The following is a 55,248-nucleotide window of genomic DNA, read 5'->3' on the forward strand; positions in this document are numbered from 1 at the left end:
CCAATTGTCCACACAGTAGGGTTTGGACTTTTTAACAACAAGGAAACAGCATTGAAATAAGATCTACACAGTTGGTCTAGTTCCTGTAGGCTTTGATTTGAAATGTTTACTCGTGTATATATTGAAACTGCATCTCTAAGTTTAACTCCCATAAATGCTAATGTATGCAACTTAAGAAAAGAACCTTTAGATAGATTGGGAACTTCTAGCAGGATATTGATTGGGGCAGTAAAGTTCCAACAGAACCTTTTTGCTTCCAAGCCTGTAAATCTGTATGCAAAGGATGCTCCACCTTTCCGTTTCTCATTGAACCACCTACAGTAACTTTTATACAGCCTGCCACACTTTACTGTATTCTTAATACATTCCAAGAACTTCACCAGTGGTGATGATCTTGGAATGTGAGATATAGAGCTCACAGTTTTCAGAAAGTTCTTATCACAACAATGAGTAGCCAAAGTCAGGAGCAATATGAACCAGTGTCTAATAAAATATAATCAAAGAACAAATAAAGACAATTTTAAAAATTCAAACAGCATTTATTTTTTTGAAATAATACTAATTATCACTATTTAGAATTAGAAAAAAAAAGCCCTACTTCCCTCAATTATTCAATTACTAAAGTTTTCTTTATTCTCACATTACAGTTGCTGATTAGCAAAACCATAACAATATATAATAAAGGCTTAGTGAAGGCATGACAGTACTTTTATTTAGCTTAATATACAAATGATCTATAACTACCTTTTTTTTCAGCTCTTTTAGCTTCTTTTTCTCCTTTTTGTAAACCTTCGACTTGTTTAAAAATTCATCCCGAATCTTTTTACGTCTCTCAGATAGGGTTCCCAAAGGGAATTTGTCACGAGCAATAGCTCTATTGCTCCTCTTTCTCTTCCTACCCTTTCGGCCCATTGTGCCGAAGGGTAGGAAAAGAATGGAATTACTAGTTGAACGTCAGCGGTACAATTTTCTGAAAAAATACAGCAATAACAAGACTTACATATCACTCAAAGTATAAATTAAAACCATCTACGAGGTACCCATGGTCCTCAAATTCTTTCAAAACTTCAAAGAAATAAAAGGTTTGCATTAAAAAAAAACACCTCATTCTCCTTAGACGAAACAAAAAACAAGATTGCACTTCACTTAAAGACAATTTTTGTGGTTTTACGTACCTTTCAGTTCGAAAAAAGGTCTTAGATTGAAGCTCCGTTTCTCGTACAAAGTCAATGGCGTCTTTATGTTCTTCAAAGGTCAACCGCCGGGCAATAATACCGATCTCAAACTTATTATTCATGATAAAAATTTGAATAACAAAGGACTTCCGCCGTCCGCCATTTTGAAAAATATACCGCTGGTCAAAAAGGCGCGATTCTGAGCCCAGCAGCCCGGCGTGAATTGGTGATTTCTGCACGGGAATAAAGGGCACCTGCATCACGTAACTTAACAGCAATATAATGTAAACCACGCATGTAAAATTTTCGTTACAGCTTTGGACCTTCTTTAAAATATTAAGAAAGGAAACCAGATATGCTGCAACAAAACAGTTTAAATATCAGCATTGCATTGAGTAATTGAAGAGTTGCAGAATATATTTGTATAGGAAATTACACATTGAAATTGAAGATTTTGTAATCAGAGTTCATGATAAGTTTGAAGTTGGTTGTCTTGATTTCATAGAGCTGTTTTCTCATTTATTTATTTATACTTTTTTCTATTACACTATTCAAGAATAATAAAATGAAAACTAGCTACTGCACATATATTTGATAAAAATGACTTAATACAATAATATTCATCAAATACAAGCTATATTTTTCATTTATTCATCGAGAACTAAGGTGGGATTTCCTATTGATATTAATATTAATATTAATATTGATATTAAGAGTAGGTCTCTGTAAGACTCAAGCAAAGTGGGGAATGAAATTTTTTGACCACCCTTGAAATTTGGTGTGTGAGTAGGCCTTTATATGGGATTCACAAAAACAGCAACAATTTCGTCACCAAATGTATTGTTGCCATGGAAACGGCAAGTGTTTTATGAGACCTTAATTACCAATTTGTGGAATAAATTAAACCCACTCGAAGGTAAAATTCAATGCTGTGTTTCTCATACATGTTAAACTTAATTTCCTTAAAACTTTCGTCAATTATTAAGTATCTTTTCTAGTTTAGAAAAATACCAATTATTGTTAGTTTGTTATTTTGTACATGAAATATTCTTGCCTTCAAGTAACCGATGTATCAACTGTTTTAGCAACAAGATAAAATGGTCAAAATGTTTTTTTGGTCGTTCTCCAAAAGTATTGCATTTCTAATATAGAGGCTTGGTGGGAAGTTTTCTGAAACATTGAAGTTACCAAAACGTGCAAAATCTCTGTGGGTACAATCATCTTTAGTCCTTGGATAGTCAAATTATAAGGCCTAAAATTCAAAATGTCCTAAATTCAACCATATCAAAGCTTCGAAAATTAGCACCAAAAAGATGCCAATAAGCTAAACAAACGTTAGAGGTTGAAGGGTAATACCTAAATAACAAAATTCTAGCAAAAAAAATAATGTTCTAGTCTGCAAACATGGTAAAAAAAAATTTTATTCAAAGTAGACAATTGGTTATTTGCAAATTTCGTCATTTTCAACCTACCTTTCGTCGGCCATCGTTTCATTGTGACTTTTGTGGCACTCAACTTTCCAAATTTTTACAAGGAAATGTTTCTTGGAGAATCAATAAGCATTTAGAGAACTAACCTTAGTCGTAAAGAGCTAAAATCCAAGCAATAATTAAGTGGTTCTAGAAAGGATTACAACAGAATACACAAGTCATCGAATTCTCGTTCGAAGCAATACAGCATTTATAGTTTCTTCGAGCTTCAAAATTCTTGTATTTCGTGACAGAATTACCTGTAAGCTGTTATTTAACATGAATGCTGAACTTTTGAAGGCTACAAAGTAAAAAAATATGCATATTTTAAGAATATTTGAAAGAAAGACTTCTTGATCTAAAGTTGTTGTTCTCATTTTCAACCGCTGACCGGAAGTTTGGGAAAATGAATGAGACAGATTTTGTGGTGACCAGACATCTTCAAACATTCGGCCTTAGCAAATGTACTCACTTAGTCAATGAATCCGATTTATTACTCTGCCGCGCAGGTAAGTATAATTACAGGTATTTCATGTTCAGCCAAATATGGCCCATTTTAACTCACATATTACAACATTCAATCTTATATGTGTACAATTCGCTGACCGGAATTTTGGAAACTGATGATTTTCTCTGATTGGACCTGAGAGACATCCTCTCCAGTAAATGCTAAGCTTATCACGATGGTGGTTGCATATACAGATTTATTAGAATCTTTCAGTGATGTCAAAAACTCCTGTTGCGGGGTTAACTTGCAACGGCAGATCTAGGGGAGGGGTACATGGGGATTTTGTTTCCCTTCCCCCTAGATCCCTAGATCCCTAGATGAGCTGTTATCTACTGCATTATTGGGGTTCGAGTTTGTAAGCAAAGGGTGCACCCCCTCCTAAAACGAAAATCCTGGATGGTGTCTCCCCCAATAGAAAAAATCCTGGATCCGCCCCTGACTTGCACGGCAATTATATACCAGCATGCGAAGAATAAATTCTTGACAAGAACGCAGTGAAAACAGAAGTGAAAGATCGTCAAGGTAGTCGGCATGCATGCTTCGAATAACTTGTTTTTTTTTTAATACTTTATCACAAGATATACCCCCTCTTCCGCTACTAAAAACTTTGTTCCTACAACTATTTTCACATAAACTTGTCAAAATAGAAATTCGAAACTAAATTATTAAGTTTAAAGGGGGACTAACATGAAATCCTCCGAAATTTAATTTGACTAAAACTTCAATCGAATAATCTTTAAGGGTTTTATAATCACTGGTTAAATTATTATTTTTATATTCCAATGGGAAGTATTATATTTTATGAATTTTCATAGGTGTCTGTGACGTCATACACTCAACACCAAACATCGCTCCGTACATTTCTTTGTAAATAATTTCATGTTTTACTCTTTTTCTATTGAACACAAAGGTCCGCTGAAAACTTAACTTACGAACTTGTGGTTAGACTGAGTATAAAACTAGCGGAAATTTTGATTACAAAATACAAAGAAATGTATGGAGCAATGTTTAGTGTTGAGTGTATGACGTCACACTCTCCTATAAAAATTGGTAAAATATAATACTTCCCACCCAAATATCAGAAAAAAACTTTAACCAGTGATTATTAGACCTGTAAGGGTCGATAACAATGAATGATGACGACTGGCACACATACCTGCACTGTAGCTAGCTCACTGACTGGAAAAGCCAATGTGGTCGAATGTTGCTCTCTCTCTCTCTCTATCTCTTTCCCTCTCTCCTCTCCAGGAATCCACCGAGCAGGAGGCCGCAGGTGGCTGGCGAGAGGCGGCCGGCACCAGCCAGCGAAGGCTGTGGGAGCTGGTGTCGGCCACCTGCAGATGCTGCCCAGAAGCCCAGCACAGCTGCCCCGCTTGCGAGTGCACTGAGGAGAGCTGCCCCACCTGTCACCTGCACCAGAGGTTGGGTGCTCTGGAGCTGCCCAGCCTGTCCTCGGCCACGGCCCAGGCCAAGAACCACCGACTGGCCACCCTCCTGAAGACTGCTCTGGTGCTGTGGCGCTTCCATGAACTCTCCACGCGGCTGGACGACGCCCAACACGAGGTAAGCTCGTTCGTGGCCATCCTCCTCCACAAAACGCTAGCTGTCACGTTGGCTGATCTTGATTTCGTTGCAGGTCCTTCTGCTCTTCAGCCAGGTGCTGCATATTGGCCAGAGCAAAGTCAACTGCCTGGTCAATGTGGGCAGCCTGGCCCAGACCCTGCCACAGTGGCTTGGCATCCAGCTGTCTGGAGGGTGGTCCTCCTACTATTCCAGTAAAGGTTTCAGCAGAATTAAAATTTGTAAGAATAAGGTCGATAAATGGCATAACACAAATTATAGTCATTTACAAATGGCTGAACATGAAATACCTGTAATTATACTTATTTTGATAAAATGTTACGACCGAAAACCGTGTCACGGTAGTTTAAGCTCGCCAAAAAAATATTTTGCTCCGGGCTGCCTAATTTATTTTTTTTTATACAATTTATTTTCATAGCTCAAGTTTTATTTTCTTTATAGCATTTTTCTAGAGAGAGATATTAATAAATTGCTGAAAAAGAGCCTTGGGTTGCCTGCGTTTTTTTGTGAAATTTCACACTTTTGACATGCAATTTGGAAAGGAAATTTTATGTATATATTTATTGCGAAGTACTATTTTAGGTGTATTGGATACAGTGTAAATAAATTTTGTAGAAATGACAGCCACTTAACCCAGTTCTCATACCTTAAAGGAATAAAAACTTGAAATTAATGCTATCACAGCATTTAAAATATTGAGTGGTTTAAAAGAAACAATGACCATGCCTTACCCAATAAGGGAAAGGGATTGTAAAATCCTCAATACTGCCAGTGGAGTGCAGCCTTGGTGTGGTACAACTGGCAATTACTTCACTTGTATCTGTGTCACTGTCGTTCTAAAAAAATATTTATAATAATCTATGAGAAACCCGCTTTATTACTATTAGTTACTTTGGTACATGATTTTTTTCACAATTCCAGGTGGATCAAGTAACCCCTACAAGTTAGCCACCCAATATCATAACTCTCCCATGCTCAGTTCAGAATAAAAACATTGATAAGTTGATTTTTTTGCAAAGGGAGGAGATGAGGAGAACCCTGAGTAAAACCGACATTTTAAAATTGACACAGGAAAAGTTCCCTTAATACAAAATCTTGGAAAATAGTTAGGATTTTAACAAATTGAAGAATGATAGTTGGGATTTTGTGGGGGGTGCTTGATTTTACCAAAATTTACCAGAATGGTAAATTATTGGTTTAACAAGATATCAAGTATTTTCTCCCCTGCTCTCATAGGGCATGCATTCAAGCACTTCAATTTACCACATAACTTTCATATAGAAAAAAATCCTCTACTCAAGTGAGACTCATATTCACGCCCCCTGGGTTATACAGTATTTCCAGTACTCCACCAACTGAGCTAAAACAAAAAACACACACAAAAAAAAAACCAAATACAAAAAAAAAAAAAAGCCAAAAAAAAACAAAAAACAAAAAATACAAAACAAAAACAAAAAACAATACAAAACAAAACAAACATAAAAATTAAGGAATAATGAGAAAAAAAACAAGTGGAATAACCTCTTCAAATATATGAAGTAGACAATCATTGATTAAAATATTGATGTGAAAAGGTTTGGGCTTGTTTGGTAAAACTGATCCAAATATCTTGTGGTATACATTTCCCAACATGAAGTGATACATCTTGATTATGTCTTCTTGAAGATTACGAAAGACGTGAAATGGGCCTTGCTCTGGTATTATTGAAAGAATACTTGGATTATTAGATTGAGCTATCAGCTTCTTTTGATAGAACTATGTTGGCCAGTCTCCAGGAGCCGGCAAGTACATATTGCTGAAGGTAGTTATGAAGATGAGGGCAGTGACCAAATATATGATGGATGCTTCAGAGTCCTCCATACTTTTCAGAGATTGTTCCAACTCTTCTATAAATATTGTCGTAGTCAGAGTGGACAGTTCACTATGTGAAAGCTCAGAATACACCCTAGTAAAATGGAAAATATTACTGTGAATAAAAAATGGCTGATGACGAGTTTCTATATTATTCTTTTGATTTATGCTATATATTTTACCTTAATTCTCTTATTTGCTGATGGCTGTTTTTAGGACTGATTGAAAGTCCTGATGTCATTCTTTCAAGAAATGTTCTGTGTCTATCTTCTTTAAAGGCATTGAGCAATTCCTTTATATTTGCTACGATGTCGTAAAGTATGTTTGTATCGTGCTATGACGAGAACTTATTTTATTTTCCTCATAATGTATACTGGATGCTAAATGCTATCTTCACGCTGGAATGTCTGGAACCACTTCTACTTTTAAAAAATGTAAATGACATATCAAATATTTTTCTAATTTTTATGGAGCTAGTAAATATAATGTATTCTTTAAAATTTATATTAACGAAATTGTCGTTTTAAAACTATTTTGGATTGTGGAATTAATGAAATTTATTGGTTTCTCGATAAACCTTGAGATCAATTTTTCCCTTTAACACTTTATTTTCTTCGCACTTGTACAATTCACGATGAACTCTGTACAACAACACCTTGGTAAACTACTGCAACTGCTTATATAGTTTTTTACAATCTTTCTAGAATGTTCTAACATTACATCATAGAATTTCCAGAAATTACGATAAACAAGTCAAGTTTAATCTATAAATAGACATTTCATAATCACTTCTAACTTACTAGAACTTTCAATAACAAAGACTAATCAAGAATGTCCTGGAAAATCTAGAATATTCTATAAAACGTGCTTATAGTCATTTCTTCTGTCCATTTATCTTTATTTTAGTTATCGGTTATAATTAAAACATTACGGCAATATGCTAATTAGGAATCACTTTGTAAATTGTACTACACCTTTTGCTGTTCATTAACCGCAAAGGAATATTCATTGAAGCGAAGAAGCATTGTCATTAGAGCGAACAGGCATACAATAAGGCGAACGGAGCCTCAATAGTGCGATGGGACTTTCATTACGAAATTTAGCTTTGAATTTAACATTCATGAATATGTTTGCGTGGGTTCAATAACGTTTTCAAACTTTCATTAGCGTTTTGGTGCAGACAATAAACCACAACACACATTCAATACAGCGTTTTGGACATTTATTTACGCAATGCAATATAAGTACTATATATTATGATTTACGATTGTAGATTTTCAAAAGCAAAAAAGTGAATTTATCCTTGGATGTGTTCTCTATTGAAACATCTTGGACGATATGTTTGCATGTGGTTGTACCATTTTATGCATTTCTGTGGATCTTGATAGGCCCTCAAAAGACGCTATCTGACTTCATTTGGAATTTGGTTTCTTTTTTGAACCATTGCAATATCCAAAAAAGAGGAAATAAAAAACTCAGAACTGACTTGATATTATACCTAACGGCGCTTTGTTTGTACGAAATCATATTCACGGCTTGTAAAAAAAAGTGAAAAGACAGTTAAAATCCTACAATTCCTAGTGGAAAATATACTTTTGCGCATTTTTCACACAGCCGTGATTTGGGTATAGGTGGAGTACTGGCTGGTGGGAATGGTTTTCCCTCTGTCTTTTTGCATGTTACACATTTCCTCAGAACTTTTGTGACGCACTGCCTTCCTTGCGGAATCCAGTATCTTTGGCGGATTTCGGTCAATGTTTCACGGACTCCATTGTGGAAGACACGTGCGTGAGTGCATCCTTTTTACAATTAGCTCAGTAAGTTTCGAGTCTTTGGATAAAAGTATTGGGAATTTCGTTTCTTCCGAGAGGGGGCTGTGTTGCAGACGCCCGTGACATCGAATGAGCCCTTCTTTGTCCAGGTATAATCCCAATTGTTGTGCTATAGCGGTCCGCTTTTTCTTCGGTGGCCCGTTGGTTAGATGTGTGATTTCGGCATCGTATGTTAACTTTTGCGAGCCTTTTATCAGCCTTTTTTCTGCGTCTAGCAGTTCTTCAGATGTGATGATGTGTGGTTCGTGGGGGAGCGTAACCTTCTTGCATTTTGCAATGAATCGAAGGACGAGTGAAGTGACTCTTACGGCGCGACTGAAGGTGCTGTATCTTGTTAGGTCGATGGCTTTCAGTATGTTGTAGCTTGGTTCCACACGAGTAGTTGCTGTTAGTTCTTGAGTGTGGTAGTCTTTCAGTGGTTCTTTGACTTGGGTCGGCCAATCCTTTTCTGATTCGCCCAACCAAAAGGGACCTTTGAACCAGAACTCGGATTTTTGTGCGAGTGTTTTCACCGGTATACCACGTGTGAGTAAATCAGCTGGATTTGAAGTCGTGGGGCAATATTTCCAAGAGTGTTGTGGCGTCTATTCTTTGATCTTTCTGACTCTGGTTTCGATAAGTTGTGGTAAACGTTTGGCTGTCGATAACCATGCCAGCACAATTTGTGAGTCACACCAAAGTATAACTCGGTTAGCGTGGATTGTAAGGGTTTTCTTGATATACTGTGCCAATTTTGCTCCTAAGAGCGCTGCTTGCAGTTCTAGTCTTGGCAAAGTTTGTAGTTTAATTGGTGCTACTTTGCTCTCATGTGTATGCGACTGTGCCATAGGCCTGGATACTAGCATCACAGAAGACATGGAGATCCACTTCTTTATAGTTTTCTGATGATGGGAAGTATCTTTTTTGGATGTTAATGAAGCTCAACACCTTGATTTCGTCGAACCACTGTAGCATTTGTCCTTTGAAATCTTAAGGCAGTTCTTTGTCCCAACTAAGGTTCTGCTTCCACAGTTTCTGCATTAGGATTCTAGCCTTTATGGTAAACGGCTCTGCCGCACCCAGTGGGTCGAATAGCTTCGATGCTGCGCTTAGTGCTGATCTTTTTGTTATTGTCTTGATTTCTTCGATTGTTTCGATACAGGTTTTAGAACAATTTTCGGTGAATTGGCGTTGATTTGACCCCTTCCGACGACCATGTTCCTTTGCGATTACATAATAGATTGTTTTGGTGTGACGTCATAGTGAAATAGGGCAATTGAATTAAATAATTACAATTAGTTTTTTAAATTTTTTTTGGGTTTTGCCTTTGCATTTTTGATGTGTAACTTGATTTTGGTCCTGTGGCGTTCACTAAGTGTGCCTTCACTATTTTGTATGCATTCCAAGCAATCTTGCTTGCCTGGCAATCGATTGCTTTGAAAAGTTCCTTCGTACTACATTTTTTTCTTCTTCCGACCATAGCACATGGTCCTTTCTTTCTAGTATTCCTGCATCTGAAATCAAAACAAACATCTCAGTTATATGCTTGGGCGCTCAGATCTTCTGCTACTTCCAGGTGTACGGCTCTTGTGTTGGTACATGTGAAGAGACACAAGTAGACTTTAATAGTGTAGAAGAAGTGAAAGAGCGGTTTTCATTACGCCAGTTCCTTGTGTGTGTGCGTGTCTATCTGACTGTTACACTCTAATTAGTTCACTTTGTCTCATGCATGGGTTAATAAAAGCCACTAGACTAGTAGTAATAGCGCAATTCAGGATGCTCAGTTTTCAATGTTCTTAGACTATGATCAAGCATGCGCACAACAGAAACACTGTCTTGGGACAACCTTTTACCCTTGGTAGGAATCACTTTGACATTAAAATAAGTGCTACACCTGGCCAAGTATGAGTTTTGCTTTTAATGTTTTCCAGCATTGTTCATCAGTTGCTTTTTCTTTGCTTCTACTTTTCAAACTTTTACTTTTCGAAAAGCGTTTCTGTATCCAAATTATTTAGCCTCGATTTCGCGTACATTTCGCGTAGACTAACTAGATGGAACTAGTCTTGGATGGAAAAATAATTTAAAAAATTGAAAGTACATGAACTTGATTAGTACTTGCACAAATACAGTCTTCTAACTGGCATCAAGTAAACTGCATTAAACGTCATGTCTTGAATTCGAAAGCAATTAATACAAAGATAACTAGAACAAACAATGCTGAATGTTTAGACCAGGCTGAAAGCATGGAAACAGATGATGAAGGAGAGTGAAGATGAAATGGATTCAGATGAGAGTGATGCTGTATTAGATGATTCAGATAATTCAGATGAAGAAAGTGATTTGCCAGAAAATGATTACGTTGATACTCATGTTCAACTTCGTTCTGGTCGGCTAGTAACAACCTGGCAAAGCCGATTTACAAAACAAAAGTTTTTGTTCGCTGTATAATTTAAGACATGATGATAGAGAAATTTTCATCCCGATTGTGATTAATTATATGGCATTAAGGTACATGTCTATGGACTTGGTATATGACCTCATTATATGCTTAAATTTTCAATTATTTTTCTTGACCCCTCCTTCCATCGCACAAGAAAATACGTGACCCCTCCTTCAGAGGGCTCCAAAATGTCGTAACCCCTCTTCAAAATCACCCACCCCCTACCTCACCATAAATAATGACCGCTCCCTTAACATATATTTCCCGATCAATGGTGAGACGGGAACGACGCCAACGTCTTTCTAGGTTGCGACGTTTTGTTTAATTTCCTTTAATTTCATTAATATACAAAGGTGCCCAAGACGTTGAGAGATGAGTTTTGATCGTAGAGGAGCATGTTTGTCAAGGAGTCTAGATAAAACAGAGTCATATTGATCACAAAATTCAGTTAAATCAGTCGCAGTAGATGTAACTAATGGAGAATTGATAAGATAAGAACCAAACAAGTCTATATCCACGGAGCAACGTTTTCTGTATGATACGACTTTAGTAGATAACTTTGATTTGAATACAGAAAGCTTGCAGTGAACAGCATAATGATCAGATATGAAAGGGTGATGTATTTGGATATTTTGGATATCAGAACGAGTTATGACATCAAGAACATGCTTGCTTTTATGGGTTGGCGTTGTGCTATTAAGAACAGATAAATAGCTCTTATCGTAGATGAGCACGCCACCCCAACAAACCAGCGGTATCGTGATGAACGTGGCATCACAACGAGACTATCGGGTCGAGCTTCCGATAATTTGCTTAGAAATTTTCTACAAATCTTCGAGAGAACACTACATTTTGATAGATATTTATGATATACAAAAAATTTTGTAGGCTTTCTAACTATGGCCAAAGACTATATATCTTTTGGATGAAAGAACAGAGTTTTGAAGGCAGAAGGCAAGGAATTCGATCGGCATTTGCAATGGAACAAAGTTCGTAATTTGCAGCAGAAAAGCCACTGAGAAAGAACACTCCAAGTAACACAATTTCTTACATTTGTAGCAATAATTTCAAAGCTAAATGTTTTTTTAAGCCACATGGAGGTTAGGGGGATTTTTTTAAAGCCAGTATCTTTGCCACAAAGTTCGCTTTTACCTTAAAACCCAGCTTAAAAAAGCCACTGAGATAGAAACGGAGTGACCGTTCGTACGGGCAAACAAATGTAAACATATCGCAAACCTCATTGATTAATCAGTCAAATTTTTGGTAATTTAAAACAAACTTAAATCAAACTATCCTATGTCTGTTGAGAAATAATAAGTGATACAGAAGAGCTTTACTAAGTCATAGTCCATGCAAGTTTGGGTAAAAGTTTTGGTAATGTTTATGGCCGTTCATGCTGGTCACCGCAGAATTCTTGTATTGAAGCCGTGTGTCCGAGTATAGTCTGCTAGTCGTGGTCATCGAAACATTCGGCGCTCATTTGATAGCCGTACGTTTATAAGTCTGCAAAGCTATTTGCTTTCTATTCCCTAAGCGAAGATACTGGATAGTTAACATTCGAACAACTCTTTTTAATATAAACATACTTGAGAACTACAGAACGAAATCGAATGCCGTACGAATAGCCCACGTATACAGTGTTTTAACAAGAGCTTCCTCGCATAGTGTGGACAGCATAAAAAATCTTGGACTGCAAAGACATCGGCTTCAAATCAATATCTGTCATCCAAGTGGCTTAATAAAGCATCAATATTCTAAATATATGTAAGATTTTTTAGTAACTCACTGTTCTCTCGACGTACTGTATTTTGACTGATGAGCCATGCGAGTAACTTTTTCATGCCATTATCAATGGTAGCAAAGTCACAATAATTCATTGCTTTCTGACTTCAAACTACTGTTCATACATTCAAAAGCTATATTACGTTTGATCAAAGTTGGAAAGACTACAAGAAACTTTGTATGACAAAGATATCTATCAGAATGTTGTGATCAGTCGAAGATTTGTAGTACATTTCTTAGCAAATTATCCGAAGCTCGACCCGATAGTCTCGTTTTGATGCTACGTTCATCACGATACCGCTGGTTTGTTGGGGTGGCGTGCTCATCTACGATAAGAGCTATTTATCTGTTCTTAATAGCACAACGCCAACCCATAAAAGCAAGCATGTTCTTGATGTCATAACTCGTTCTGATATCCAAAATATCCAAATACATCACCCTTTCATATCTGATCATTATTATTATCAAATTTTAGCTCGGGAGCCACTTGCCGTTGAGAAATTTGGCTTTGAAAACCTACCCACCATTAATTTTTTAACTCACGGCCAAACATATTTAGGTCAGCGGTAACCCACTGCGTGACGTCATTTACTCAACCATTTAGCTTGGACTTTACTTCAACCATACAATCTCTTTGTGTTTGGTCGATATTTACAAGCTCTTTTCAAGCATTGAAAAATAATATATTGCTCTTTGAATTCAAAATTATCATGGAAGAACCTTCTAGTAGTCAGTTAAATTACTCTGAAGAGTTAGAACCCGTCGCAACTGAAGAGGAAATAGAATCTTACGAGCAGCAAGTTCGAGTGGAACAAGAGGAAGAAGAGATGCTCAGAGACAGATTTTCTGAGGTGATTGAACTTCGAAATTGGTAAGAAATACGATTATAATTCCTTTCCAACTATCTAACACACTTTCCTATTGTCTTTAGGTGCTCATGTGGAAGTTGCTCGTTGGTTCTAGCTGCAAAACACGAAGAGTGTTTTTGTTGCAAAGACATTGATTGGTGTCGAGAGAAGCTAGAGGAATTCGAGGAAGGTCTTGATTGTATAATAGACCATCCGGGCTTTTGGTCGTTATGTTTGGATGAGTGGGTTTTGGAGGCCGCAGCCATAGGTTTGAAGACAAGAAGAGGCCGTAGTTACACAGTCTTGCGACACAGAGGGCTAAAATCCGAAGAACAGTAAGTGTTTTGCTTTCACACAACGTCATAATGTGCATTTTCCAGTCAACTTATCATTTGTCATTAAGAGAGGATGTCAGCAAAAATCGAACATACGCCGGCAACAGCCGAAAAATCGAATTCGTTCATATTTTGGTATTAGGAAGACCTTGAGGCAATATGAACCGTGGTATACTTCATTTGCCGAAATATCGCTTTATTTCCGAGAAAAACGAGAAAAACGAATTCGTGCATAATTGAACCTCTGAGAGAGTCAAAATATACTCCAACTTTGGGGGCCTCGCGTGCCTTTGCAAAAATATCTTCAGACTCAATCTTGGGAAATTATTTGGGATAGTGTTTTAACATTAAAAAGATGGAATTTCATGGTGTTCGAATAAATTCATAGTGGCGAAAAATATTTATTCACCAGAGTACTTTGACGCCGCGTCAAAAATGAAGAATTTTCAAAAAATAATTTATCCGTGTGCTAAATAAAATAAAACGTTGATATTAAGAAATTGAAAACCACGGTTTATATTGCCTCAAGATCTTCCTAATACCAAAATATGAACGAATTCCATTTTTCGGCTGTTTCCGGCAAAATTTGATTTTGGTCGATTTTTGCTGACATCCTCTCTTAATCTCCCCCCCCCCCCCTACCATTAGATTCTTTCGAGCAGTTGCATATCGGCAGTTTTATCGCCTGATATGGGAATATGATGGAAAACGAACTCGACTCCCTCTACCCTGTTGTGTGTATAACGCAGTACGAAATCAGTTCCCTTCCCAAGATGGAATATACCGGGGATTCGAAGAAGAGGAAGAAGAGGCAGAAGAATCTGAGACTGACACTGAAAATGAAGAGGAAGAACTGCAGTTTGAAGAAGAAAATGATTCGGCAACGTAAGTCAGTACTCTACTTTATAATATGGTTAAGCTTATATATTGCTACTATATATTTGTGCTGTACCATAAAAAGTGATCATAAAACTAAAAACTAAAAACACAAACAAATAAACAGTACTAAGTTGACATACTACTAAGGAACTACATTATGCAGAACATTCTCCTTTCTTATGACCCTTCATGGGGTGACCACATTTGTCTGCACTCGGGTGCTTTCTTTGTTCCTCTTGCTGAAGGTTGTATCAAACCATGTAGTTCCTCATCTGTTACCAGAAAGATTGATTTGAATTACTGTATTGTTTTCTCATAAATTTATATTCTGTTAACCCTCCTGTGTATTAGTTATTAACACCTTTCCCTTTCCCTCTGATGCTGTCAAAATAAAATAAAACTATAAACTGGCATATATAACTTGGAATTATAGTTACCATCCTCACATTGTGCTTCAGGATACTAAACGTACCTTTTGTCATCCACACTTTTGGGACAGTGCTCATTCCATGGTGGCATTTGTTGAAAATTTTATTGGGAAACTCCTTGTGTTTGTTTATAACATGGCACAGGAATGATTGAAATTTGGCCAGCTTTACTTCACCTAGATGTACAGGCGTTGAAATAACTGACCAATAGAAATGGGCAACGCATGCCTTTCTCCACCTGCCAATTATTTCACAGCCTTTCTCCTTGCAGGGCTTTAAAAGTTTTTTCTGTATTTCTGAATAAAAAAAACAAGGTTACATAGCATTATTATAATTTAAACTGTCAGATGCATCTTTTTTTTTCACTTTTTGATACACAGTTGTGACAATACTTCTTCCTTACACCAATGTAGTTCAGTTTTATAACTCTAATGTTGGTTGTTTAGTAAGCTAATATCATGATGATGATGAGGAGCAGGATTTGTATTATAATAGTGATCATCATCATCATGTTTTGGCATGTCATTGTAACTTACTCTTAGCAATATGCCAGAGGTCAAAAAAGTGGTCAATTTTGGGTTTCGCCAGCTGTTGGCATATTTGGGGGCACTGCTCTTTCATCCATTTGGTTATTATGGAGTGTCTGTCTGTTATATATTGCTTGATAACAATTCCGGTGGTGAGGAGAAAAAGGATGGATCTTTCATGGCCAGCAAATTCCATTTCTGTGCTACTGCCAACTTCATTTGCCTGTAAACAAAAAGCACAACCACAAAGTAATGAAAATTTTGTTTTTTTATATTCATCATTTTCTCTACATCCCTGAAATGCTGATGTTTTCCAGGGGTAGCCAGAAAGTTTGTCCTGATACAAACATGTAAACCGATAAAAGTTGAATCATTGTTGTTTCCAGCTATTTAACTTAAAAGTGGGCCATGACCATATCGACCCACCCCTAAATCAACCCACACCCAAATCCACCCCTGTTTTCACAGTTACAATGTAAATTCTAGACATATGGTTTCATTTCAACATACCTGAACTAATATTATGTTGATTATGAGGCCTATTGTACAGCAAAATATGGTGTATGTGCTATACTTTGCTGAATGCCCCATACTATCATGACGGCCATCCCCAGCGAGTGTAACAGCCACCCCATTTAGTTGTTCTAGCAGACGTGCCTGGTACTTTCTCCAGAAGCTGACAATAGCAGGGATCAGCAGATTCTTTTGGTGGTAGTAATAGGTGCACTCATTATACACAAGGACGTTGATATGCCTCAGTACCAATAAAACTTTCTTTACTGAAGCTCCAGCACATAATATCCCAAAACTTAGTAAAACGTTCCCGGCAGGAAACCTTCCAAGCAGTAGTGGCTGACTTGTCCACATGGTGCACTCTAGACAATTAGGGCATTTTGTCTCCACAATTATCATCGTCCCAGACTGTCTGGTAGTGATGGAAGGCTTTGGGTGGCGACAGATGTTGCAAAATTGGAATAGGAGAAGCAATTTTGATGAAAAGACAATAGCTTTTGGTTCTTCTCTGCAGTTTTTTCCATCTATGTCCAATCTGAAAAATTGAATGATGTAGAATTTTCCAAAAAAAATCAAATATATCAATATGTTGGGCCAGGTGTATAACTTTTTTTGTTTGCATTGAGTTTTTTTTAGTCTATCAATTTTTTTGTATGCAATTACTTATAACATAAAATTTTTATAGGGTTTTGCAGCATTATACTGAAAGAAAAGTTTCATGAAACTGGGAGGCACATTTAATTATTACCTTTGGTTACTATTTTCCACATCATCTACTTCTCCGTCCTTCCCTTTGGGAGAGGATATAGGTTCACCTTCCATAGGTAAATCATGGTCACTGTCACCACATTCCAATACTCTGTTGACTTCCTCATCAATTTCTGAGTCGGAAAGCATTTCTTGATCAGAGATTACTTCTTGTTCTGATAAGAGTTCTTGGTCTGGATGCGTTTCTTGACTTTCATTTGCCTCCGTTTGACAGCCTAATAAAAAAAGTTTACATAATTGAGAAGCAGCACACAAACTGGCATTGGTGAGTGACTGTTAGCATTAAGTAAATTTTCATACCTTTAGTTTCCATTACAGGGCTCTTAGTAGCTTCAGTCAGTAAATGTATCATCCTATCCATCCTGTTCACTTTCAGTTTCAAAGATCTTACACTTGCCTTTAATTGCTGGTTCTCAGTTTTTAAATTAACAAAACTTTCACAGAAATTGTTATCCATTGATAATTCCTAGAAAAGAAACAGTTGAAATGAGAGTTGAAAATGAAGAGTGATAATATCTCAATGTAGAGAAATTTAATGTTATCTAACTGCATAATTCTATGACTGATTTTACATCAACTAGCTAATACCTCAGGGACATCTTGATCTGCTGAGCTTTCTTCAGGTTGTTGACTTTCTGAGGTAGAGGTTTGTTGAGCCTGTTGACTTTCTGAGGTAGTGGTTTGTTGAGCCTGTTGACTTTTTAACTCGTGGATACGCGAAGCGTAGAAACGAGTTATTGTGAGGGGTCTGAATATGCAAATGTGTCACTCGCTCACTCACTCACTCACTCACTCACTCACTCACTCACTCACTAAGATGTTAGCAGATCGATAATTAAACGTTTGTTGATCGTCTTACGTCATCCGATTACGAACGTTACACGACACTAACAAGCACAAAGCTCTTATACCATATAGATTACTTTGATATTTATATGAGGAAACGAAATGCTCATGTTCCATGTGGGATACATTTCTATCACTTGTAGACGCCGTGGGGGCCCACTGTGCATGCGCACACTCGCCCATAGTTTTATCTTCGAATTATTACTCGGGCTTTCGAAGAAAAAAGCCCGAGTCATAAATTACCCTCTGTTTTTTTTCTTTTTTTGGTCGCCAAAATGGGGTCATGGTCCCAGGCGTTCCTAGCCCAGTCTTGGAAAACTGGGTTCGAGAAATGCAAAGGTATCGTGTTCATCAGACTATTCGCTTGTCGAAGAACGGAATTATATATTGAATGCTGTGTTTCGTGAAGGAAGTTTTGGAAAGAATTATGCCCTTTACGCTCATTTCACATACAGACGCAAACCCCCGTCGTGGTAGACCCACACTAAAAGACGTCGAGCGCTTTCGAAATGGGTCGGTCCGCGAAGACTTTAGCTTGAAATTTAGCCAAACTAGCAAAGCTCTTACTAGTTCTCACGAGATAGCAAATGAGCCATTCATGGGTCAAAATTACGACAACACTGACAAATTTATGACTACTGACTTATCAACAAAATATTATGGTGATGTGAACGTCTCACACGTCGAACAAACCAAGAATCTTCATGAGCAGAACTTCGAACCTTTGAACAACAATCACAGGACGAAATAACAGATTTACTGCAATCTAAAGTTAAACTAAAGCTCACTTTTTGAAGCATTTTCTTTAAATTTAATTTTTTAAGTAAATTCCTAAAACGATTATTTAGTGACCTTTAATTTGCAACTTAAATTTCATTAGTGACACGTTTATAAGCACGTTTTTAAATGTTCAGAAATACACCATTAAGTGACTTTAAGTACTAGAATTAATGTGCAACGAATTCATCATTTCATAGCATTTAATTAAGTTTTAAATGTTTGAAAATACAACTTTAATTGGCTTTAGTACTAGAATTAATGTGCATCGAATTGACATTTAATAGCATTTAAGTTAAGTTTTAAATGTCTGAAAATACAACTTTAATTGGCTTTACTACTAGAATTAATGTTCAGCGAATTGATCATTTAAGTTATCTAAATTGGAATTTAATGTTCAAGTATATGTGTGAAAAATGGTAAACCATAGCCTTTAATTTTGCTGGTGCACTCCAACCAAAAACAAACATCTTTCAGGTTTCATATTTAGTTGACTGTTAAAGTCACACCAAAAGCATATAATGGTACATCACTTTTATTACCACCCAACCCTGATAAGAATTTCAGAATGTGATACTCAAGACTACACATTTACTGAAAGTAATATATCTTTATTTGCAGAAAAAGGATAAAACTTTACATAAATATTGATAACAATTTCTATTATATACTGAAGCCTGTCAGTTTTCTAAATTAAAAAAAAAATAAAAATTTAACAGTAGTGCAATTCCTAACTTCTGAAATATTTTTCAAATGTAGCATGTCTGTTAAGCTAACAATAAATAGTATTTTTTTAAATTCCCAATTGCCATTTAAGAGCGACTTTCTGTAAAAATCCACCAATTCCGTAGTTGGTTCAAAGGCAATTCAAAAGCAGATACCGACATCATCAAACGACGCTGAAAGTGTAGACAACGCCCTACTTGAATGCCTTGTCCAGTGTTATAATGAGGCAGATCCCGTGGGATACCCGCCGACAGATACTATCTATCATGGTTGAGAAAATAAGCTACAAGACTCTTTGCATGTGGATCCCGGATCTGAGTCGATATCGCTATCAAATCGCCAAAAAACACTCACTAATTCATGGTAAGGGAGTGCCTGTTCCAAGACCGTGTCATACGAGAATGCATGTTCCTCAAGAAAAAAATTGGACCATTTTATTTGCTTCATAACGAGCCAGCATATCATCCAGGATTTGCCCTTTGGCGAGAAGAAGCTCACCCTGTCGTCTAATGAAGTAATCACAGTACCCAATGTTATCAGGTCGATGGTTCCAGAACGCATTGTCAAACAATATCAGCAGTATTGTTCAGAAACCAAATTTAGTCCGCTAAGTCAGAGCACTCTTCTTCGAATTTTAGAAGTTTGTACAGCATCGGTTCGAAAGTCCCTACAGGGCCTGGATTATATTACGGCCTCTGGTGCGAAAGACTTTGATGACTTGATGGAAGCAGTTGAAAAGCTAGGAGATCTGGGCATTGGTATGTCTTGGGCCAAAGAGAAGAAACAGCAGTTGGCGTTGTGCAAGCGTTATCTGAAAAGTAACTATAAGGTAATGGCCTACCACTAGGGAGAGGGATGGGTGGGGTAGGAGAGGCAGGGTAGTAGTAGAGTGGTCCATTAACCTCATGTATTAATACGTAATATTTCTGACCTTGACGATAGGTCCACATTTCTATGTCATCTGATGTACCAGACCACTGTCGAAAATACGCTCTAAGCGATCCAACCGCGAACGATTACCAGTGTGCATGTGATCACATCCATGATGGCCATTGTGCACGTTGTGACCTCTTGACTTCAATTATTAACGAAATCGAGAAATCACCTGACAAGATATCTGGAACCCAAGATGAAGTAGACGATTTAACCTTCACCATTGAACAAGCAAAGCACAGCATTCTTGCTTGGAAGTCCCATCTACTTCGTTCCATTAACCAGGAGGACGCAAGGCTTGACTTGATAGATAAATTAGATGATAAATCAGTCTTTTTAGTCCAAGACTGGGCGATGAAATATTTACCCAGAAAGTATCGTGAAAGACAAAGGGATTGGTACGGAAAACGTGGGATACCCTGGTATATCACTGTGGCGTTCAGACGTGGGCAAAAAAACGAGCTCGAGATGACCATTGTTCACATTTTTCAATCTTGTAGCCAAGAAAGTGATGTAGTCTTGGTTATCATGGCCGATGTAATAAGGCAGCTAAAAGGCGTTATGCCCAACCTCGAATCAGTGTATTTTAGATCAGACAATGCAGGGTGTTATCACTCGGCATTGACCATTGCCAACGCAAAAAAAGTCGGGGGAAAATTTGGTGTCAATGTTCGAAGGATGGACTTTTCCGACCCACAGGGGGGGAAAGGAGCCTGCGACAGAAAAGCAGCGACTATAAAATCCCACATGCGTCTATTCCTCAACGCAGGCAATGACATTGAAACTGCTGTCCAGATGAAGAGAGCAATTGAATCTTCAGGTGGAGTTCCAAATGTTAGTGTCACGCTTTCGAGTTTGCCAGATACATCAGCTCTTAAAACTTTCAAGTGGGCGGGAGTCAGTTATGTCAATAACATTGAGTACGGTGAAAATGAGCTGCGCATTTGGAAAGCGTACAATATCGGATCTGGAAACCTCATTTCTTGGAAAAGGTTTGCCAAAAATTGTAAAGCTGAAATACCGACTCTTCCGGTAATTGAGAGCAGTATGGCCCAAAAGATCCAGTTCGCAGCGCCGAGGTCTGGAAAGAAAGTCAGTGACACACCAACAGATAACGACAAAGAAGAGTCGGACAGTGAGCTCCCAGTCAACCCTTCATTTGACAAACTCTTCTGCTGCCCCGAAGAGGGGTGCATGAAATCCTTTCAAAGGTATTCTAACTTACAGTATCACCTTGAATGTGGAAGGCATAAGAAGGTGCTGGAGCAGGGAACCCTGCAAGACAAGGCTATGATTGATTATGCAAATAAGCTCGAACAAGGTAGTACCAGGTTACAAGAAGTTGCTGTTGGTTCTTCGTACGATAAAGAGGTCAGCTCCAATCTACCGAAGGGTTGGGCCCTAAAAACCACGCGACGAGGAAAGTTCACGGCCGCCCAAAAAGATTACCTTCTTAAGAAATTTAACATTGGTAGAGATACTGGAAGAAAACAAGACCCGTCTACTGTTGCTAAGGAGATGAGGCGCGCAAAAGATGCTGATGGTAATCGCTTGTTTCCTAATAGGAAGGACTTTCTAACAAGTCAGCAAATAGCAAGTTTCTTTTCAAGAATTGCTTCAAAAAGCAACATTGGTTTGATTGCAGAAGAAGCTGCAGAAGAAGAAGAAGATGATGATGATGGCAACGAGGATGAAGGTGTATGCAGTGCTAGACAGGAAAAGACATTGGAAGAGTTGAGAATACTAGTAACAAAGGAAATAGGCCTCAGTCATCCTATCATGTATGACACACATAATATTTGCGAACTCCTTTCCAATGGGAAACTCAGTGCTAAGTTCAGAGTTTCTGCATTACGAGATGCGTGCTTTTACTTCGACCTTGATGTTTCTGAAATCAAAGCCAAGCGAAAGAAACCGTATGTTGACAAGTTGCAGCAGTTGGTAGAATCGTGTACCTGTTATCAAGCAAAGCTAATTAGATGAATTGAATAGCTTATAAACCTAACTATGAGTATGACGAGAGTGTTTTGTTTTGTTTTTTATCTTTCACACTTCAGTTCTCCTAATTAAGCATACTCAAACAGCGTGGGCTACCTGTGTTGTCGCGGATCTCTTGAGCTTTCAGTGGCATGACTGGATTAAGTTTAAATCAAGAAGTAGGGGAAAAAAAGTAGGCGAGTATCGAGGAAAAAAGGAAAGGACAGTCTGCTTGTTGTTATGAAAATATCTACTTCTGCGTGAGGCAATTTTATTGCGGACAAAAAAAAGGCAAATTAATTCAGTGTTTACCGGGACTCTGTGCCGCCTTCACAACAATTTAGTGTAACGCAAGATTCAAGCTTCATGATCTTGGAGGTAAACAAACAGTTCAGAAATCTTCCAAATAATAACTCGAAGTTCTATAAATAAAAGAAATACTTAATATTCATCGATTTCACTATTTTTTAAGACGATCTTTAGAGATTTTTGAAATATCGTGGCGAATTTCTATCATGTCACGCAATATACAACGAGCCAAAAAATTGCTAAATAGCTGATCAGAAAGCTCTCCAGCGGCTCAGTCAAAATAAATTGCCCAGCGATTTTTCTGCATATTTTGGAAGATTATTGTCTTATAAAGCCTACAAGACAGTTTTTGAGCAATTTGGAGGAAGAGCACATATAAAACGTAAGCGATTTTCAGACCCTATGATTTATTTACAAGCAATTTGGCGATTATAGCTTAAATTTGTAATTTTCTCCAGACGAAAATAAATAAAATTATGGAAGTATTTCAATGCCAAACTAAGAAGAGATATACTAAAAAAGAAAATATAGTGTTTCAACGATGTTCAGAGCCGTAGTTTTCCAGCGCGAGGCATGTTAGAATCTGATAGTTTTGACCTTTGCGAAAGGCGATTTCAGTGCCGTTTCCGGTCAAAATCGTTTTTCTCAAATTCTCGCCAAACAAAGCAATATTTAAAAAAACTAATTACAGCACGTTTCATTTCACACTATAGGCTACCTATGGATAAAATATGAGCGAAATCGATTTTTTGACTTGTGCCACGAAAAGTCGATTTTGGTCGATTTTTACAGACAGTCGCTCTTAATTTTTTGTAATATTCAGTTTTTATGAATGATATATTTCATTTGAATTATGCATATACATCTTAGGCATACTGGTTACCACATATAGGCACTACTTTCTTTTTGGTCTTTCCAGTGATGGCGGTAGGCATAATATTTGTAAGCATAAAGTTTCAAATGATTGTGTTCTCTTTCCAAATGCATTAAAATTCTGACTTTTTTTTAAAAACATAATAGTTCCATCATAATTTTTAGGCAGCTGCAGTTCTATTATAAAAATATAAATCATAAATCAAACCATTAATAAATGTGTTTATAAATATCTCAAAAAATATCAGGGACTATATAAATATATATGAATTCAGAATGTAAATCCCCACATAAAATTATTGTGAATTATAACATCAAATAAAGTGAGTAAAAACCTTCATATAATATGCAGAATCCAATGAGTCATGCATATATACGGTTTTATAAAAAAAACTTTTTCCTATATATCCTCTACTATTTCACATCAAATTTACTTAATATAATGAATCTAAAAAGTACAAGGCCGAATTTAATATTAGGATGCAGGTGGCAAAGATCCACCCCCTACAAAATCACAGTTGTGTGGATTCTGTAGCACAAACTGAGGTACATAGATTACCATACCTATGTCAATTAATAAGAACAGGCAAGGAGATCCTAGAATGCATAAGGAATTGTGGAAGACTGATAAATATTGAAAACTTACAGTATCAGACAAGCATAGGTTCAAAGGCTGCATATGGCATATGACTAAGAAACATTTATGTTGACATCCACAATTCCTTTCAGTCTTCTCAGATCAACCATTTCAGATATCCCATTATCATGATTATTTTAACTAGGTTTGTGTCTAAAGGTTAGAGTGCAAACAGTATATCTGTGAAATAATACAAATTACTTTTTAAACCAAAGAAAATAAAGGATTATGCTCAAATTTGTGCAATTTTGTTATGCTTAAGTTTCACAGTCATACTGCTTGCACTCTACCTTATTTTTACCTATTAGACCTAATCACGATTGATTATTGCCCAATCTGGCAGAGTTTGAACAGGGGCTGTTCGAGTTGAAGGATCCTTTGCATCTGATCTAGGTAATGTTCGTTCCAAAGCTCTCTTAGTCATTGATTGACGATATGGCCGGTCCAGCTTTCTTTTGATTCTTTTCAGTTTATTACTTTCCCAAGGTAGGCGTTTGATCTCGTAGCCCACTAGCGTTGTCCTCCCATTTTCCTCCTCGAACTCACTCTCTTCACTGCTCATTGCTTCATGTACCAGCACTTCAGCAGCCTGACCCCTTTTATGGACATCCCAGTCTATGACTTTCTCCAGTGCTGCAGTTCTTCGTAATAATTTCTACAAGACAAATATGCACTAATGATTAGATTACACGAAACATAAGGCTACAAGATCACCACAATCATTTATCGTCTGATGTCAATAATCAACTCATCATTGCTGAACCCAAGGAGAGCTTGAACCTGGGTCACCTTGGTGAGAGGTAAGTTCTCTCAACTAAATGCCACCATGCTTCCCATAAATGTCTGACATGCTGCTTTTTCACCCAGTAAGCTTGAAGGTATGAAATATGATTGCAATATTGCATATTACTTTTCATAAGAAATTGGTATTGCAATATATCCTCCAATTGTTTAAATGCCTATACAGCAAAACTTTTGGTTTTAATACATACCTCTCTTCGACGGCCCTGTTTCCTGCATGCCCTCTGATGTTCGTCATACTTTTTGTCCTTCTTTTTCTTATCTTTCTCCATCAAGGAGACAAAGTAACGCTTAATGGCCACTGAAATCAAAGACAGATGTAGTGTTAGGAAAAAAAACAAGAACAATTAATTCCTACTTACACACGACACTAGCTATAATTTGTGGCAAAATTTTCATTTTTTTCTTAATTACTCTTACTGTATATAAGTCCTTGAGTTCATAGTATATGCATAAAATTATAGCTTGGTCCACAAGCTTAGTAACTATACATAAGATGAAGATAACATGAGCTTAGATGCAGGGTACGTGCTGGTATATCCACTTAAAATTCAGGGAGTATTTTAGGACTCAAAACAAGAAGTGTATCAAGCTGCCTAATGAGCAATATCCAATTTAAACATTTCTGATAACTGGATTTATTGGAGACCTTTCAAAGTGTGCATCACATACAAAAATTCAAGGAGTTTTCAAGAGCTTCAAGTGCCCTTGAAAATGTAAATAAAACTCAAGGAGTTTAGGAGTAGCACGAACCCTGTCACATTGTTTAGCTACTTTACCGTGGATTATCGCCTTGGCCCATGGGCAGTTTTGTTCCCCTCCATTCTGGTGTAGTACATCTTCCATAACTCTTACAGTCGTACTTTGGTTATGTTGGGATTCAAATCTAAACAGAATAAGTGTTAAGGTTAAACGGTAATTAAAGGATTTAGGAAATTGATCGCCTTGTATTTGTAATCTGCAACAGTTAGTCATAATAATTTCCCTTACGATTCATCAAAATGGTAGCCCTCGAAGTCATCTTTATTTAACAAGACGTAACTTCCTCTTGTTTGTCTCTGAAAAGTAAAAACAAATTATTAATTAAAACAAAACTGAACGACACTGCGGGCTTATAGTTCCCATCCTGATTCAGGAACGCCTGCTAAGATTTTTGCGCGTGCTCAGTACTTAGGGCACAGGAAGCCCAATTTGTTTAATTAACTATGGTACGAGGTTGTGTTCAAGGCCTAAGTTTTCCTTCGTATACTAAAAAACGTTGATCTTTCTAGCACATAGGATGATTATTTATCGGATAAGCTATTCGTGTGATTTCATGAAAGAAGAAAATAGGTTTATCGTTAAGAAAATGTGGATGGACTATGGTGATTGTCTATAAAATTATAGGACTCCTACACGTATTATGTTATAACTTACCCTACATAGAAGTGGCACTTGGATTCGTTGTTGTCGACGTGGTCTACGACAAGATGGCTGGCGATCAGATGTCGAATTTTTGAGTCTCTCCTCAAGGCGCGTGATCGACTCGTTCCTTGAGGCAACCAGCTCTCTAAGAGCCCTATTCTCAGTAGCGATTGTCCTGTTTCCTTCTATAACCTTCTCCAACAGTACAACATATTGATCTGGAAGGGTAGGCTGTTCGGACTGCTGATTTTCCATGATGAATGAACGAAAACGTTTAACCGAATTTGAAGTTGCAATATAACAGAAGACTATTTCACTTGAAAAGACCGCGCAAATTGCAACTCAATCATTTTATACCAATGATATATGATAGCCCATATCGAATTCACTGACCAATCAAGGTGAGTTCTAACCAAATATGCAACTGAAGAAATCTAAAATAGAATCCAAGGGTCAAAAAATATACGTGACTAGTAGGTGAACTTTGAACAGAAATATGATCTGCTAAATGACGTGGGCCATATTTTGATATAAATCATTTGGAATCATTTGGCGCCATCTTCCAAAATAATACGGTCTTCATCATCAAATTTGAGCTTTTCCAAGGAGATGAAGAGCGTTTCGTGAACTTTAAACCTGTTGGATTGATTTGACCTCCATTCGACGAGATTGTTTAGGCACCAATTCGCGTAATCAAGCTATTGATCCCCCACATCGGAGGGTTCTTAGTAGCAAAATGTGCGAGAACAACACTGGGCTTGCTGACATTGGGAAAATGCCGAAGCTTCTCAACAAGGGGAGGTTAACTCAAGGGAAAGAAAAAGAAATATTGATACTTTGCGGGCCAAGAGATTAAGAAGAAATAAGAAAAAGAAATTAGCTAATCGAAACCTAACAAGACGAGAGAGACTTGCTAGAATTTCTCTACGTTTGTCAATCGAAAACCACCACGAGATGTTGAGGAGAGAGGAAATTCTAAAGATGGAGTTGGGCCAAGTCAAACTAGATTACAAGAAAGAGCGAAACCTAAGGTAGGATACTAGTGTGATTGTAAATTATGAATTAATTAGTATCTTGTTCATACTAAGGAAGCTTAGTATGCATGCTCTAATTGGTCGACAACTGTGCTTAGTGAATGAAGCGTGGTTGCCAAAGTCATCTGGGAGTTGTCAGTAAGCTTTTGCAAATAATCAGGTATAGCAGAGGTGGGGGGGTTAGCCCCTCTACTTTTTGCTAATATTCACTAAATTTGCCCATCTTATCCTCCTAACCCCCCCCCCCCCCTCCCCAACACACAAATTTTTAATTGGACATACTGGTCTCATATTTTTATAGCCTTAGTCCCCGGCTTCCCTCCTACACACATACACATTTTTGGGGGTAATTTCCAGTCATTGGTAATTGAAACAGAATCAAGAAACAGAGAATTTTCCTTTCTACAGAAAAAAAAAATTGAGCTTTTTTGCCATGGTGCAATGAAAAATGCAGCAAGTGCTCACAGCAGGATCAAGAAATTCATTCAAGTTTTTAGGTTCTTTGTCCATAGATGGCACAATTCCCACAATAATCACATTTTCCGATCTGAATCTTTGAGCCCTTGGAAGATTCAGCAGAACCAAATAAAATACTCCAACAGAATAGTCCTTCCTGTGTTTCATGGGTTGGAAAAAATCAAAATTTAACATAAAGCCATAATTCCTTGGGGACTTTAAAAAATTCTTTCCTTTGACAACTTCAAAGTCTTTCCACAACTGTCCATCATACACATCAGCTATCACATCGTCTGGTAGTTTTCTTGTTCTCCATTTTTCACACTCATTCACAATGTCCTTTCTTTGTACAAGTTGTTCAAGGCTTTCAATTATGCTATTGCAACAATAGTATTTGATTGGATAGAAACAACATTTTCCATTTTTGAGTGATACCTTTGTTAGCAAAGTTGCATCACGTTTTTTTCCTTCCTCTAAGGTAATGTGTATTTGTGCATTTTTTTGCAAACTGTTTGCCGTTGATGATTTGGAGACAATGATCATATCTGTAAAGTTTGCAGCATTTGGGACAAACAACAAATTTGTTAAAGTTGTCTCTGTCTAGTTGTAGAAACTGTCTCACTAAATACAATGAACCTGGGAATATTGTGATTATCCTAGACAGGACTCCATTTGATATTTCCATACCAAGGACCTTGAGCAAGGCAACAATAAATCGTAAGAGCCAAGCCATCCCATTGTCACTAATATGACATGTGACTTGCCATAAGAGCAGAAAATAGACAAACCAAAATACTAGAGAATTAACTCTTTGTAATGGGCTTTGGTTGTGCACTGCTTCTGGAACAGGAGGTGCATTATTAATATCCCTTGCGACATGCTCTTGTAGAACTCCATTCCACACTTCCTCTTCACTATCTGATGAACTGCTGGTGGAACTCAGTTCTTCATGTTCACTATCATTCTCTGTGAGTGAATATTCTGTAGTACTGTATTCAGATGATGAATCTGAGCTACTTGAAAATTCATCTCTTTCCTAAAAAAATGATGTAATATTTATTAGTTTTAAAGGCCAGCTTCATATGACATCATGATATTCATATAGACCAAATTCAACAGTGGTTTATCAGCAATATTTAATTTAGCCTTTTGATTCCAACATTTTTTTGTTTTTGTTTTGGTGAGTGAATTATTATGGGCATTGACACATAAACAAAGTCTATGCTAATACAGCAAACTTTTATACCCCTAGGGCTGAGCCGGGGAAAAAAGCAACCATTTCCAAGGTTTGACTTATTTTGGAGTCAAGTAATATTTTTAAATATTGAAAATAATAAAACACTTATTGACTGCCAATGTTTTGTGAGGCAAAGCTGAGGGAAACATCACCAGTTAAGGGACCACGAAACATACTTTACTGAGGTATAGTCAATAAGTGTTAATTATTTACTAAGTGTCAGAGAACAACCAAAACATTGCTATGAACAAAAAAGCTTGAACTTTTTCCAAGCCTTTTTTGAGATGAATCGAGTTCAATCAACTTCAAGTTTTATTATTACCAGTAAACAACATACTGTTGCCTGCTGAAATCATTAAGGCCTGGGTCAGGCAGCCATTTATCATAAAATGTTAGTTATTCAGGTTTCAAGCTTTGATGTAAAAAAATTGATCTTTTAACTTGGGCACATGGTAACTTTCAACAAAGCTGCAAAATTTAGGGTTCCATAAGGGCATACCCTTGGTCACATGACCAAGACAAAGAGCTTGAAATTTCATTGCAAAGTGGGGTAGATAGAGTCGTTAAGCAGATTGATGCAAAATATGTTATTAGATTTCTTTTGTAAATATCATTCGAACTGGGCTTAGTATGGTGGTCCATCATTGATTGTTTAGGAGATATCTGCATTTCCAAATTTTGAATTTCCAACCTTGTTGTTCACATGACCACCATATTCCAATAATTTTCAAATCACAATGTTAAGGAACCCAATAGTCACTTTGGGTCCAAAATTAATTTTAGTACATTAAATATTGGCAGAATTATAGCAATTTTAATATTTTTTTGTACCATCATAAAAACCCAGGCCTTAACTCACTTGAGCAGATGATAACTTCTTGTCCAATTAGAGTACCAGAAAAATGGACTTTGACAATTGGTTTCCCAGGGGTGAAATAACAAAAGACATGGCTGCCATGTTGTCGATATAGCAAAAGAATTGATTAACATCTTTTGTGAAATTCAACCAAGATGGCGGCTATGACGTAATGTGAGAACGAAGGATACAATCACTTTTACCTGCTGAATATCATGAATATCAATTGTGTCTGAATTAGAGTTGTGAGCACTATTCCCAGTACTAACTGTTTCTGTGGAATTAAAAATATTTTATCATAAATTATTAAAATAAATTGCAAGAAGGCATTTCTCTCAAGTTAACACTGATTCGTGAAACTCAAAATTCAGTGTTTGAGACAGAAAATATGTCTTGAAGGGGCCTGTTAATAGCACTTGATCAGTGAACATTTTGTCGTGCTCATCTATAGCGACTACACTCGAAATGAAAGATACAGAAACAACCAAAAACAACTGTAGGGAGTAGAGATCGGTTGAGTAATTTTCCTGAACTATGAGATTCCTGATTCTTACCTTTTTCTGAAGAAATTTCTTCGGGAGAATAGTCGGTTTCATCTTCAGATGAAGTCGAAGGCGAGTTTCTGGTTTGAGCTCGCCTATGAATTGGACCAAAGTTTCTCTTCTTTTGATGTCTAATAAAAGTAGATCGTGATACTAGGCTATCGCAGTGGCCGCAGTAGACGTAACTTTCATCTAAATTCTGATTAGCATCTATACTTGACATATTTTTTCCCCTAATTTTCTCTAAGAAAAGTGAGAATTGTTTAAATAAATGTTCGGGTCCTTTTCCAAAAAAAAGATAAAATTTATTGTAGACTTCAAGTTTAAGTAAATCTGTTGCCTAAATCATGCGTTTCTTTAAAGAAAAAAGAATGGCTTTACTCTCCAATTAAAGTTTATGTTAAAATTAAAGTAAATGTTAGAAAGCCTTTAATAGAGCTATAATCGTGCTAATTAAATCCCTTAAATCTCTTAACACATTTAAGAGCGTATGTCTGTAAGCGTCGAGAATCTTAAATCAGTTTCAAAAAATCGAATTTCTTTTTATTGTACCAAAACAACCCTTTGGGTAAGTTGTTTTAGGAAATAATATCAAAATGTCCCAGCGCGCTTTTATTTTTGAGAAAATTGCAAAAGTTTGAAAAATCGATTAAAATGGGTAATTTTCCTAATTAATATGCAAAAATGGATGGCCATCTTTAAAGAGCTCTCAATAGATCAAAAAGAATCCAAATGAATTCATATTTCCCAGGTAGTTAGATCAACTCTATATCTTTAAGAATGGTTCAAGAATTTGTAATAAATTGCTTTTTAAATACGAGAAATCGGCCTTCTAAAACATGTTGTGTTTTTATGATCGAGCGGCAGTCAAATTATAGGTGAAATTCAGCCTCCAATATCGCTGCTGGTACCTAATAAATCGAAAGAACACTTGCACAGCACGAAAGTACACATATTCTAGTTTACTTGTGCCAAGTTTTAGCTCCGACTATTAAAATGCCACCGCGTGAAGGAATTTCAACTTGTAGCGTTCAAACACGCTATACGGCTAATCAATTACACGGGTTGTTTATCAATATAACACTAAATCGACTCAATATTTCTCTTTTTTAAAATTTTTGTATTAAGATGGTTTGCCAAGAGTATAAAAAGCATAACTAGAGAGTAAATACTCTTCAATCAAGTGGTCCTCTGTGTTAATCCACGATAATCGAGCGCAGCTTGAGCTTAAAACCATGTCACACAATCTGGGGTCAGGACAAATGCACCCCGTCGTCGGTGGCTTTAGCTAGATTTCTTCTCCAATGCAAAAGATTTATCTCCTACTCTGAGATACCAAATGCTCTATGAATTTAGCCAGTTTTTAAACTATTGAAACGGTTTTTGATGAATTATTACCATGACTGTCTTGAGACTTGCATGTAAACATTTAACGTCCTAGCGAGCTGTCAATGGCACTCTAAATAAACACATGAATTCTACCAAATCCCCCGGGGGGGGGGGGGGGTACTTTGCCAGAATTTGGGTAGGGGTGTTCCGCTGGGATTCTGAAAGGGGTACCCTGTTTATGACAAAAAAACTCAAATTTGTAGACCCTGTTTATGACAAAAGATATAATTTATTGCACTGAGTTCCTGTTTCAATTACCATGTCATCTCGCGTATCGTTTTTTTACGACCATAATAACCAGTTTCGGTCAATACGAAAGTAGAAACCCTGAATATGACAGGAAGCTCAGGGAGAACTTGGAACTTGAATGAAATTGCATACCCTGTTTATGACAAGAAGATCGAAAAACCATACCCGGATCATTATCTTAACTTACCAGTTACCAAACCACCAAACTTTGATTACTTGGTCTGAACAGATATTGCAAGTTTCTTGAACTCCATATATCATTAAGCATTTTCCCTGTTTTAACGGATGGCAAGACTGTGGAGTGACAATCGGAGCATGCTTTGTCACTACAAGTTGAATTAATTTTCCCAAAAAATTTAATCGTTATCTATAAGCGTTTAATACAACGCGCTAATATTAGCTTGGTAAGCCCGCTTTTGGGTTGTTTAGGTACGATGGCGCTCTGTGGATTTTCGGCTCTTATTGGATATAGTCCTTGCGGGACCAGTACAGATTATCCAGATCAAGTGCACTCTGTTGCTATATCTGGCTGTCAAAAAGACATTTCCAGGCATCTGGAAATATTTGGCATTAGTGAAGATTCGTCCCTGCATAATGAAATGATGTTATTGTTGGCTCGTGCAGGTAATATAGTCTGCGTTTTATTAATTTTTCATCGTTGCCTGCCTTTTACCGGTAAGCGTGGTATCTCTTGGCACATCTCTGTTGTGTACCGGCGACTTGATGACAAGCTACAGTGGCAGGGATTCGTTCATGTGATTCAATCGTGCAGCCAAGATAGCCCAGCTGTTGTTTCTATAATGCAGGATGTGCTTCGAACCTTGAAGCAAGAACACCCTGAAATCAGTAAGGCATACCTCCGTCAAGACAACGCTGGGTGTTATCATTCGGCCACAACGATCCTTTCATGTCCAGAAATATCACGATCTACTGGAGTAAAAATAGCCCGTCTTGATTTCAGTGATCCTCAGGGAGGTAAAGGAGCGGCAGATAGGTTGGCAGCAACATGCAAATCACACATCGCGTGTATATTAATGAGGGAAATGATGTTGTTACCGCCAAACAACTAGAGAGTGCCATCCTTTCCAATGGGGGAGTAAAGGGTGTTCGAGTCGTTTCACTGCAATCCATTGCTAACTCTCAAGAGACCACACAAAAGATCCCAAGCATAAGTAAGCTTAACAATTTTGAGTTTGTGTCTGGAGAGAAAATTAAAGTATGGCGTGCTTATGGCATAGGCACTGGGAAAGTCCTCAGAATTGAAAAGCCCTCGACTACAGGTAAATGGATTACTGAGTTAGATTTCTTGCCATTTTCTGCCACTTAATTTTTTACCCTTTTCTTTCGGAGGCCAATCATAAATGGCTTAGCTCGTCTTTCTCACCAGGAGAATTCAAATATTTTACTCCCCAAGCCACTCGCAAGACCCAATTGGAGACGCTAACCGAACCCGCTGAGCAGAATGTTGAGCCGAAAGATATGAGCACAGACCATACCTCCCAAGCACTCTTCTCTTGCCCACATGATGGTTGCATTCGTGTTTTTCAAAAGGTCGGGAATTTAGAAACGTTCTGACTTCCGAAAAATGTACTAGGGCCCTCGAGAAGCACTCCCTTATGGATCTCGCAAAGATGGGATACAAGTGCGAGCTAGAAGAGGGTGTTAGAGTAATACCAACTCTCCAAGCAGCTCCAGTTCAAGGGGGGAAAACAAGCGTCACCCCTGTTAGTCAAGCCTGGGCTCTCAGAGCAACGAAAAAGGCGTACCGCTTTAACAAAAACCAAAAATCGTATCTTTCCGCAAAATTCCAAATTGGTCTGTCGACTGGGAGGAAAGCTAATGCTGAAGCTGTTGCTGTGGAGATGAGGCGTGCGCGTGGTCAAGATGCAGGGGCGGCGGAAGCGGGGGGGCCGGGGGGGCACTGGCCCCCCCACTAGATTTTTTGGGGGGCCTGGCCCCCCCAGAATATAATGCCTCACACACACACACACAAAAAACGCATGAGATTTGGTTATGATTACCATTATTTATTATTTTGGTATTACATAATTTTCTGTATCTAAAAAATATACGATATATCTAGCGACGACTTGCATAATTTTTGTGTCTCTCAGCACAATTGCAAGGTGGTTTAATGCGCGCAAAATGTTACTGATTGAAATATCACACATACACGTTTGTAATCAAGCTAAACAGGGAGGGGGGGGGGGGGTCATTTCAAGGTACCGTGAAATATTGGATTACAAATTTATTACAAATTCTTGAACCATTCTTAAAGATATAGAGTTGATCTAACTACCTGGGAAATATGAATTCATTTGGATTCTTTTTGATCTATTGAGAGCTCTTTAAAGATGGCCATCCATTTTTGCATATTAATTAGGAAAATTACCCATTTTAATCGATTTTTCAAACTTTTGCAATTTTCTCAAAAATAAAAGCGCGCTGGGACATTTTGATATTATTTCCTAAAACAACTTACCCAAAGGGTTGTTTTGGTACAATAAAAAGAAATTCGATTTTTTGAAACTGATTTAAGATTCTCGACGCTTACAGACATACGCTCTTAAGTTACCTTTAATCAGCATCTTAAATGTCCTTAAAAGCCGTTAAAATGTAAAGACCACTAAATGTAACTTAAAGCACCTTAAATCTATCTTAGTCTTTAAAAACATTTAAGTTTGGTAATAAAGTTTATTAAAGTTTATATTTAGATTTAAACAAATTTAAGGTGTTCTTAAAGTCATTTAAATCTGTTATTTCATCCTGTGAATACTGAAGTAAGATGCTCTAATTTCCGAAGTGTAGATATTATCACATATTATAATTGTTTGAACTGCGCCAAACGACTTCCATTTAGGCAAGATTCAGTCGTTTTGAGATGCAAAAATTGTCAAAATTATTGCCTCATAAAGAATAGTACCAAAACCATCACTGCTCGTGTGTCAGCAGTATTGCCAAACAATAGTGATACAGTTTATTATTCACTATTTCAAGATACCCTAGAAGCTATTCTTAAACAACACCAGCTGAAATATGGCGGTGAGGTTTTCGATATAAATAACATGGAAGAAGACAAACTTAGTGAAATCATTTTACTGTCGCACAATATGAAACTCGAAATCAAAAATGACAAAGTTGAACACCTTACATTTGAATAGGCTAAATATTAACTAAGATTGATAGAGGTATTGTTTAGCTAAACGTTTAAAATAGTTCTTTAATAGTTCGACCGTTGAAAAAATGTAGACAACTTCAATTCGTTTCAATTCAAGCAAAACCAACAGCTGTTTTAAATGTTCATTTAGCTGTAATTAACGTTTGAAGAGTTTCATATCATTATCATTAAGAAATGTAAGAACGTAATCATCCCTTGATATTTACTAATTGTATTAATTGTTTGAAAGGTTTTATATCATTATCAATAAGAAATGTAAGAATGTAATCATCCCTTGATATTTAGACTGTAAAATACAGTCTTAAAATGTTTATAATTACTTTTGAAAGAACTTTGTAGGTTTGGTATGTTAAATTGTTGAATAAAAACATTTATTGAAAGAAACTGTATGATTAGAATTTAATATCTTATTATTTTGCTTAGCAGAAATTTCTAATATCATATATAGATTTTATAATAATCCAAAAATGAAAATCAAGTTAAATGCAAATAAAAAATGTGCAGCACAGATGCTTGCTTACAGAAAGTAAGGAAAGACCTGGGAAAAGACATTAGAGAGCAAACAGAGTGCAAGCAATATATCTGTGAAACACAATTTACTAAATAGTACAAAATAATGCTAATTAAACAATAGAAAACATTAGAATTTGTATAAAATTGTACTATTTAGTAAAACTAATTTTTCACGGATATACTGTTTGCACTCTAGAGTGCATTCAGTATGTGAAACTTTACTAATACTAAATAGTACAATTTTATGCAAATTCTATTATTTTCTATTGTTTAACTAGCACTATTTTGTACTATTTAGAAATTAGTGTTTCACGGATTAACTGAATGCACTCTAATCCATGAAACACTAATTACTATTTTGTACAAAATAGTGCTAATTAAACAATAGAGTGCAAACAGTATAACTGTGAAACTTTACTAAAACAAAATTGTACTAATTCGTACAAAATCCTTTGTTTTCCATTGTTCAAGTAGTACTATTTTGTACTAAATACTATTTTGTGTTTCACAGATATACTGTTTGCACTCTACTGTTTGCACTCTAAAATGTTCAACCACTTCACTATTAAACATACAGTTTAATTCATATTTATTGAGAAGTTTAGACTATTTGCGCGCATTCATACCAAGCTCAATTAACAAATAGAAGATTCAACAAAACACTTGGGCATGCTAGTAAGAAGTATATCAAACTGTAGAAAAAACTTAGCAACGCTAATCTAAAGAAGCCCGAGTTAACGCCACAGGTGGCGTCTAGTTCATATTAAAAGAATCAAAGAAAGATGCAAGTTGAAGTAAAATTATACAATTAACGCCTGAAATAAAATTTCAATGAGTTAGACCTTTTTTTCTGATGTATTTTAAAAAAGTAAACAAAAACGCTTATTAGGTACGACGTCAACATTTCGATTTCAGACTGAGACTCGTAGATCGAGCCGGTTATCGAAAAAATTAATTAGAACTCAAGAAGAGAGTCTGATTTCAAGCTCTGGAGGACTTTATTTTCCATAGGGACAGCTCAAAGTCACGGCGGTATTCAGCAATAAAATCTCATAAACTCGATCGAGAGAAGTCTTATTATTACTGATCAACAGTTGTATTTACTAAATTAAACTTCTTAAGAAAATAATCAATGTAGATGTATACGTAGATCGTAGAAAAAATAACAAAAGACGAAAAAAGACCAATTCCAATGGAGTTTTGAAGGAAGTTCGGCCAGTTTTGTCATTTAAATAAGCCGTTCTGAATAAAAAGTAGATTGATCGCCACGCATTACAAGATTACAAACAGCCGAAGCGATGCTCAGATTGTATGTTGAAATGTGCGAAGGTCTAACGAGAATTCGCTACAATAAATAATCATTAATTTACCGACTTGGATGAAGGCGAAATAAATAGCATTTATAAACGCATTTCTATAAAATATTTGCTCAGTTCACAGTGTAAATAAATAGTTTCATCCGAAACAAATGTAGGAGCCGTGACCATTGAAGGTCAAGATAAGTAGTAATGTAAATCAACACGCATAACGCAACGCATTATGTTTATCGTCCCGATCGGCCGATTATCTTGTATATTCAGTTTTTGAGCTCGTAGGTCGAATGTTTGCTGGAATAAAACACACAGCCCGCCTTTGAAATTAAAAACAGAGAAAGCGTTTTCAAATAAATCTTTTTCAATTATACTCTATACTTGACTCAGTTGACTCTATCGAAGTCGTAGTCGAAGTCGTCTTTCGTATTAATTGAAGTTCAGACAATTAATTCATCACAGAAATCGCTTTCAAACTCAACAAAATAGTGAAGAACTAGGTGTTAAAAGGAAAATAAAAAGGACGATTACTCATCTTACTAGAAAAATTGAGTATTCAAAATATTAAATCGAGCGAAGTATTTGGAATCCTTTGAGAATGTCAACAAGCTGAGGGCACAGGAAGACCAATCTAAATATTCGAAAAGTGCGACAAGTATCCACGAGTTCGCCTAAGGGCCTTTGATTGAGGTAGAGGTTTGTTGAGCCTGTTGAATTTCTTGGCTAGAGGTTTGTTGAGCCTGTTGACTTTCTGAGGTAGAGCTTTCTTCAGGTTGTTGACTTTCTGAGGTAGAGGTTTGTTGAGCCTGTTGAATTTCTTGGCTAGAGGTTTGTTGAGCCTGCTGACTGTTGTATCCTAAACTTAGAAATAATTAGTAAAAACACCAATCTCATGCCATGTGCTCAGGCTCTCGTTTCTTTTTATTCTGCGCATGTTCCACAGGAATCCCATATGAATACAACACTGACTTCCTGGGGTAGAGGTTTGTGGAGCCTGTTTAGCTTGTTCTCGACTTTGTTCTCCAACAGTTAGAATACTTTTGAGCTCCTACAAGAATTTGGGAGTTGATTATCATATGTCTTTTTTAATACATAGTTAGCTCTTTAAGAGGCAATGTCCACAAAAATCGAACAAAATCAAGAATTCGTGGCAAGGGTCAAAAAATCAAATTCGCTCTCCTTTTGAGGTTAGATAAGCCATTATTAGATATGAATCCCTGGGTAGTTTATTTTCGAAAATATTATTTTATTTACGAGAAAACGGCCAGAGAAGAGTTTCAGCCGGAACCTCAAGCGAGAGACGCTCTAGAGGGGTCAAAATGGACAAACTTTGAACAGAGCGCGCGTAAAAAATAAACCATCTATGACAAATTTTGAACTTTCTACGTAATATTTGACTCTATTTCTTTAACTGGACTGAATTACATGTTTATTGGGGAAAGGAATAATTTCTGGAAAAGGAAAAATCGGAGACCGGTGTTTACATATGCAACTTAGTTACCTCAAAAGAAAAATATATTTAACTATGGGCAAGTTGTCTGATTGAAATCATATTCATGCTGCAAGTGGAGGAAGAATATATCTTTTCGAAACTGTAAAGATTTGTTTGGGGAAAATATTTCGGACTTCGTTAAAAGCTGTTGAATTGGGTGTTAATATATGCGAAAATCACGCTTCATGAAGAATGCTGGACAAGGATATTCTTTACAGTCTGATGTCTGATTGCCATGAAATTTATCCTGAGAACTAAGAAAGGTTTGTTCTTGTCTTGTTTTTAAAGTTTAGCGTGGTTTCCTATGTTAAGCTCCATAGAAAGCATTTGGTTTTGTGAGTTAAATTATGCATAAAACGCAATCGTTAGTGATTGCGTGACCGAGGTTCTAAGTACTGTTTAGAAAACGAGAGAGCGTGTTTTATAGCCGATAAAACACGCTCTCTCGTTTTCTGAACATCTTAGAAAATTCATGTATTTCTATAACCTTCAAAAACAAAAAAGTTTCGAGTGGTTAAACGCAAAAAGATAAAGCATTTTAACATCGAAGTTGTTGGTTTCTTGTTTGCCCAATGTTAACTATCCTCCTGGGACTAGTTATTGCTTGCAATTGTTAAGTTAGAGAATACATTCCAATGCAAGAGTGAACTGATTAGGTTTGATTGTCGCATTAAATCAACACAAACATAGCATACGATATAGAAACAGTCTTTTGGGAATTCAGCACAATTACACTTTTGCTCCACTGTATTTTATAATCTCTACAAGAGTATTACGATCTGTTCCACTCTAATTACCACACTTTGTTTTATGGGTAACGACCACTCTACACAAATACCGCCTTGATTGAACAAGAGTAAAATGGCATCAATTGGTATAAATACTGTAAAGGTATGCAAAAACTACAAAGTCCTTGGGGATCGGTTTAAATATCGAGGAAGTTTGGTGAAAATTTGCATTTGGTTCACGCTACGAACGGAGCAATGTCTACGCAAAGTCGTTTCAAAAAACCAAAAACTCCCTTAAAAGAGGTGCAGTGCATTTCCGCAGCAATTCCAAGCAAGACAAGAGCAGCTACCAAATGGTCTGTAAAAATATTCAAGGAATGGCAGATGGTAAGAACGAACCGCATTGCTGCATTGGAAGAAAGTAGCTTCAATTTCAATGCAAAAGAAACGCTACAAAATCTTGACACGCCTCTAGAGCAAATGACGACTGAATCTTTAAATTTTTGGTTAGTGAAATTTGTCCAAGAGGTGGCAAAAAGTAATGGAGAAGAATACCCTCCGAAAAGTCTGTATGCCATTGTTTGTGGTATAAATCGTTTCTTGGAAGGAACCGAAATGAAATGCAAGATTCTAGAAAAGGCCGACCTAAGGTTAGTTTTTCGAAAGTATCGTAAATTTTCAGGTTTAGAAATGATTGTAAACTACGTCGTAGCATAGCCACTATGAGGCGTATTATCAAATGTGACTAAGGAGATCATTAATTCATAAAAAAATACCGGCAACATGAATTTACGAAGAAAATACACATATTAATAATAAAATCGTTTTCTTCTTTTTCTAGATTTTCTGAATTTCGAAGAAGTCTTGACGCCGAAATGAAGAGAGGAACAAGAGACGGACTTTCGCAGAAGTTCAAGAAACCCACACGAGAAGAGATAACAGAAGAAGAAGAAGAACTGTTTTGGAAAAAAGGTTTATTAGGAATTAGTTCTGCCAAAACGTTATTAAATACTATTTACTTCTATAATGGTAAACTATTTGGTTTACGTGCTAGTGATCACAGAAATATTAGATTAAAGAATTTCAAAGTTTTCAAAAATAAGATAATTTTTGATGAAAGTCTTAGCAAGACCTTTCATGGCGGGCTAAAAGATATGAAATATTCTCCACGAGTAGTGACCCACATATGCCACGATATTAAAGAAGAAAATCACAGTAGATGTTTAGTTTCAATGTATAATTTATACTTTCAGAAAGTACAACAATTTGCAGAATCCTTAGGAGCTTTTTATTTCCGTCCAAATCGGGATCCTAGTAAGTTCAGTTATGACAAAAGTCCACTTGGCATCAATACCTTGAACAACATTTTACCAAATGAATTGTGTTGCAAAGCTGGCGTACAAAGAAAAACTAGCCATTCCTTGAGAATCACGTGCGCCACAAAATTATTTCAACAAGGTGTGGAAGAAAAAATTATTCGACAGCGAACTGGTCATCGGTCGGATGCACTTATGAAGTATCAACACCCTTCATCTGCACAGCTAGAAAATGCTAGTTCAATTTTGGACCCTCTGGCTACTGCATCGGAATTTAACGCAGAATTACCAAATTTTGAGGTTGTAACAGAATGCTGTGCATCAGAGATCCTAGAAGAAATAAGTGATGTTGAACTATCTAACATTCCGTTACCGGGTGATTCAAATGATTTGTTCGAATGCTTTTTAAATGAATTTGACAGTATAAGTGATGATTTATTAGCTCAGGTAGAAATGCCAACTAGCCATTTCTCACCTACTTTAAATTGTGAGCCTGTAGCAACCGGCAGTAGTTCAGCTGAGTCATTAAATAATGCAGTTTTTAGCAACTGCACAATTACATTCAATATTAAACAATAAATTAAGTAAGTTAATAATAATCATATATCGTTTGCTTCATGGGTGTGGCTACTTCTGATATGATATATAATGGACAAAGCGTGCTGTATTTGTAATTTATCTCTAAAAACAGCTAGTAAAGTCACTGAGATTGAATTGTTTTGCTATTGTTTTTATTTGCTTATCCTGGCAAGTATTATGCATCGAATATCAGTGGTCTATCAGATTTAGAACACTCATGAATATAAACATGAGTGTTTTAAATGTGATAGACCACTAATGTTTAATGCATCGTGTATTCATTATCAGCCCCGCACTCCCCTGAAAAATTCAAAACCGCCCCCGACTTTAAGAATCTTGATTTTTTAGCGGGGTATAAAAAACTTGTCACGTGATGTAAATCAAGGACGCCATTGGTCAAATCACCTTATTAATATTCATGAATTTTCTAATTTATTTTAGAAGTCTTTTTACTGTAAAATTAACGCTAGAAATTGCGAAATTACAAAAATATATAATTCTTAGTTTGGTCCAATAAATTCCAGCTCTACCAAAAAAAAAAAAAAAAAAAAAAGGTCACCTAAGGTCACCTAAGCTTGGTTGAGCACTTGAGCTTGGTTGTGCATAACCTGAGCCTACAAAATGTACAATAAACATCAACATCTACATCAAGTCCAATTTATTATGATGGTGTGACAAAACCATAGAGCTGGTCCCAATGCTGCTTGGTAAAGTTAACTTCGATTATGTGTTTCGTTGGCATTCACAGTGATTTACAATTTTTTCCAGTAGCTCGATGTATGGCTTTTTTCGCCGAGTTTCAATTTCTGATGTGTCGAGTCCAAGCGAGGTACACATTTCTTGCAGCAATTTAATTGAGAATCGGGACATTTTCTTGTTCGTCACAAGGTCGCATATATCGTAGGTGTCGTGGACTATAGGATGGCTTGTCGAAATTTGTGACATTATTTCGGCCTTTAAATCTTGAAGCTCTCTTTCTCTTTCATCATCTTCTAAGAGGTCGTCATCGTCCGCCATATCCGTAAGAGTGCGCTTAGCAGCTAGACGCGAAAAAACACCTGCAATCTGCTTACTCGTTAGAAACTCATTGCTGTCAAATAGAAGCTCTCCGTTATCGTCCTTTGCTATTCTCATTTCCTTCGATACCACTTTGGGGTTGCACTTCCTTCCAGTTTTCTCTCCTAACTGAAATTTTGCCAACAAGTAACGCTTCTGTTTGTCTGAGAATTTCTTGTTCTTTGATTTGGAAGATTTAAGAGCCCACCCTTCTGAAGGAGATGGACGAGCGTTTATCTTAGTAGTGAAATTCTCTTGTAATGTGGGAATGTCGCTTTCAGCATGTTCCAATTTAGAGGCATAACCTAAAATGGCACGGTCATAAAGTATGGCGTACATTCGGGGCCAAAAATCGAACTTTGCATTTTACATTGTACTTTCTGTTTTTTTGCCAACATCATGTTTTTGACATACAACTTTGAAGATATAAATGCTTAGTTTTCATATTCGACTTCCAACATTTCTTATTCTACTTGCTAGTTTTGTTAGTTTTGCTATTCCGATATATACCTTTGTTATGACATGCAAGATTTCTCATTCGACATCCAACCGCAATCCAAGAGATAAATGTATCGCGGACTCATTTACTGTTGTCCCCCACCCCCAAGTAGGACATGTCAAAACGTTCCCCAGTAGGGTAGGCCAGGAAGCAGCACTCCATCCCGGACGTTTGAAATTTTTGTCACAAATTGCACAATCGATTCATGTACGCGTTTTTGCCTCGCACGTGGTGACAAAAATGGCGGACGACAGGCAAAGCGAAAGTATTAACGAAGTTCGGCAGACTCTTTTAAGAGTTGCCCATCGCCTTTCAACAATAGAATCAGGTAGGTAAACTTATTATTTATTATATAGGTGTTGTAATTGTATTTTTGTTGTAATAGATGCGGGACAATCTCAAAATAAGTAGCTTTTCAGTACCCAATAGTGAGCCCATATATTTATATTAAAATCAAAAATCATTAATATTCATAAGACAAAACAAAAATTCTCTTAAATTAACAATGAGAGATTCTTAAATTAATAATAAGAGATTCGTCCTGATTTGCATGCAGCCTTTGTCACTGCAAAAAGTGCTTCAATCTTGAAAGTTACATAACAGATGACCTGTAACTATCCCAGATGCTTAATCATGGACTGGTCATTGTTTATTATTATTATTCATCATTTATTTATTTATTTTTTATTTTTTTTGTGGTGCAAATGGAAAAGTGTTGTGCACAACTCTGTAATGACCCCATCCCCCTTGCCACATACATTCTCTTACAACATTCCCACAAAGCTTGCATGAAAATATATGACCCACCCCCTATTTGCAGCAGCCCCCTCTTTATAAATAATTACCAGTCCCTAAGTTGGATAAAACATTTGAGTCCGAGGCCTAGCCATAGGTTTTTCATGCTCAAAAAGTGAGGTTTTTAAATATTATAACTTAGAAAACTATTTCCCATAGTCTATATTTTTTGTTTGGGACTAATAAATATTAATGAGTTTTCTAATGTGTTTTATAGCTGCAGCTCAATCAGGCGCACAATCTCCTCAGCCTCAAACACTTCAGTCTGCTGCACAGTCTAAAGAACAAGCCTCAACCTATAGTGTGTCTCAAGCAACACTGCAGGCCAGGCAACTTTCAGCTGCAGCTGAACAAAGGCGGCTCTTTGGCTATGGATTTGGCAGACGGCCGAACTCCTCTACCAAGTCATCTAAGGGGAAGCATGTAAAATCATGCATGCTCAAATTTGTTTGCCTAGCATCCAAAGATGCAGACCATCCACCAACAACTGTGAAGCAAAGGACAGTTTTGTCCAATGCTGGGTTGGGAGATGGAAGCATCTCCTTTCCCCAAGATGGCACATCAGTTTATGGAGGGATCGTGGACAAGTATCCCAAATTAAAGTCAGTCGGAGGATTTGACCTCCTACTTCACCAGAGGGGTGGTGGAGAGGATAGCGGCTTCCACCAAATCTTGCCACCCCACACCCCAGAACACCTTAAGGAGCTCTGTGGGCAGGCAAAAATTTACATTAGACCAGTCCAGCAAGATATTGCCTTGGATGATGCAGCAAAACTAGATACAGAGAAGGTAAGTTGTTACTGTACACTGTTTCTGCAAAAACTAATAATTCGAAATTGAAAAAGAATATGAAAAACTGTATTGTATAAATTGTAGAATGTGAAAACTGGATGGGATGGGATTGGGTTGAAAAAATATTACCTTCTTATAGAATTAAATTTTACTTAGTTTCTTTTTCATATATATGCTCAATGTGATTACAGTATGAACATGAAATTTTTACCATAATTAAAAATCTATTCCATAGGCGTAGGAGTTTAAATTTATGTTTATCCACTCGACTTACTAGAATGCAAATGTTTACTTTGTACCATGTTTTTCCCCGTTTCAGATTCAAAACGACATTCCACTGATTGAATGCTTTACATGTGGAGATCACATTCCCATGACAGAGATACATTCTCATAAGGAATCGCACCAGCAAGTTGCCAAGGTAGGTACTCTTAGGAGATAACTCTTAGATACTACTTTTTTAACAGTGACACCTGATCAGTGTATAACAGCAACCTAAGAAAGTTATTCCAATAGACCTGGACACTACTTATTAGCTGTTTGTGATTATTTAATTTATGCAAAGCAAAAAAAGGAAACAAACATTAATAACAAAACAATAGGCCCTTTACAGCATCAGAATTAGGCTGAATTTTGAAGACAAAACATAGGTTTGTGGTTATCTGGAGGTTGAGATTCTTTCATGTTGCCCTCCAAATTCAGCTGCATTCTGGCCTATTTCTATTTGATTAGTTAGTAGAGCAAAGGCTAATTTTTCAGCTGTACTTATTGTAAATATTTTCTTGTAGCCCATACAGGAAAAACAAACAACCATGGAGATGTTTGACTCAGACATAGTTGTAAGGTACTTTTTTCATTTTTAATAACAATTTTTTTCTGGGCACACTTTCCCCCTTTACCATCCCACGAACAGATCTTGTTCACACTCTCACCCTCTCTCTCAGTCCATGCTAGTGCTAGGTTCATTGACAATTAACAATACTTATTTGTGCAATTGATAACTACAGTGATTCTCCAAGTACAAGTGCAATGGCAGGGTCTTTATCAAGCTACCTATTGCATATGTATTATTTTGCTTATTATCAAACAGTTTGGGAGAAGGACCCCAACTGCAACTAAAACCTAGACCTTGTTAAAAAAACCTTAGACCTTTTGAAGTCAAGATTGGACCAGCATGGGTTTCAGTCAGCTTGAACAATAATAAAACTCATAAATCATACAAATTATGTATGTGCATCATATTCCTCTGTTGTAGTTACTAGTTGTAACCACAACATAGGAATGATGATGGACATACATATACTTACTAGTACCTAAAATATTCTTCTTTATCATATCATTATAGTAAACCCAGCACAAGTACCACATCTTCTACAAACTCTCCATCTGCACCTGCCACAGAAACCTGTGCATCTACATTTAATGAGAATGATATACAGAATGTCAATGTCTTAGCTGAAATTTGTCCTAATGCATCCACTATAGAGATACGAAGAGCACTGAACTCTTCAAATGGAAACATTCATGAAGCTGCTCAGCAGCTGTTAGGTAAGTTTTGAAAATTACTGTTCTTTCAGTTATGGAACAGTTTACGTTACCCATGGTAACACTCAAGTGATTATGTTTTGCAAAATGAACAATTTACTTTTTTTCCTGACCACCAGGTGTAGAGCCCATTACTATTGATGATTTGGATGACCCTGCTAGTGATGCTGATTTATTAACACCGGCTTTGGAATGCACTACATCTCCTGAGAAAGCTCTTCATCTTTTTCAAAAGCAAACCATCGTTGCTACACCAAAAGAGCGTATATTCCTATCCAGGTTAGATGGCATACCTGAGATGAAGAGAGAAATAATGGGAATATACAAAAATCCACAGACAAACCTGCATAGAGCTCCCAGAGTACGCTTCGAAGAGGAAGATGGCATTGGCTGTGGACCCGTGAGGGAGTTCTTCAGCAATGTCATTAAGATCATTGAAGAAGGAATATCGTCATCATCATCAAAACCACTTATGTTCCTAGAGGGCGAAACTGATCATCGCCTCCCAATACATGATCAGTCTCTTCGTGCTATTGGGGCTTTTAAGGCTGTTGGAAGGATGATAAGTCACTCTGTCCTGCATGGTGGGCCATTTGTATATGGGTTATCTCCTGCGGTGAAGCAATATCTCTCAACAGAAGCTAATGACAAACAGCTGTCTTTGACACTAGCTATTGAAGACATACCAGACATTGAATTGAGACAACTAATATCAGAAGTAAGTGTCAGCATGTGTAATTTTGACAATCCAGTTTCAACCATTAAAAATGCTATTAGGGCCTTGTCAGAAATTTGCAGGTGGAAAATAAAACCATATATTGAAACTAGAATGGCAATTCTCAAATTAAAAAAGGACAAAAAGTCACTTGTGGATGTTTTTGTATATTAATGAATTCTGTGCAAAAACTTATTTACAAAGTACTGTGTTAAGCTTTAGGTGCATTTCAGTGACCCTCACAATTAAGCAAAGGATTGATTTTTCTAATCAAGGAATTTTTCGTGACCTTCCTTTTTGGTGGTCTATTAAATTTAGTGACCCTCCCCTTTTTGGGTCTTAAAACTTGATGACTCTCCCCCTGTTTCCGCCCCCTGCAAATTGCTGACAAGTCCCTTACTTTGATTTTTTTTAAAAACGGACTTGGATATCTGACATACACATGTAGATGATAATTATTTCAGTCAATTGTCATATGAGCACAGTTGGGCAATCACTTTGCAGGCAAAATGCCATGAAAAATGGTATCACGTGGCTACACCTTGAAAATGTTTTTTTAAATTCTTAAAATACCTAAGCACATTGTATTTGTATGCTACATGTCTATTTTCCCATCTATTCAAGCTTGATGAACTGCTTTTGGACCAGAATGTAAGTCCAGAGCAAAGACTTGCCATTCAGCCTTACTTGTTTGAGGCTGGTTTAGACCCAGATGAATTAAACCAGAACAGGAAGTTCCTACTGGATGGTCTGATGACCTACAATGTCATAGACAAGAGACGCCTTGAGCTAGATGACATCATAAAAGGCAAGTCGAGTGTAGGGTAGTAACTTATAAATCATAAACACACAGTCTGGGGTACACAAAGATGTGAGTGTATCGTTCATATTATCAACTGAGAAGTCTTTTTATACTCCTGCGAAACAAATAATTGTATCCCATGAAACTTTTTTTGGCTGTCAATAGACCTTTTTCATACCACATGGGAGAATGGGCACTGAAGGTATGAGATACATTATCTTAAATAAGAAAGCCTTGCATATCCATCTTTTTTCCCTTGATAAATGCTTCTAAGCAGTATGGTTGGCCATTTGTTGCAAAATTCAACAATTCATAGATTTATATTATGTTATAACATAATATATTTGCATTCAACTACGCATTTTTGTTGAACTTCAACCTTTACTTTTTACATTTAACATCCATATTATTTATTCAAATTCTCTAATACCTCCAGTGTCTATTCCTCCACGTGGTACTAAAAAGGTCTATTGATCTTACCCAGCACAAATGTAATTTTAACATGTTATATAATAAATTCAATACAGTTTATACATTTACAAGTTGTTGTTCATTGATATTTGTACAGGAATGAATGAGGTTTCACTGCCCCGTTTCTTAACAAGATTCCCTACTTTGGCTACCCTGATATTCCCTTCAAAATGCGAAAGAGTTATTTATGGTTCTGACATTAAAGCAGTAATTACTAATGAGGAGAAAGATTTAAATGAGTGTAATAAAAGGGCTGCATTATGGTTTAATGATTACATTGATGACATTGGAACAAATTCAGAAGGTAGGAAGTGCTTAATCATAACAACAGAGTATAACACTAGACAGTGGTTAAATTCTTTATTTACTTATTTATTAGATGGCGCTAAGCTAGTAGACCTGGTATGTTTCTGGACTGCAGGTGGCTTGCAAGTTTCAAATGGACAGCTGTTGGTCAAGTTTGATGGTGGAGCAAACAACCTTCCATTGTCAGAAACCTGCTTTAAATCTATCATACTTCCAACAAAACATGAAGAATATTCTTCTTTCAAAAAAAACATGGACATTGCTTTGAAATATGGGTCCAAGGGCTTCAGTTTTCACTGATGGCATGACAATAAAATTGGTATAAGGATTTTCTGTTGCCAAGTTGTCAGCAAAAGTGGTCTTGTGCATGATGCATATATATCTGTTGTTAAAGTTTATATACGTTTTACAGTATTTTTTAATACATTTGTAATTGATTTTTGTAATTACAGGTGGAAAAATTTTACATTTCCAAGCTAACAATTATGGTTTGAGTGTTAAGATTTATTGTTTCAGTTACAGATCTAGATATATCACAGTTTTTGCAATGAGACACAATGTCACCAATAAATACACCAAATTGCAAGAATGTTGCCATACAAAAATAAAAAAATTGCAATTTTGATGCAACTATTTTTTAAAACTGTTTTCAAGCTATGGACTTTGTTTTTAAATAACTAAGCAGTTTCTATTGTACTTATGGGGATTTAGATTAAAACATTCTTGCAATGTCAGGTGTATGACAAGGACATGTACTATATATATTATGTCAGTGTAAAGGACTGCGGTTGTCCCATGGTGCAATTATGTGTAAAACTAGAAACTGCTTAAAAGATCATTGAATTCTTAGATGATGAATATATATACATACTTACATACTTTATTTACAGTGGAAAATACACTTGGCTAGTTACCTAACCTGTGAAATACAAATTACTTCTGTTGTTGTGTAATAGTCAACTTAAAACAAAGGAAATAAACTTGAAAATGTAAATGGACTTGCAAAGAACAAACCATAGAATTATACATATGTCACCTCTGTCAAAAATGATCGAATTTTTTTGGTGAATTAATGCAAAGAAAAAATTTTTTATATGTAATACATATGATTCTAGCTAAGATTTCCCATGGTCAATGTTACTCAAAATACAAGTAGGTCTATATAATTCACTATGGGAATATTTCACCATTTCCTATTGCAATATTTTGAGGTTTAAGTGTCAGCAATCAGAAGGATCTTGATTTGGGTAAAGGCATCTACTCCTGCAAGATAATTCATGTCGTATGTGTTTGGCAATACATTAATTTGATCTTCAGTGAAAGGGCAGTTTGTATCAGGAACTTCAACGGAATCAGGATGTTGCTCAGGAATTGGTCCTTGCCAGTCTATGCCATAATTGCAAGGGTCTTCCTGTAAAACAAAGAAATGATGAATTGCTATCATCCCCAAGATAGTCAGTAGCACCACCACCATGGTGATGATGAGCTAACATGCAATCAAAGAATAAAGAAAAAAAATAGAAAGAGGAAATGAGAACAGGAAAAAAAATGTGACTGTGTAATAATCCCTTTTCCTCTCGTGCACAAGATTTGTTCATTATATCACAATATTTCCCAAATAATTAACTGGGGAAAAAATTAATTTATTCAATAATTTTACTTTTCAAATATCTTCTAGTGTAATTCTAATGCTTGACAACAATAGCTGTTAACTCCCTATGAAGGTTTGTTCATTTGGTCATGGAAGTAGGAATTACATTATTGTTTTAGAAATGATAATCCCCTGCATTATAGAGGTCAGAGAAGATTATGACTAGTGACATTGTTGACAAAACACATTGATGACATTCCAATACCTGAAAAATTTCATTGTCGAAAGCTTGTAAACTACATGCTTCATGTAGTCCTCTAATCCATAGCTGCATGGGAGATTTGCTTTTCTCTGTTCTTAGTGGATGATGAATCCAGGCATTTTTCCAATTAATCAAGTGCCTATTAATGATAGGCAAGAACACATAATGCAGGCACCATAAATGAGATTCATCATCAGGATTTAATGTACCCTGACCTTCCAAAGAATGAAAGAGATTGTAGAAAAGACTAAGGCAACCACTAAACACATCTCTCCAAAGCCTTTCAATCCTCTGATTGTGAGTACTCTTCCCTAATTACAGAAAAGAAGGAAAATTCATATTCATATAATACTATACTATACTGTAGTACTATTCTGTACCTGTAATCACACTTCCCCTGCCAGTTCCTCGTCGACTTAGCATATATGCTGAAACATCCACATTTTCACCACCCTTATCAGCACGAACACGAGATGGGAGACCATATTCAGACACAGCTTCACGAAAAAGTGATAGAACAGTGCTTGCTTTGTTGTTGTTTGATGCCTTCAGAAAGACTGGGATTCTCGAGTATCCGTTTTCCACCATGCACAACTATTCTCCACCTTTTTTATTTATAGAACAATAAAACTCTATTTAAGACTCTAAATCATTTAGTTACATAAAGTGATTAATAGTTATTACTATTAAGTTAAATGCCATTTTATGTTACCAAAATATTTAGAGTCTTAAAGGGTATTAATGGAAAAATAGGAAGGTCACAAGTGATTTGGGAAATGTTGTCTTTGAAAACATTTTTGTTACCTGATCAGCTTGTGATTCCCATCTATGTGCCATAGTGCTAAGGGATACTTCACTCTATAATGACGCCTGTGCACAGTATTTCGCCACCTCTGAACCAAGCCAATGGGATCTGTACGCAATAAGGGGGACCTTATTCGTTCACGCTGAATACGGTGACCCTTGCTTTGCAGATAGCTTTTCACCATTCTAATTCCTACACCAGGATGTTCATTTAGAATACCTACAACAAGTTGATCCAACTGGCCATCATCTATATGACTGTACATAGCTGTATAGAAAACAATCAGAAAAAATTAATAATTGTTCAATGCTCATTATTCAAAGTATGAGTAACAATTTAACTGGGTGGAATTAGGTCAGTTTATATAAACTATGAATATATATTTCTTATAAAAGTGACTGACTAGAGAACAAATTAAACAAGCAACATTGCCAATCACAATGGCCTACATAAAATAATATTGAATATTATAATCATTATTACTATTATTATTACTATTATTATTACAAATGCTATCATAATGTATTAAATATTTTACTAAAAACTTATCGACATGCTATATTTGATTAAGAAAGTAAATATGCATAATTTTGCATATTAAAGGCTAAAAGGTGTCTGTTAAGAGTAAAACTTTAGGAAGTTTTTATCAGAAATACTAAATAATTAATTGTCATTAATTATTCACATAATATACAAGCTTAATTGTTAAATGCTGTACCTTTCACACTAAGTCCAAAGTGTGACATCCTCCTTTTGACAGTCCTGACACTCACACCAAGGATATTGCTTATATCACTTAATGGAAAATTTTGTTCCAATAGAAATGAAATCTCTTCCTCATTTATTTCATACGATGGTCGTCCACGCCACCCATTCTTATTTAACGGAGCTTTATAACTAGCACATTGAACTTGGTTCTTCTTTTCTATGTCGGACAACATTTTGAAGGCAGCTCCTACCATCTCAGTCACAGAATCGTCAATATCAAGACCTACTACCATTCTTTGTAGGTAGTCTAACTTGGAAACCACTGGTTGGAAGTCTGTCGAGACATCTCCTGAATCTCTCAATCTGTCCAAAGCATTGATAACGCTATGAACGGCTTCAATCAAATACGTTATGCTTTTCCTCCCTTTTATGGCTTGCAATCTCCTTGGGTACCTTACATGCGGTTGAAGTTCTTACCCATGGAAGACCAAGTTCGGAACGATGAAATGGGCATATAGTCAAAATTTTCTCGTCGTTTGGTTTTATATAAATCAACCCGGACCTGACAAGTATAAGCTCTTTTTCTGTTTCAACCCCTGTAAATGCTAAATACGACTTGTGCGCTGTAATATCTTTGGTGCACGATAATAAGGATATGATTTCAGTCGATTGACTTTTACCTCTTCGGTTATAAGAGCAAGAAGTACCAACAATTGAATAAAACGAGCACGAAACTTCCATGTTTACTCAAAATTACATCTGATCTGATGTCTGAAAATTGTTTCGCTAAGTAATTTACAACTGTAAAACCCGAGAGCATAGTAACGTTAGTTACTACTATAGATGCCGGTTTCTTTTAACCCTCCCATAACCATAATTGTATTGGACGTATCAAGTACCAAAATTAGACTTATCACAGTGCCAAAACAAAACTCTTCTTTAACTTTGAATTCGCTTGAAGGAATGACTTTAAGAATTTTTTTTAGTTGTGAACCTAGTAATACTATATATGCCCGAGGTACACGAAGGAATCATAGACCAAATGAAACACACATGGTCAGTGAATCGATAGTCACATTTCAGGGAACATTTCTCCTTTCCTAACATCATAAGTAGGCCGTGATTAGTAGATGTTGATGTTTATTGTACATTTTGATTTTTATTGTACATTTTGTAGGCACAAGGTTATGCACAATGCACATGTCGATGACCTTAGGTCACCTAAGGTCCACCTAACGTGGGAGTGTCAATAGCTACTACTTTGCCAATCCTCTTGCCTCGGTGAAGAATAATGTCTCTATGTTGTGTGTTTCTAACATAAATCCAAAACCATTGTTTGCTAGTAGACACAACACAGTCTATAATCTCTAGTCCCATTTCATAAAGACACACCGTACCTTGTATTGTCCCATCCTTTCCATTGATGTCTTGATTCTTAGCGACCCTCATCTTAATGCGCTGGGCCTCAGTCAACTTAGGGACAGTTATAGTCTCCAGTACTTCCACGTCACATACTTGGGGGACAACTTGAACAGTGTTAATTCCTTTCCATCCTTGAGCAAACTGTGCAACATCCTTTGTACAACTTCTAAGAACACCATTGAATAGATCAATGACACAACATAATCTCCACAAAATGTCAGCCCCTACCAACAAAGGGATGTTTATATCACATACATAGACTGGGTGCCTGATCACCCGAGTTCCAAATTTCAGATTGAGCCAACATCTACCATATGTTTTGACTCTTCCATTACTTGCATTGTACAACTTTGCACATCCATCAATCAGCTTTAGGCATGGATTCTTTAACAACAACTGCTCAAAAAGTTCCCTTGTTATGATAGTGGCTTCTGCTCCTAAGTCTAAGGGTGCCAACACATCTGTACCTGTTTCTATGGTAACAGTGAAATGAGGACAGCCTCCCTCTCGCTGAAATGTCAAAATTCCCAGAATGTCATCAGATACACAGTCACTATTTTCGATTAAATTCACTTCTGGTGAAGATTCCATGCCTTTTCCATTTAACCCATCTACATCTAGGCTTCTAGCATGAATTGTCTCCGGTAGACTCTCATCAGCATTCAGTGTTCCTTCAGGCTTTTCACCATCTGCGTCATTACTACTAGACTCATCAATGCTAGACTGTACTTCCATGTCAGGGTTAGTTCCATTAGACATATTATCTTCATCTGCTTGTACGTCACTTATCTTGTCACTTACTTCATGTGTCTGATTAGTTTCAGGATGTTTCTCTTCAACAACTGTGGGAGCCACATGTATCTCCTCTTTTCACTGTCCAGATGGGGTTGAAACTTGTTCCTTGGTTACAGGTGCTTGGGGCTTAGGGGGTGCTCTCTGTCGCTCATATCCGTCAATTATTTGCTTTAGATAATCCATAAATCCATCTTGCTGAGCTTGAGCAGTAGGTAATTCAACTCTTGGATTTTGAACGGCTGGAGATTGTATCCCTGTGGTTGATCCATTAGATGTTTTTCCATCACTTCTCTGACAGTCTCTAGCATAGTGTCCTGGTTCTCCACAGCGAAAACAATCACCTTTCCTCAGTCTCTTGAAACTGTCTCTGGGGTTTGACCAAGTCTTTCTACTTCCACTTCCTCCAAGTTAAGGCTTGCTCTGTCCTTCACCTCGCACACTTGGAGCTCCTTGGGACGTGATCGCTTGTGATAGAAGATCTCTGCCTTTGCAACGAGATCATCCAGATTATTGAGGGCTAAAGCCTCAAGCTGTTGACGAATGTGAGGTTGGAGGCCATCCACAAATGCAAGTCTTAGCTGAACATCATCTCTTTCTCGAAATCCAAAAGCTCTTGTTGATAGTCGTTTTAGTCTGCGAAGAAATTCACTGGGTGTTTCTGTTGGTTTTTGCCTGCCTTCTTTACCTCGCAGGGCCTCAATTGCAGCCTCTTGACAGGAGAATCTGCCGAAATCTTTTTCCAACTGTCCACAAAGTTTGTCAAAGTCACTTCGTATCTCTGGTGAATAACTCTGTATCTGCATACTGGCAGTACCCTCGACAACCATCTTTACTATAGCTAGCTTTTCATCATCACTGTAGGGTGGTTGTCTCACTGATAACTTACTTTTTAAGGTGGCTATAAACTCTTCAATGCCTGCATTTGGTCGTATTTCAGGGTTGAAGGGCGTTAAATTCTTACAGATCTTTGACCAATCGGAGGGAAGTCCCTTCCCCACACATGTAGGAGTTGGAGTTGTCCTTTGATTGCGAAACCAAGACATTTCGTTCCTCTCCATACTCTCCATAATATTTATCGATCTCTGATTCACCCTTATCTTACTTATGGCTTAACTTTATGGGGACAAGCTGCACAAATTCACCTAAACAAAGTTCTTCTTCTACAAAAATGAGTTCTTAGATTAATGTACTTCACTGATAGATCCCAACATGCCATTCCTCTTTTTATCAGAGCTAATACACTACCAATTAACTTCCTCTACTATGAATCGGTCGCCCAGTTAATGCATGATATATATAAAAATAAGCTTGCACCTCTTAATATTCTAAATCAATTTACCCTTGCTACGAGTGTTCACTCATACAACACAAGATTCTCATCATCAGGAAATTTCTATATTAAAAAATCTCAACTGGAAGTACAAAAAAATTCATTCTCAAGATTTGGAGCTAGGTTATGGAATACGATACCGAGCAATTTGCGTAAATTAAAAAAGAAGAAGTTTAAGTTAATATTACGTAAAACACTATCTGATTTTCTCCTAAGAGAAGATAGCTATGTTGACACTTCCACTATTGTAGACAGACTACATTATACTTTGAACGTC

The 55,248-nt window shown here is 36.7% G+C and overlaps 4 protein-coding genes and 1 non-coding gene across 5 annotated transcripts in view; 2 read left to right on the top strand and 3 right to left on the bottom strand.

Annotated features, from left to right (window-relative positions):
- LOC116286637 (uncharacterized) overlaps window positions 1-488 on the bottom strand; it is a gene marked incomplete at its 5' end in the record, with an annotated part of 1,348 nt that extends 860 nt beyond the window's left edge. Inside the window, one exon of the mRNA XM_031693188.2 lies at window positions 1-488. This exon is cut by the window's left edge and continues 860 nt beyond it. Within this exon, the coding sequence (XP_031549048.2) occupies window positions 1-488 (488 nt within the window).
- A 15,141-nt stretch (window positions 489-15,629) lies between these two features.
- LOC148909365 (uncharacterized) lies at window positions 15,630-16,690 on the bottom strand. The gene is made up of 2 exons (XM_089034105.1): window positions 16,145-16,690; window positions 15,630-15,857 (listed from the first exon to the last, which is right to left on the bottom strand). Exons 1-2 carry the CDS (start codon window positions 16,544-16,546, stop codon window positions 15,630-15,632), a joined length of 630 nt encoding a protein of 209 aa, XP_088890231.1. The 5' UTR covers window positions 16,547-16,690.
- Window positions 16,691-38,933: 22,243 nt separating this feature from the next.
- Window positions 38,934-41,172, top strand: LOC148909366 (zinc finger MYM-type protein 2-like). The gene is made up of 2 exons (XM_089034665.1): window positions 38,934-39,832; window positions 40,024-41,172. Exons 1-2 carry the CDS (start codon window positions 39,438-39,440, stop codon window positions 41,075-41,077), a joined length of 1,449 nt encoding a protein of 482 aa, XP_088890791.1. The 5' UTR covers window positions 38,934-39,437; the 3' UTR covers window positions 41,078-41,172.
- Window positions 41,173-42,872: 1,700 nt separating this feature from the next.
- LOC148909367 (uncharacterized) lies at window positions 42,873-47,390 on the top strand. The gene is made up of 7 exons (XM_089034106.1): window positions 42,873-42,960; window positions 43,645-44,216; window positions 44,539-44,640; window positions 45,008-45,063; window positions 45,565-45,767; window positions 45,884-46,482; window positions 47,104-47,390. The coding sequence occupies exons 1-7, from the start codon at window positions 42,873-42,875 to the stop codon at window positions 47,305-47,307; spliced, it is 1,824 nt and encodes a 607-aa protein (XP_088890232.1). The 3' UTR covers window positions 47,308-47,390.
- A 1,881-nt stretch (window positions 47,391-49,271) lies between these two features.
- LOC116287852 (uncharacterized) lies at window positions 49,272-50,900 on the bottom strand. The gene is made up of 4 exons (XR_016120458.1): window positions 50,716-50,900; window positions 50,292-50,516; window positions 49,915-50,222; window positions 49,272-49,469 (listed from the first exon to the last, which is right to left on the bottom strand). It is a non-coding gene; the product is annotated as an uncharacterized LOC116287852 (transcript).
- Window positions 50,901-55,248: the final 4,348 nt, after the last annotated feature.

Source organism: Actinia tenebrosa, unplaced genomic scaffold, assembly GCF_029948245.1.
Source record: "Actinia tenebrosa isolate PJP-AT-01 unplaced genomic scaffold, QUT_ActTen_1.0 PGA_scaffold2__45_contigs__length_23673736, whole genome shotgun sequence".
NCBI lineage: Eukaryota > Metazoa > Cnidaria > Anthozoa > Actiniaria > Actiniidae > Actinia > Actinia tenebrosa.

Coding starts and splice junctions, on each gene's coding strand:
- LOC148909365 (XM_089034105.1), bottom strand. CDS start 16,546: ATGATAATTGTGGAGACAAAATGCCCTAATTGTCTAGAGTGCACCATG. Junction 15,858..16,144: donor TCAACATAATATTAGTTCAG/GTATGTTGAAAT, acceptor TTTTGTTTACAG/GCAAATGAAGTTGGCAGTAG.
- LOC148909366 (XM_089034665.1), top strand. CDS start 39,438: ATGTCTACGCAAAGTCGTTTCAAAAAACCAAAAACTCCCTTAAAAGAG. Junction 39,833..40,023: donor CTAGAAAAGGCCGACCTAAG/GTTAGTTTTTCG, acceptor TTCTTTTTCTAG/ATTTTCTGAATTTCGAAGAA.
- LOC148909367 (XM_089034106.1), top strand. CDS start 42,873: ATGGCGGACGACAGGCAAAGCGAAAGTATTAACGAAGTTCGGCAGACT. Junction 44,217..44,538: donor CAAAACTAGATACAGAGAAG/GTAAGTTGTTAC, acceptor TCCCCGTTTCAG/ATTCAAAACGACATTCCACT. Junction 45,064..45,564: donor GACTCAGACATAGTTGTAAG/GTACTTTTTTCA, acceptor ATATCATTATAG/TAAACCCAGCACAAGTACCA.